The following is a 70,990-nucleotide window of genomic DNA, read 5'->3' on the forward strand; positions in this document are numbered from 1 at the left end:
GTCGGTACCTGAGAACTTTGCCCACTTTTGGACGGAGGCACCTGCCTGGGTACCTCCACGCCCCTTCGCTGATCATGTTTGGAAACAGTTCTGGGCCAGCTCCAAATTCAGGACTGCTTGTCAATACCAGCTGAAGAGCCGTCTGCATTAGGTCTCTCACAATATTGGCCCTGCTTTGGACGTAGCTGCATGCCTGCTAGCTACCTCCACGAAAGCTTCTAAGCATCCAGAAATTCTTGGGATTCCGCCTGAGAGACATTTAGCTGTGGGTACCAGCTGCAAAGCCCTTCAGGGTAGGGACAGCACAAGTGTGGCCAAGTTTCGAGGGAAGTGTATGCCTGGTAGCTACCCTTGCCTTCTCACCTCGGCATGCTTCTGCAAAACATTTGATTTCCTCCAAGAGAAAGTTTTGCTTTCTGCATCCTAAACTCAGATCCCTCACGGCTAGGGAACACAGAAGTTTGGCTACTTTGCAACTTGCTCCATCCGCGCTAGCTACCTTTGCCTCCACCACATTGTACTGGGGAAAGATTCTGGTAGCTGCATGAAAACTGGCAAAAGCAGCATAGCCGTACGGGGTGTCTAGCACAATTTTGGCCCAATTGGGAAGTACGTGCATGCCCAGTAGCTACCCGTTCCTCCTCCCAGGCATACTTGCTCCAGATTCTTGGCCTCTTCTAGGGACACAGTGACCTGTGCATTCCGTCCGCAGAGCCCTGCAGGCTAGCTAGGGACCCGAGATCTTTGGCCCATTTTGGAGGGAGGTGCATGCCAAGAGGCTTCTCTTGCCTCTGGCTCATCTGGTCTGCCAGACTTTGTGGCTTGCTCCAGATACACATTTCGTTTTGGATCCTGTCCTCAGATTGCTTCAGGGTCGGTACCTGAGAACTTTGCCCACTTTTGGACGGAGGCACCTGCCTGGGTACCTCCACGACCCTTCGCTGATCATGTTTGGAAACAGTTCTGGGCCAGCTCCAAATTCAGGACTGCTTGTCAATACCAGCTGAAGAGCCGTCTGCATTAGGTCTCTCACAATATTGGCCCTGCTTTCGACGTAGCTGCATGCCTGCTAGCTACCTCCAGGAAAGCTTCTAAGCATCCAGAAATTCTTGGGATTCCGCCTGAGAGACATTTAGCTGTGGGTACCAGCTGCAAAGCCCTTCAGGGTAGGGACAGCACAAGTGTGGCCAAGTTTCGAGGGAAGTGTATGCCTGGTAGCTACCCTTGCCTTCTCACCTCGGCATGCTTCTGCAAAACATTTGATTTCCTCCAAGAGAAAGTTTTGCTTTCTGCATCCTAAACTCAGATCCCTCACGGCTAGGGAACACAGAAGTTTGGCTACTTTGCAACTTGCTCCATCCGCGCTAGCTACCTTTGCCTCCACCACATTGTACTGGGGAAAGATTCTGGTAGCTGCATGAAAACTGGCAAAAGCAGCATAGCCGTACGGGGTGTCTAGCACAATTTTGGCCCAATTGGGAAGTACGTGCATGCCCAGTAGCTACCCGTTCCTCCTCCCAGGCATACTTGCTCCAGATTCTTGGCCTCTTCTAGGGACACAGTGACCTGTGCATTCCGTCCGCAGAGCCCTGCAGGCTAGCTAGGGACCCGAGATCTTTGGCCCATTTTGGAGGGAGGTGCATGCCAAGAGGCTTCTCTTGCCTCTGGCTCATCTGGTCTGCCAGACTTTGTGGCTTGCTCCAGATACACATTTCGTTTTGGATCCTGTCCTCAGATTGCTTCAGGGTCGGTACCTCAGAACTTTGCCCACTTTTGGACGGAGGCACCTGCCTGGGTACCTCCACGCCCCTTCGCTGATCATGTTTGGAAACAGTTCTGGGCCAGCTCCAAATTCAGGACTGCTTGTCAATACCAGCTGAAGAGCCGTCTGCATTAGGTCTCTCACAATATTGGCCCTGCTTTCGACGTAGCTGCATGCCTGCTAGCTACCTCCAGGAAAGATTCTAAGCATTCAGAAATTCTTGGGATTCCGCCTGAGAGACATTTAGCTGTGGGTACCAGCTGCAAAGCCCTTCAGGGTAGGGACAGCACAAGTGTGGCCAAGTTTCGAGGGAAGTGTATGCCTGGTAGCTACCCTTGCCTTCTCACCTCGGCATGCTTCTGCAAAACATTTGATTTCCTCCAAGAGAAAGTTTTCCTTTCTGCATCCTAAACTCAGATCCCTCACGGCTAGGGAACACAGAAGTTTGGCTACTTTGCAACTTGCTCCATCCGCGCTAGCTACCTTTGCCTCCACCACATTGTACTGGGGAAAGATTCTGGTAGCTGCATGAAAACTGGCAAAAGCAGCATAGCCGTACGGGGTGTCTAGCACAATTTTGGCCCAATTGGGAAGTACGTGCATGCCCAGTAGCTACCCGTTCCTCCTCCCAGGCATACTTGCTCCAGATTCTTGGCCTCTTCTAGGGACACAGTGACCTGTGCATTCCGTCCGCAGAGCCCTGCAGGCTAGCTAGGGACCCGAGATCTTTGGCCCATTTTGGAGGGAGGTGCATGCCAAGAGGCTTCTCTTGCCTCTGGCTCATCTGGTCTGCCAGACTTTGTGGCTTGCTCCAGATACACATTTTGTTTTGGATCCTGTCCTCAGATTGCTTCAGGGTCGGTACCTGAGAACTTTGCCCACTTTTGGACGGAGGCACCTGCCTGGGTACCTCCACGCCCCTTCGCTGATCATGTTTGGAAACAGTTCTGGGCCAGCTCCAAATTCAGGACTGCTTGTCAATACCAGCTGAAGAGCCGTCTGCATTAGGTCTCTCACAATATTGGCCCTGCTTTGGACGTAGCTGCATGCCTGCTAGCTACCTCCAGGAAAGCTTCTAAGCATCCAGAAATACTTGGGATTCCGCCTGAGAGACATTTAGCTGTGGGTACCAGCTGCAAAGCCCTTCAGGGTAGGGACAGCACAAGTGTGGCCAAGTTTCGAGGGAAGTGTATGCCTGGTAGCTACCCTTGCCTTCTCACCTCGGCATGCTTCTGCAAAACATTTGATTTCCTCCAAGAGAAAGTTTTGCTTTCTGCATCCTAAACTCAGATCCCTCACGGCTAGGGAACACAGAAGTTTGGCTACTTTGCAACTTGCTCCATCCGCGCTAGCTACCTTTGCCTCCACCACATTGTACTGGGGAAAGATTCTGGTAGCTGCATGAAAACTGGCAAAAGCAGCATAGCCGTACGGGGTGTCTAGCACAATTTTGGCCCAATTGGGAAGTACGTGCATGCCCAGTAGCTACCCGTTCCTCCTCCCAGGCATACTTGCTCCAGATTCTTGGCCTCTTCTAGGGACACAGTGACCTGTGCATTCCGTCCGCAGAGCCCTGCAGGCTAGCTAGGGACCCGAGATCTTTGGCCCATTTTGGAGGGAGGTGCATGCCAAGAGGCTTCTCTTGCCTCTGGCTCATCTGGTCTGCCAGACTTTGTGGCTTGCTCCAGATACACATTTCGTTTTGGATCCTGTCCTCAGATTGCTTGAGGGTCGGTACCTGAGAACTTTGCCCACTTTTGGAGGGAGGCACCTGCCTGGGTACCTCCACGCCCCTTCGCTGATCATGTTTGGAAACAGTTCTGGGCCAGCTCCAAAGTCAGGACTGCTTGTCAATACCAGCTGAAGAGCCGTCTGCATTAGGTCTCTCACAATATTGGCCCTGCTTTCGACGTAGCTGCATGCCTGCTAGCTACCTCCAGGAAAGCTTCTAAGCATCCAGAAATTCTTGGGATTCCGCCTGAGAGACATTTAGCTGTGGGTACCAGCTGCAAAGCCCTTCAGGGTAGGGACAGCACAAGTGTGGCCAAGTTTCCAGGGAAGTGTATGCCTGGTAGCTACCCTTGCCTTCTCACCTCGGCATGCTTCTGCAAAACATTTGATTTCCTCCAAGAGAAAGTTTTGCTTTCTGCATCCTAAACTCAGATCCCGCACGGCTAGGGAACACAGAAGTTTGGCTACTTTGCAACTTGCTCCATCCGCGCTAGCTACCTTTGCCTCCACCACATTGTACTGGGGAAAGATTCTGGTAGCTGCATGAAAACTGGCAAAAGCAGCATAGCCGTACGGGGTGTCTAGCACAATTTTGGCCCAATTGGGAAGTACGTGCATGCCCAGTAGCTACCCGTTCCTCCTCCCAGGCATACTTGCTCCAGATTCTTGGCCTCTTCTAGGGACACAGTGACCTGTGCATTCCGTCCGCAGAGCCCTGCAGGCTAGCTAGGGACCCGAGATCTTTGGCCCATTTTGGAGGGAGGTGCATGCCAAGAGGCTTCTCTTGCCTCTGGCTCATCTGGTCTGCCAGACTTTGTGGCTTGCTCCAGATACACATTTCGTTTTGGATCCTGTCCTCAGATTGCTTCAGGGTCGGTACCTGAGAACTTTGCCCACTTTTGCACGGAGGCACCTGCCTGGGTACCTCCACGCCCCTTCGCTGATCATGTTTGGAAACAGTTCTGGGCCAGCTCCAAATTCAGGACTGCTTGTCAATACCAGCTGAAGAGCCGTCTGCATTAGGTCTCTCACAATATTGGCCCTGCTTTGGACGTAGCTGCATGCCTGCTAGCTACCTCCAGGAAAGCTTCTAAGCATCCAGAAATTCTTGGGATTCCGCCTGAGAGACATTTAGCTGTGGGTACCAGCTGCAAAGCCCTTCAGGGTAGGGACAGCACAAGTGTGGCCAAGTTTCGAGGGAAGTGTATGCCTGGTAGCTACCCTTGCCTTCTCACCTCGGCATGCTTCTGCAAAACATTTGATTTCCTCCAAGAGAAAGTTTTGCTTTCTGCATCCTAAACTCAGATCCCGCACGGCTAGGGAACACAGAAGTTTGGCTACTTTGCAACTTGCTCCATCCGCGCTAGCTACCTTTGCCTTTAGCACATTGTACTGGGGAAAGATTCTGGTAGCTGCATGAAAACTGGCAAAAGCAGCATAGCCGTACGGGGTGTCTAGCACAATTTTGGCCCAATTGGGAAGTACGTGCATGCCCAGTAGCTACCCGTTCCTCCTCCCAGGCATACTTGCTCCAGATTCTTGGCCTCTTCTAGGGACACAGTGACCTGTGCATTCCGTCCGCAGAGCCCTGCAGGCTAGCTAGGGACCCGAGATCTTTGGCCCGTTTTGGAGGGAGGTGCATGCCAAGAGGCTTCTCTTGCCTCTGGCTCATCTGGTCTGCCAGACTTTGTGGCTTGCTCCAGATACACATTTTGTTTTGGATCCTGTCCTCAGATTGCTTCAGGGTCGGTACCTGAGAACTTTGCCCACTTTTGGACGGAGGCACCTGCCTGGGTACCTCCACGACCCTTCGCTGATCATGTTTGGAAACAGTTCTGGGCCAGCTCCAAATTCAGGACTGCTTGTCAATACCAGCTGAAGAGCCGTCTGCATTAGGTCTCTCACAATATTGGCCCTGCTTTCGACGTAGCTGCATGCCTGCTAGCTACCTCCAGGAAAGCTTCTAAGCATCCAGAAATTCTTGGGATTCCGCCTGAGAGACATTTAGCTGTGGGTACCAGCTGCAAAGCCCTTCAGGGTAGGGACAGCACAAGTGTGGCCAAGTTTCGAGGGAAGTGTATGCCTGGTAGCTACCCTTGCCTTCTCACCTCGGCATGCTTCTGCAAAACATTTGATTTCCTCCAAGAGAAAGTTTTGCTTTCTGCATCCTAAACTCAGATCCCTCACGGCTAGGGAACACAGAAGTTTGGCTACTTTGCAACTTGCTCCATCCGCGCTAGCTACCTTTGCCTCCACCACATTGTACTGGGGAAAGATTCTGGTAGCTGCATGAAAACTGGCAAAAGCAGCATAGCCGTACGGGGTGTCTAGCACAATTTTGGCCCAATTGGGAAGTACGTGCATGCCCAGTAGCTACCCGTTCCTCCTCCCAGGCATACTTGCTCCAGATTCTTGGCCTCTTCTAGGGACACAGTGACCTGTGCATTCCGTCCGCAGAGCCCTGCAGGCTAGCTAGGGACCCGAGATCTTTGGCCCATTTTGGAGGGAGGTGCATGCCAAGAGGCTTCTCTTGCCTCTGGCTCATCTGGTCTGCCAGACTTTGTGGCTTGCTCCAGATACACATTTCGTTTTGGATCCTGTCCTCAGATTGCTTCAGGGTCGGTACCTGAGAACTTTGCCCACTTTTGGACGGAGGCACCTGCCTGGGTACCTCCACGCCCCTTCGCTGATCATGTTTGGAAACAGTTCTGGGCCAGCTCCAAATTCAGGACTGCTTGTCAATACCAGCTGAAGAGCCGTCTGCATTAGGTCTCTCACAATATTGGCCCTGCTTTGGACGTAGCTGCATGCCTGCTAGCTACCTCCACGAAAGCTTCTAAGCATCCAGAAATTCTTGGGATTCCGCCTGAGAGACATTTAGCTGTGGGTACCAGCTGCAAAGCCCTTCAGGGTAGGGACAGCACAAGTGTGGCCAAGTTTCGAGGGAAGTGTATGCCTGGTAGCTACCCTTGCCTTCTCACCTCGGCATGCTTCTGCAAAACATTTGATTTCCTCCAAGAGAAAGTTTTGCTTTCTGCATCCTAAACTCAGATCCCTCACGGCTAGGGAACACAGAAGTTTGGCTACTTTGCAACTTGCTCCATCCGCGCTAGCTACCTTTGCCTCCACCACATTGTACTGGGGAAAGATTCTGGTAGCTGCATGAAAACTGGCAAAAGCAGCATAGCCGTACGGGGTGTCTAGCACAATTTTGGCCCAATTGGGAAGTACGTGCATGCCCAGTAGCTACCCGTTCCTCCTCCCAGGCATACTTGCTCCAGATTCTTGGCCTCTTCTAGGGACACAGTGACCTGTGCATTCCGTCCGCAGAGCCCTGCAGGCTAGCTAGGGACCCGAGATCTTTGGCCCATTTTGGAGGGAGGTGCATGCCAAGAGGCTTCTCTTGCCTCTGGCTCATCTGGTCTGCCAGACTTTGTGGCTTGCTCCAGATACACATTTCGTTTTGGATCCTGTCCTCAGATTGCTTCAGGGTCGGTACCTGAGAACTTTGCCCACTTTTGGACGGAGGCACCTGCCTGGGTACCTCCACGACCCTTCGCTGATCATGTTTGGAAACAGTTCTGGGCCAGCTCCAAATTCAGGACTGCTTGTCAATACCAGCTGAAGAGCCGTCTGCATTAGGTCTCTCACAATATTGGCCCTGCTTTGGACGTAGCTGCATGCCTGCTAGCTACCTCCAGGAAAGCTTCTAAGCATCCAGAAATTCTTGGGATTCGGCCTGAGAGACATTTAGCTGTGGGTACCAGCTGCAAAGCCCTTCAGGGTAGGGACAGCACAAGTGTGGCCAAGTTTCGAGGGAAGTGTATGCCTGGTAGCTACCCTTGCCTTCTCACCTCGGCATGCTTCTGCAAAACATTTGATTTCCTCCAAGAGAAAGTTTTGCTTTCTGCATCCTAAACTCAGATCCCTCACGGCTAGGGAACACAGAAGTTTGGCTACTTTGCAACTTGCTCCATCCGCGCTAGCTACCTTTGCCTCCACCACATTGTACTGGGGAAAGATTCTGGTAGCTGCATGAAAACTGGCAAAAGCAGCATAGCCGTACGGGGTGTCTAGCACAATTTTGGCCCAATTGGGAAGTACGTGCATGCCCAGTAGCTACCCGTTCCTCCTCCCAGGCATACTTGCTCCAGATTCTTGGCCTCTTCTAGGGACACAGTGACCTGTGCATTCCGTCCGCAGAGCCCTGCAGGCTAGCTAGGGACCCGAGATCTTTGGCCCATTTTGGAGGGAGGTGCATGCCAAGAGGCTTCTCTTGCCTCTGGCTCATCTGGTCTGCCAGACTTTGTGGCTTGCTCCAGATACACATTTCGTTTTGGATCCTGTCCTCAGATTGCTTCAGGGTCGGTACCTCAGAACTTTGCCCACTTTTGGACGGAGGCACCTGCCTGGGTACCTCCACGCCCCTTCGCTGATCATGTTTGGAAACAGTTCTGGGCCAGCTCCAAATTCAGGACTGCTTGTCAATACCAGCTGAAGAGCCGTCTGCATTAGGTCTCTCACAATATTGGCCCTGCTTTCGACGTAGCTGCATGCCTGCTAGCTACCTCCAGGAAAGATTCTAAGCATTCAGAAATTCTTGGGATTCCGCCTGAGAGACATTTAGCTGTGGGTACCAGCTGCAAAGCCCTTCAGGGTAGGGACAGCACAAGTGTGGCCAAGTTTCGAGGGAAGTGTATGCCTGGTAGCTACCCTTGCCTTCTCACCTCGGCATGCTTCTGCAAAACATTTGATTTCCTCCAAGAGAAAGTTTTCCTTTCTGCATCCTAAACTCAGATCCCTCACGGCTAGGGAACACAGAAGTTTGGCTACTTTGCAACTTGCTCCATCCGCGCTAGCTACCTTTGCCTCCACCACATTGTACTGGGGAAAGATTCTGGTAGCTGCATGAAAACTGGCAAAAGCAGCATAGCCGTACGGGGTGTCTAGCACAATTTTGGCCCAATTGGGAAGTACGTGCATGCCCAGTAGCTACCCGTTCCTCCTCCCAGGCATACTTGCTCCAGATTCTTGGCCTCTTCTAGGGACACAGTGACCTGTGCATTCCGTCCGCAGAGCCCTGCAGGCTAGCTAGGGACCCGAGATCTTTGGCCCATTTTGGAGGGAGGTGCATGCCAAGAGGCTTCTCTTGCCTCTGGCTCATCTGGTCTGCCAGACTTTGTGGCTTGCTCCAGATACACATTTCGTTTTGGATCCTGTCCTCAGATTGCTTCAGGGTCGGTACCTGAGAACTTTGCCCACTTTTGGACGGAGGCACCTGCCTGGGTACCTCCACGCCCCTTCGCTGATCATGTTTGGAAACAGTTCTGGGCCAGCTCCAAATTCAGGACTGCTTGTCAATACCAGCTGAAGAGCCGTCTGCATTAGGTCTCTCACAATATTGGCCCTGCTTTGGACGTAGCTGCATGCCTGCTAGCTACCTCCAGGAAAGCTTCTAAGCATCCAGAAATACTTGGGATTCGGCCTGAGAGACATTTAGCTGTGGGTACCAGCTGCAAAGCCCTTCAGGGTAGGGACAGCACAAGTGTGGCCAAGTTTCGAGGGAAGTGTATGCCTGGTAGCTACCCTTGCCTTCTCACCTCGGCATGCTTCTGCAAAACATTTGATTTCCTCCAAGAGAAAGTTTTGCTTTCTGCATCCTAAACTCAGATCCCTCACGGCTAGGGAACACAGAAGTTTGGCTACTTTGCAACTTGCTCCATCCGCGCTAGCTACCTTTGCCTCCACCACATTGTACTGGGGAAAGATTCTGGTAGCTGCATGAAAACTGGCAAAAGCAGCATAGGCGTACGGGGTGTCTAGCACAATTTTGGCCCAATTGGGAAGTACGTGCATGCCCAGTAGCTACCCGTTCCTCCTCCCAGGCATACTTGCTCCAGATTCTTGGCCTCTTCTAGGGACACAGTGACCTGTGCATTCTGTCCGCAGAGCCCTGCAGGCTAGCTAGGGACCCGAGATCTTTGGCCCATTTTGGAGGGAGGTGCATGCCAAGACGCTTCTCTTGCCTCTGGCTCATCTGGTCTGCCAGACTTTGTGGCTTGCTCCAGATACACATTTCGTTTTGGATCCTGTCCTCAGATTGCTTCAGGGTCGGTACCTGAGAACTTTGCCCACTTTTGGAGGGAGGCACCTGCCTGGGTACCTCCACGCCCCTTCGCTGATCATGTTTGGAAACAGTTCTGGGCCAGCTCCAAATTCAGGACTGCTTGTCAATACCAGCTGAAGAGCCGTCTGCATTAGGTCTCTCACAATATTGGCCCTGCTTTCGACGTAGCTGCATGCCTGCTAGCTACCTCCAGGAAAGCTTCTAAGCATCCAGAAATTCTTGGGATTCCGCCTGAGAGACATTTAGCTGTGGGTACCAGCTGCAAAGCCCTTCAGGGTAGGGACAGCACAAGTGTGGCCAAGTTTCGAGGGAAGTGTATGCCTGGTAGCTACCCTTGCCTTCTCACCTCGGCATGCTTCTGCAAAACATTTGATTTCCTCCAAGAGAAAGTTTTGCTTTCTGCATCCTAAACTCAGATCCCTCACGGCTAGGGAACACAGAAGTTTGGCTACTTTGCAACTTGCTCCATCCGCGCTAGCTACCTTTGCCTCCACCACATTGTACTGGGGAAAGATTCTGGTAGCTGCATGAAAACTGGCAAAAGCAGCATAGCCGTACGGGGTGTCTAGCACAATTTTGGCCCAATTGGGAAGTACGTGCATGCCCAGTAGCTACCCGTTCCTCCTCCCAGGCATACTTGCTCCAGATTCTTGGCCTCTTCTAGGGACACAGTGACCTGTGCATTCCGTCCGCAGAGCCCTGCAGGCTAGCTAGGGACCCGAGATCTTTGGCCCATTTTGGAGGGAGGTGCATGCCAAGAGGCTTCTCTTGCCTCTGGCTCATCTGGTCTGCCAGACTTTGTGGCTTGCTCCAGATACACATTTCGTTTTGGATCCTGTCCTCAGATTGCTTGAGGGTCGGTACCTGAGAACTTTGCCCACTTTTGGAGGGAGGCACCTGCCTGGGTACCTCCACGCCCCTTCGCTGATCATGTTTGGAAACAGTTCTGGGCCAGCTCCAAAGTCAGGACTGCTTGTCAATACCAGCTGAAGAGCCGTCTGCATTAGGTCTCTCACAATATTGGCCCTGCTTTCGACGTAGCTGCATGCCTGCTAGCTACCTCCAGGAAAGCTTCTAAGCATCCAGAAATTCTTGGGATTCCGCCTGAGAGACATTTAGCTGTGGGTACCAGCTGCAAAGCCCTTCAGGGTAGGGACAGCACAAGTGTGGCCAAGTTTCCAGGGAAGTGTATGCCTGGTAGCTACCCTTGCCTTCTCACCTCGGCATGCTTCTGCAAAACATTTGATTTCCTCCAAGAGAAAGTTTTGCTTTCTGCATCCTAAACTCATATCCCGCACGGCTAGGGAACACAGAAGTTTGGCTACTTTGCAACTTGCTCCATCCGCGCTAGCTACCTTTGCCTCCAGCACATTGTACTGGGGAAAGATTCTGGTAGCTGCATGAAAACTGGCAAAAGCAGCATAGCCGTACGGGGTGTCTAGCACAATTTTGGCCCAATTGGGAAGTACGTGCATGCCCAGTAGCTACCCGTTCCTCCTCCCAGGCATACTTGCTCCAGATTCTTGGCCTCTTCTAGGGACACAGTGACCTGTGCATTCCGTCCGCAGAGCCCTGCAGGCTAGCTAGGGACCCGAGATCTTTGGCCCATTTTGGAGGGAGGTGCATGCCAAGAGGCTTCTCTTGCCTCTGGCTCATCTGGTCTGCCAGACTTTGTGGCTTGCTCCAGATACACATTTCGTTTTGGATCCTGTCCTCAGATTGCTTCAGGGTCGGTACCTGAGAACTTTGCCCACTTTTGCACGGAGGCACCTGCCTGGGTACCTCCACGCCCCTTCGCTGATCATGTTTGGAAACAGTTCTGGGCCAGCTCCAAATTCAGGACTGCTTGTCAATACCAGCTGAAGAGCCGTCTGCATTAGGTCTCTCACAATATTGGCCCTGCTTTGGACGTAGCTGCATGCCTGCTAGCTACCTCCAGGAAAGCTTCTAAGCATCCAGAAATTCTTGGGATTCCGCCTGAGAGACATTTAGCTGTGGGTACCAGCTGCAAAGCCCTTCAGGGTAGGGACAGCACAAGTGTGGCCAAGTTTCGAGGGAAGTGTATGCCTGGTAGCTACCCTTGCCTTCTCACCTCGGCATGCTTCTGCAAAACATTTGATTTCCTCCAAGAGAAAGTTTTGCTTTCTGCATCCTAAACTCAGATCCCGCACGGCTAGGGAACACAGAAGTTTGGCTACTTTGCAACTTGCTCCATCCGCGCTAGCTACCTTTGCCTTTAGCACATTGTACTGGGGAAAGATTCTGGTAGCTGCATGAAAACTGGCAAAAGCAGCATAGCCGTACGGGGTGTCTAGCACAATTTTGGCCCAATTGGGAAGTACGTGCATGCCCAGTAGCTACCCGTTCCTCCTCCCAGGCATACTTGCTCCAGATTCTTGGCCTCTTCTAGGGACACAGTGACCTGTGCATTCCGTCCGCAGAGCCCTGCAGGCTAGCTAGGGACCCGAGATCTTTGGCCCGTTTTGGAGGGAGGTGCATGCCAAGAGGCTTCTCTTGCCTCTGGCTCATCTGGTCTGCCAGACTTTGTGGCTTGCTCCAGATACACATTTTGTTTTGGATCCTGTCCTCAGATTGCTTCAGGGTCGGTACCTGAGAACTTTGCCCACTTTTGGACGGAGGCACCTGCCTGGGTACCTCCACGACCCTTCGCTGATCATGTTTGGAAACAGTTCTGGGCCAGCTCCAAATTCAGGACTGCTTGTCAATACCAGCTGAAGAGCCGTCTGCATTAGGTCTCTCACAATATTGGCCCTGCTTTCGACGTAGCTGCATGCCTGCTAGCTACCTCCAGGAAAGCTTCTAAGCATCCAGAAATTCTTGGGATTCGGCCTGAGAGACATTTAGCTGTGGGTACCAGCTGCAAAGCCCTTCAGGGTAGGGACAGCACAAGTGTGGCCAAGTTTCGAGGGAAGTGTATGCCTGGTAGCTACCCTTGCCTTCTCACCTCGGCATGCTTCTGCAAAACATTTGATTTCCTCCAAGAGAAAGTTTTGCTTTCTGCATCCTAAACTCAGATCCCTCACGGCTAGGGAACACAGAAGTTTGGCTACTTTGCAACTTGCTCCATCCGCGCTAGCTACCTTTGCCTCCACCACATTGTACTGGGGAAAGATTCTGGTAGCTGCATGAAAACTGGCAAAAGCAACATAGCCGTATGGGGTGTCTAGCACAATTTTGGCCCAATTGGGAAGTACGTGCATGCCCAGTAGCTACCCGTTCCTCCTCCCAGGCATACTTGCTCCAGATTCTTGGCCTCTTCTAGGGACACAGTGACCTGTGCATTCCGTCCGCAGAGCCCTGCAGGCTAGCTAGGGACCCGAGATCTTTGGCCCATTTTGGAGGGAGGTGCATGCCAAGAGGCTTCTCTTGCCTCTGGCTCATCTGGTCTGCCAGACTTTGTGGCTTGCTCCAGATACACATTTCGTTTTGGATCCTGTCCTCAGATTGCTTCAGGGTCGGTACCTGAGAACTTTGCCCACTTTTGGAGGGAGGCACCTGCCTGGGTACCTCCACGACCCTTCGCTGATCATGTTTGGAAACAGTTCTGGGCCAGCTCCAAATTCAGGACTGCTTGTCAATACCAGCTGAAGAGCCGTCTGCATTAGGTCTCTCACAATATTGGCCCTGCTTTCGACGTAGCTGCATGCCTGCTAGCTACCTCCAGGAAAGCTTCTAAGCATCCAGAAATTCTTGGGATTCCGCCTGAGAGACATTTAGCTGTGGGTACCAGCTGCAAAGCCCTTCAGGGTAGGGACAGCACAAGTGTGGCCAAGTTTCGAGGGAAGTGTATGCCTGGTAGCTACCCTTGCCTTCTCACCTCGGCATGCTTCTGCAAAACATTTGATTTCCTCCAAGAGAAAGTTTTGCTTTCTGCATCCTAAACTCAGATCCCTCACGGCTAGGGAACACAGAAGTTTGGCTACTTTGCAACTTGCTCCATCCGCGCTAGCTACCTTTGCCTCCACCACATTGTACTGGGGAAAGATTCTGGTAGCTGCATGAAAACTGGCAAAAGCAGCATAGCCGTACGGGGTGTCTAGCACAATTTTGGCCCAATTGGGAAGTACGTGCATGCCCAGTAGCTACCCGTTCCTCCTCCCAGGCATACTTGCTCCAGATTCTTGGCCTCTTCTAGGGACACAGTGACCTGTGCATTCCGTCCGCAGAGCCCTGCAGGCTAGCTAGGGACCCGAGATCTTTGGCCCGTTTTGGAGGGAGGTGCATGCCAAGAGGCTTCTCTTGCCTCTGGCTCATCTGGTCTGCCAGACTTTGTGGCTTGCTCCAGATACACATTTCGTTTTGGATCCTGTCCTCAGATTGCTTCAGGGTCGGTACCTGAGAACTTTGCCCACTTTTGGACGGAGGCACCTGCCTGGGTACCTCCACGCCCCTTCGCTGATCATGTTTGGAAACAGTTCTGGGCCAGCTCCAAATTCAGGACTGCTTGTCAATACCAGCTGAAGAGCCGTCTGCATTAGGTCTCTCACAATATTGGCCCTGCTTTCGACGTAGCTGCATGCCTGCTAGCTACCTCCAGGGAAGCTTCTAAGCATCCAGAAATTCTTGGGATTCCGCCTGAGAGACATTTAGCTGTGGGTACCAGCTGCAAAGCCCTTCAGGGTAGGGACAGCACAAGTGTGGCCAAGTTTCCAGGGAAGTGTATGCCTGGTAGCTACCCTTGCCTTCTCACCTCGGCACGCTTCCGCAAAACATTTGATTTCCTCCAAGAGAAAGTTTTGCTTTCTGCATCCTAAACTCAGATCCCGCACGGCTAGGGAACACCGAAGTTTGGCTACTTTGCAACTTGCTCCATCCGCGCTAGCTACCTTTTCCTCCAGCACATTGTACTGGGGAAAGATTCTGGTAGCTGCATGAAAACTGGCAAAAGCAGCATAGCCGTACGGGGTGTCTAGCACAATTTTGGCCCAATTGGGAAGTACGTGCATGCCCAGTAGCTACCCGTTCCTCCTCCCAGGCATACTTGCTCCAGATTCTTGGCCTCTTCTAGGGACACAGTGACCTGTGCATTCCGTCCGCAGAGCCCTGCAGGCTAGCTAGGGACCCGAGATCTTTGGCCCATTTTGGAGGGAGGTGCATGCCAAGAGGCTTCTCTTGCCTCTGGCTCATCTGGTCTGCCAGACTTTGTGGCTTGCTCCAGATACACATTTCGTTTTGGATCCTGTCCTCAGATTGCTTCAGGGTCGGTACCTGAGAACTTTGCCCACTTTTGGACGGAGGCACCTGCCTGGGTACCTCCACGCCCCTTCGCTGATCATGTTTGGAAACAGTTCTGGGCCAGCTCCAAATTCAGGACTGCTTGTCAATACCAGCTGAAGAGCCGTCTGCATTAGGTCTCTCACAATATTGGCCCTGCTTTGGACGTAGCTGCATGCCTGCTAGCTACCTCCAGGAAAGCTTCTAAGCATCCAGAAATTCTTGGGATTCGGCCTGAGAGACATTTAGCTGTGGGTACCAGCTGCAAAGCCCTTCAGGGTAGGGACAGCACAAGTGTGGCCAAGTTTCCAGGGAAGTGTATGCCTGGTAGCTACCCTTGCCTTCTCACCTCGGCATGCTTCTGCAAAACATTTGATTTCCTCCAAGAGAAAGTTTTGCTTTCTGCATCCTAAACTCAGATCCCGCACGGCTAGGGAACACAGAAGTTTGGCTACTTTGCAACTTGCTCCATCCGCGCTAGCTACCTTTGCCTCCACCACATTGTACTGGGGAAAGATTCTGGTAGCTGCATGAAAACTGGCAAAAGCAGCATAGCCGTACGGGGTGTCTAGCAGAATTTTGGCCCAATTGGGAAGTACGTGCATGCCCAGTAGCTACCCGTTCCTCCTCCCAGGCATACTTGCTCCAGATTCTTGGCCTCTTCTAGGGACACAGTGACCTGTGCATTCCGTCCGCAGAGCCCTGCAGGCTAGCTAGGGACCCGAGATCTTTGGCCCGTTTTGGAGGGAGGTGCATGCCAAGAGGCTTCTCTTGCCTCTGGCTCATCTGGTCTGCCAGACTTTGTGGCTTGCTCCAGATACACATTTCGTTTTGGATCCTGTCCTCAGATTGCTTCAGGGTCGGTACCTGAGAACTTTGCCCACTTTTGGACGGAGGCACCTGCCTGGGTACCTCCACGACCCTTCGCTGATCATGTTTGGAAACAGTTCTGGGCCAGCTCCAAATTCAGGACTGCTTGTCAATACCAGCTGAAGAGCCGTCTGCATTAGGTCTCTCACAATATTGGCCCTGCTTTGGACGTAGCTGCATGCCTGCTAGCTACCTCCAGGAAAGCTTCTAAGCATCCAGAAATTCTTGGGATTCGGCCTGAGAGACATTTAGCTGTGGGTACCAGCTGCAAAGCCCTTCAGGGTAGGGACAGCACAAGTGTGGCCAAGTTTCCAGGGAAGTGTATGCCTGGTAGCTACCCTTGCCTTCTCACCTCGGCATGCTTCTGCAAAACATTTGATTTCCTCCAAGAGAAAGTTTTGCTTTCTGCATCCTAAACTCAGATCCCGCACGGCTAGGGAACACCGAAGTTTGGCTACTTTGCAACTTGCTCCATCCGCGCTAGCTACCTTTGCCTCCACCACATTGTACTGGGGAAAGATTCTGGTAGCTGCATGAAAACTGGCAAAAGCAGCATAGCCGTACGGGGTGTCTAGCACAATTTTGGCCCAATTGGGAAGTACGTGCATGCCCAGTAGCTACCCGTTCCTCCTCCCAGGCATACTTGCTCCAGATTCTTGGCCTCTTCTAGGGACACAGTGACCTGTGCATTCCGTCCGCAGAGCCCTGCAGGCTAGCTAGGGACCCGAGATCTTTGGCCCGTTTTGGAGGGAGGTGCATGCCAAGAGGCTTCTCTTGCCTCTGGCTCATCTGGTCTGCCAGACTTTGTGGCTTGCTCCAGATACACATTTCGTTTTGGATCCTGTCCTCAGATTGCTTCAGGGTCGGTACCTGAGAACTTTGCCCACTTTTGGACGGAGGCACCTGCCTGGGTACCTCCACGACCCTTCGCTGATCATGTTTGGAAACAGTTCTGGGCCAGCTCCAAATTCAGGACTGCTTGTCAATACCAGCTGAAGAGCCGTCTGCATTAGGTCTCTCACAATATTGGCCCTGCTTTCGACGTAGCTGCATGCCTGCTAGCTACCTCCAGGGAAGCTTCTAAGCATCCAGAAATTCTTGGGATTCGGCCTGAGAGACATTTAGCTGTGGGTACCAGCTGCAAAGCCCTTCAGGGTAGGGACAGCACAAGTGTGGCCAAGTTTCGAGGGAAGTGTATGCCTGGTAGCTACCCTTGCCTTCTCACCTCGGCATGCTTCTGCAAAACATTTGATTTCCTCCAAGAGAAAGTTTTGCTTTCTGCATCCTAAACTCAGATCCCTCACGGCTAGGGAACACAGAAGTTTGGCTACTTTGCAACTTGCTCCATCCGCGCTAGCTACCTTTGCCTCCACCACATTGTACTGGGGAAAGATTCTGGTAGCTGCATGAAAACTGGCAAAAGCAACATAGCCGTATGGGGTGTCTAGCACAATTTTGGCCCAATTGGGAAGTACGTGCATGCCCAGTAGCTACCCGTTCCTCCTCCCAGGCATACTTGCTCCAGATTCTTGGCCTCTTCTAGGGACACAGTGACCTGTGCATTCCGTCCGCAGAGCCCTGCAGGCTAGCTAGGGACCCGAGATCTTTGGCCCATTTTGGAGGGAGGTGCATGCCAAGAGGCTTCTCTTGCCTCTGGCTCATCTGGTCTGCCAGACTTTGTGGCTTGCTCCAGATACACATTTTGTTTTGGATCCTGTCCTCAGATTGCTTCAGGGTCGGTACCTCAGAACTTTGCCCACTTTTGGACGGAGGCACCTGCCTGGGTACCTCCACGACCCTTCGCTGATCATGTTTGGAAACAGTTCTGGGCCAGCTCCAAATTCAGGACTGCTTGTCAATACCAGCTGAAGAGCCGTCTGCATTAGGTCTCTCACAATATTGGCCCTGCTTTGGACGTAGCTGCATGCCTGCTAGCTACCTCCAGGAAAGCTTCTAAGCATCCAGAAATTCTTGGGATTCGGCCTGAGAGACATTTAGCTGTGGGTACCAGCTGCAAAGCCCTTCAGGGTAGGGACAGCACAAGTGTGGCCAAGTTTCCAGGGAAGTGTATGCCTGGTAGCTACCCTTGCCTTCTCACCTCGGCATGCTTCTGCAAAACATTTGATTTCCTCCAAGAGAAAGTTTTGCTTTCTGCATCCTAAACTCAGATCCCTCACGGCTAGGGAACACCGAAGTTTGGCTACTTTGCAACTTGCTCCATCCGCGCTAGCTACCTTTGCCTCCACCACATTGTACTGGGGAAAGATTCTGGTAGCTGCATGAAAACTGGCAAAAGCAGCATAGCCGTACGGGGTGTCTAGCACAATTTTGGCCCAATTGGGAAGTACGTGCATGCCCAGTAGCTACCCGTTCCTCCTCCCAGGCATACTTGCTCCAGATTCTTGGCCTCTTCTAGGGACACAGTGACCTGTGCATTCCGTCCGCAGAGCCCTGCAGGCTAGCTAGGGACCCGAGATCTTTGGCCCATTTTGGAGGGAGGTGCATGCCAAGAGGCTTCTCTTGCCTCTGGCTCATCTGGTCTGCCAGACTTTGTGGCTTGCTCCAGATACACATTTCGTTTTGGATCCTGTCCTCAGATTGCTTCAGGGTCGGTACCTGAGAACTTTGCCCACTTTTGGACGGAGGCACCTGCCTGGGTACCTCCACGCCCCTTCGCTGATCATGTTTGGAAACAGTTCTGGGCCAGCTCCAAATTCAGGACTGCTTGTCAATACCAGCTGAAGAGCCGTCTGCATTAGGTCTCTCACAATATTGGCCCTGCTTTGGACGTAGCTGCATGCCTGCTAGCTACCTCCAGGAAAGCTTCTAAGCATCCAGAAATTCTTGGGATTCGGCCTGAGAGACATTTAGCTGTGGGTACCAGCTGCAAAGCCCTTCAGGGTAGCGACAGCACAAGTGTGGCCAAGTTTCCAGGGAAGTGTATGCCTGGTAGCTACCCTTGCCTTCTCACCTCGGCATGCTTCTGCAAAACATTTGATTTCCTCCAAGAGAAAGTTTTGCTTTCTGCATCCTAAACTCAGATCCCGCACGGCTAGGGAACACAGAAGTGTGGCTACTTTGCAACTTGCTCCATCCGCGCTAGCTACCTTTGCCTCCACCACATTGTACTGGGGAAAGATTCTGGTAGCTGCATGAAAACTGGCAAAAGCAGCATAGCCGTACGGGGTGTCTAGCACAATTTTGGCCCAATTGGGAAGTACGTGCATGCCCAGTAGCTACCCGTTCCTCCTCCCAGGCATACTTGCTCCAGATTCTTGGCCTCTTCTAGGGACACAGTGACCTGTGCATTCCGTCCGCAGAGCCCTGCAGGCTAGCTAGGGACCCGAGATCTTTGGCCCATTTTGGAGGGAGGTGCATGCCAAGAGGCTTCTCTTGCCTCTGGCTCATCTGGTCTGCCAGACTTTGTGGCTTGCTCCAGATACACATTTCGTTTTGGATCCTGTCCTCAGATTGCTTCAGGGTCGGTACCTGAGAACTTTGCCCACTTTTGGACGGAGGCACCTGCCTGGGTACCTCCACGACCCTTCGCTGATCATGTTTGGAAACAGTTCTGGGCCAGCTCCAAATTCAGGACTGCTTGTCAATACCAGCTGAAGAGCCGTCTGCATTAGGTCTCTCACAATATTGGCCCTGCTTTGGACGTAGCTGCATGCCTGCTAGCTACCTCCAGGAAAGCTTCTAAGCATCCAGAAATTCTTGGGATTCGGCCTGAGAGACATTTAGCTGTGGGTACCAGCTGCAAAGCCCTTCAGGGTAGGGACAGCACAAGTGTGGCCAAGTTTCCAGGGAAGTGTATGCCTGGTAGCTACCCTTGCCTTCTCACCTCGGCATGCTTCTGCAAAACATTTGATTTCCTCCAAGAGAAAGTTTTGCTTTCTGCATCCTAAACTCAGATCCCGCACGGCTAGGGAACACCGAAGTTTGGCTACTTTGCAACTTGCTCCATCCGCGCTAGCTACCTTTGCCTCCACCACATTGTACTGGGGAAAGATTCTGGTAGCTGCATGAAAACTGGCAAAAGCAGCATAGCCGTACGGGGTGTCTAGCACAATTTTGGCCCAATTGGGAAGTACGTGCATGCCCAGTAGCTACCCGTTCCTCCTCCCAGGCATACTTGCTCCAGATTCTTGGCCTCTTCTAGGGACACAGTGACCTGTGCATTCCGTCCGCAGAGCCCTGCAGGCTAGCTAGGGACCCGAGATCTTTGGCCCGTTTTGGAGGGAGGTGCATGCCAAGAGGCTTCTCTTGCCTCTGGCTCATCTGGTCTGCCAGACTTTGTGGCTTGCTCCAGATACACATTTCGTTTTGGATCCTGTCCTCAGATTGCTTCAGGGTCGGTACCTGAGAACTTTGCCCACTTTTGGACGGAGGCACCTGCCTGGGTACCTCCACGACCCTTCGCTGATCATGTTTGGAAACAGTTCTGGGCCAGCTCCAAATTCAGGACTGCTTGTCAATACCAGCTGAAGAGCCGTCTGCATTAGGTCTCTCACAATATTGGCCCTGCTTTGGACGTAGCTGCATGCCTGCTAGCTACCTCCAGGGAAGCTTCTAAGCATCCAGAAATTCTTGGGATTCGGCCTGAGAGACATTTAGCTGTGGGTACCAGCTGCAAAGCCCTTCAGGGTAGGGACAGCACAAGTGTGGCCAAGTTTCGAGGGAAGTGTATGCCTGGTAGCTACCCTTGCCTTCTCACCTCGGCATGCTTCTGCAAAACATTTGATTTCCTCCAAGAGAAAGTTTTGCTTTCTGCATCCTAAACTCAGATCCCTCACGGCTAGGGAACACAGAAGTTTGGCTACTTTGCAACTTGCTCCATCCGCGCTAGCTACCTTTGCCTCCACCACATTGTACTGGGGAAAGATTCTGGTAGCTGCATGAAAACTGGCAAAAGCAACATAGCCGTATGGGGTGTCTAGCACAATTTTGGCCCAATTGGGAAGTACGTGCATGCCCAGTAGCTACCCGTTCCTCCTCCCAGGCATACTTGCTCCAGATTCTTGGCCTCTTCTAGGGACACAGTGACCTGTGCATTCCGTCCGCAGAGCCCTGCAGGCTAGCTAGGGACCCGAGATCTTTGGCCCATTTTGGAGGGAGGTGCATGCCAAGAGGCTTCTCTTGCCTCTGGCTCATCTGGTCTGCCAGACTTTGTGGCTTGCTCCAGATACACATTTCGTTTTGGATCCTGTCCTCAGATTGCTTCAGGGTCGGTACCTGAGAACTTTGCCCACTTTTGGACGGAGGCACCTGCCTGGGTACCTCCACGACCCTTCGCTGATCATGTTTGGAAACAGTTCTGGGCCAGCTCCAAATTCAGGACTGCTTGTCAATACCAGCTGAAGAGCCGTCTGCATTAGGTCTCTCACAATATTGGCCCTGCTTTGGACGTAGCTGCATGCCTGCTAGCTACCTCCAGGAAAGCTTCTAAGCATCCAGAAATTCTTGGGATTCGGCCTGAGAGACATTTAGCTGTGGGTACCAGCTGCAAAGCCCTTCAGGGTAGGGACAGCACAAGTGTGGCCAAGTTTCCAGGGAAGTGTATGCCTGGTAGCTACCCTTGCCTTCTCACCTCGGCATGCTTCTGCAAAACATTTGATTTCCTCCAAGAGAAAGTTTTGCTTTCTGCATCCTAAACTCAGATCCCGCACGGCTAGGGAACACCGAAGTTTGGCTACTTTGCAACTTGCTCCATCCGCGCTAGCTACCTTTGCCTCCACCACATTGTACTGGGGAAAGATTCTGGTAGCTGCATGAAAACTGGCAAAAGCAGCATAGCCGTACGGGGTGTCTAGCACAATTTTGGCCCAATTGGGAAGTACGTGCATGCCCAGTAGCTACCCGTTCCTCCTCCCAGGCATACTTGCTCCAGATTCTTGGCCTCTTCTAGGGACACAGTGACCTGTGCATTCCGTCCGCAGAGCCCTGCAGGCTAGCTAGGGACCCGAGATCTTTGGCCCATTTTGGAGGGAGGTGCATGCCAAGAGGCTTCTCTTGCCTCTGGCTCATCTGGTCTGCTAGACTTTGTGGCTTGCTCCAGATACACATTTCGTTTTGGATCCTGTCCTCAGATTGCTTCAGGGTCGGTACCTGAGAACTTTGCCCACTTTTGGACGGAGGCACCTGCCTGGGTACCTCCACGCCCCTTCGCTGATCATGTTTGGAAACAGTTCTGGGCCAGCTCCAAATTCAGGACTGCTTGTCAATACCAGCTGAAGAGCCGTCTGCATTAGGTCTCTCACAATATTGGCCCTGCTTTCGACGTAGCTGCATGCCTGCTAGCTACCTCCAGGAAAGCTTCTAAGCATCCAGAAATTCTTGGGATTCCGCCTGAGAGACATTTAGCTGTGGGTACCAGCTGCAAAGCCCTTCAGGGTAGGGACAGCACAAGTGTGGCCAAGTTTCCAGGGAAGTGTATGCCTGGTAGCTACCCTTGCCTTCTCACCTCGGCATGCTTCTGCAAAACATTTGATTTCCTCCAAGAGAAAGTTTTGCTTTCTGCATCCTAAACTCAGATCCCGCACGGCTAGGGAACACAGAAGTTTGGCTACTTTGCAACTTGCTCCATCCGCGCTAGCTACCTTTGCCTCCAGCACATTGTACTGGGGAAAGATTCTGGTAGCTGCATGAAAACTGGCAAAAGCAGCATAGCCGTACGGGGTGTCTAGCACAATTTTGGCCCAATTGGGAAGTACGTGCATGCCCAGTAGCTACCCGTTCCTCCTCCCAGGCATACTTGCTCCAGATTCTTGGCCTCTTCTAGGGACACAGTGACCTGTGCATTCCGTCCGCAGAGCCCTGCAGGCTAGCTAGGGACCCGAGATCTTTGGCCCGTTTTGGAGGGAGGTGCATGCCAAGAGGCTTCTCTTGCCTCTGGCTCATCTGGTCTGCCAGACTTTGTGGCTTGCTCCAGATACACATTTCGTTTTGGATCCTGTCCTCAGATTGCTTCAGGGTCGGTACCTGAGAACTTTGCCCACTTTTGGACGGAGGCACCTGCCTGGGTACCTCCACGACCCTTCGCTGATCATGTTTGGAAACAGTTCTGGGCCAGCTCCAAATTCAGGACTGCTTGTCAATACCAGCTGAAGAGCCGTCTGCATTAGGTCTCTCACAATATTGGCCCTGCTTTGGACGTAGCTGCATGCCTGCTAGCTACCTCCAGGAAAGCTTCTAAGCATCCAGAAATTCTTGGGATTCGGCCTGAGAGACATTTAGCTGTGGGTACCAGCTGCAAAGCCCTTCAGGGTAGGGACAGCACAAGTGTGGCCAAGTTTCGAGGGAAGTGTATGCCTGGTAGCTACCCTTGCCTTCTCACCTCGGCATGCTTCTGCAAAACATTTGATTTCCTCCAAGAGAAAGTTTTGCTTTCTGCATCCTAAACTCAGATCCCTCACGGCTAGGGAACACAGAAGTTTGTCTACTTTGCAACTTGCTCCATCCGCGCTAGCTACCTTTGCCTCCACCACATTGTACTGGGGAAAGATTCTGGTAGCTGCATGAAAACTGGCAAAAGCAACATAGCCGTACGGGGTGTCTAGCACAATTTTGGCCCAATTGGGAAGTACGTGCATGCCCAGTAGCTACCCGTTCCTCCTCCCAGGCATACTTGCTCCAGATTCTTGGCCTCTTCTAGGGACACAGTGACCTGTGCATTCCGTCCGCAGAGCCCTGCAGGCTAGCTAGGGACCCGAGATCTTTGGCCCATTTTGGAGGGAGGTGCATGCCAAGAGGCTTCTCTTGCCTCTGGCTCATCTGGTCTGCCAGACTTTGTGGCTTGCTCCAGATACACATTTCGTTTTGGATCCTGTCCTCAGATTGCTTCAGGGTCGGTACCTGAGAACTTTGCCCACTTTTGCACGGAGGCACCTGCCTGGGTACCTCCACGCCCCTTCGCTGATCATGTTTGGAAACAGTTCTGGGCCAGCTCCAAATTCAGGACTGCTTGTCAATACCAGCTGAAGAGCCGTCTGCATTAGGTCTCTCACAATATTGGCCCTGCTTTCGACGTAGCTGCATGCCTGCTAGCTACCTCCAGGAAAGCTTCTAAGCATCCAGAAATTCTTGGGATTCGGCCTGAGAGACATTTAGCTGTGGGTACCAGCTGCAAAGCCCTTCAGGGTAGGGACAGCACAAGTGTGGCCAAGTTTCGAGGGAAGTGTATGCCTGGTAGCTACCCTTGCCTTCTCACCTCGGCATGCTTCTGCAAAACATTTGATTTCCTCCAAGAGAAAGTTTTGCTTTCTGCATCCTAAACTCAGATCCCGCACGGCTAGGGAACACCGAAGTTTGGCTACTTTGCAACTTGCTCCATCCGCGCTAGCTACCTTTGCCTCCACCACATTGTACTGGGGAAAGATTCTGGTAGCTGCATGAAAACTGGCAAAAGCAGCATAGCCGTACGGGGTGTCTAGCACAATTTTGGCCCAATTGGGAAGTACGTGCATGCCCAGTAGCTACCCGTTCCTCCTCCCAGGCATACTTGCTCCAGATTCTTGGCCTCTTCTAGGGACACAGTGACCTGTGCATTCCGTCCGCAGAGCCCTGCAGGCTAGCTAGGGACCCGAGATCTTTGGCCCATTTTGGAGGGAGGTGCATGCCAAGAGGCTTCTCTTGCCTCTGGCTCATCTGGTCTGCTAGACTTTGTGGCTTGCTCCAGATACACATTTCGTTTTGGATCCTGTCCTCAGATTGCTTCAGGGTCGGTACCTGAGAACTTTGCCCACTTTTGGACGGAGGCACCTGCCTGGGTACCTCCACGCCCCTTCGCTGATCATGTTTGGAAACAGTTCTGGGCCAGCTCCAAATTCAGGACTGCTTGTCAATACCAGCTGAAGAGCCGTCTGCATTAGGTCTCTCACAATATTGGCCCTGCTTTCGACGTAGCTGCATGCCTGCTAGCTACCTCCAGGAAAGCTTCTAAGCATCCAGAAATTCTTGGGATTCGGCCTGAGAGACATTTAGCTGTGGGTACCAGCTGCAAAGCCCTTCAGGGTAGGGACAGCACAAGTGTGGCCAAGTTTCCAGGGAAGTGTATGCCTGGTAGCTACCCTTGCCTTCTCACCTCGGCATGCTTCTGCAAAACATTTGATTTCCTCCAAGAGAAAGTTTTGCTTTCTGCATCCTAAACTCAGATCCCGCACGGCTAGGGAACACAGAAGTTTGGCTACTTTGCAACTTGCTCCATCCGCGCTAGCTACCTTTGCCTCCACCACATTGTACTGGGGAAAGATTCTGGTAGCTGCATGAAAACTGGCAAAAGCAGCATAGCCGTACGGGGTGTCTAGCACAATTTTGGCCCAATTGGGAAGTACGTGCATGCCCAGTAGCTACCCGTTCCTCCTCCCAGGCATACTTGCTCCAGATTCTTGGCCTCTTCTAGGGACACAGTGACCTGTGCATTCCGTCCGCAGAGCCCTGCAGGCTAGCTAGGGACCCGAGATCTTTGGCCCGTTTTGGAGGGAGGTGCATGCCAAGAGGCTTCTCTTGCCTCTGGCTCATCTGGTCTGCCAGACTTTGTGGCTTGCTCCAGATACACATTTCGTTTTGGATCCTGTCCTCAGATTGCTTCAGGGTCGGTACCTGAGAACTTTGCCCACTTTTGGACGGAGGCACCTGCCTGGGTACCTCCACGACCCTTCGCTGATCATGTTTGGAAACAGTTCTGGGCCAGCTCCAAATTCAGGACTGCTTGTCAATACCAGCTGAAGAGCCGTCTGCATTAGGTCTCTCACAATATTGGCCCTGCTTTCGACGTAGCTGCATGCCTGCTAGCTACCTCCAGGAAAGCTTCTAAGCATCCAGAAATTCTTGGGATTCCGCCTGAGAGACATTTAGCTGTGGGTACCAGCTGCAAAGCCCTTCAGGGTAGGGACAGCACAAGTGTGGCCAAGTTTCGAGGGAAGTGTATGCCTGGTAGCTACCCTTGCCTTCTCACCTCGGCATGCTTCTGCAAAACATTTGATTTCCTCCAAGAGAAAGTTTTGCTTTCTGCATCCTAAACTCAGATCCCTCACGGCTAGGGAACACAGAAGTTTGTCTACTTTGCAACTTGCTCCATCCGCGCTAGCTACCTTTGCCTCCACCACATTGTACTGGGGAAAGATTCTGGTAGCTGCATGAAAACTGGCAAAAGCAACATAGCCGTACGGGGTGTCTAGCACAATTTTGGCCCAATTGGGAAGTACGTGCATGCCCAGTAGCTACCCGTTCCTCCTCCCAGGCATACTTGCTCCAGATTCTTGGCCTCTTCTAGGGACACAGTGACCTGTGCATTCCGTCCGCAGAGCCCTGCAGGCTAGCTAGGGACCCGAGATCTTTGGCCCATTTTGGAGGGAGGTGCATGCCAAGAGGCTTCTCTTGCCTCTGGCTCATCTGGTCTGCCAGACTTTGTGGCTTGCTCCAGATACACATTTCGTTTTGGATCCTGTCCTCAGATTGCTTCAGGGTCGGTACCTGAGAACTTTGCCCACTTTTGCACGGAGGCACCTGCCTGGGTACCTCCACGCCCCTTCGCTGATCATGTTTGGAAACAGTTCTGGGCCAGCTCCAAATTCAGGACTGCTTGTCAATACCAGCTGAAGAGCCGTCTGCATTAGGTCTCTCACAATATTGGCCCTGCTTTCGACGTAGCTGCATGCCTGCTAGCTACCTCCAGGAAAGCTTCTAAGCATCCAGAAATTCTTGGGATTCCGCCTGAGAGACATTTAGCTGTGGGTACCAGCTGCAAAGCCCTTCAGGGTAGGGACAGCACAAGTGTGGCCAAGTTTCCAGGGAAGTGTATGCCTGGTAGCTACCCTTGCCTTCTCACCTCGGCATGCTTCTGCAAAACATTTGATTTCCTCCAAGAGAAAGTTTTGCTTTCTGCATCCTAAACTCAGATCCCGCACGGCTAGGGAACACCGAAGTTTGGCTACTTTGCAACTTGCTCCATCCGCGCTAGCTACCTTTGCCTCCACCACATTGTACTGGGGAAAGATTCTGGTAGCTGCATGAAAACTGGCAAAAGCAGCATAGCCGTACGGGGTGTCTAGCACAATTTTGGCCCAATTGGGAAGTACGTGCATGCCCAGTAGCTACCCGTTCCTCCTCCCAGGCATACTTGCTCCAGATTCTTGGCCTCTTCTAGGGACACAGTGACCTGTGCATTCCGTCCGCAGAGCCCTGCAGGCTAGCTAGGGACCCGAGATCTTTGGCCCGTTTTGGAGGGAGGTGCATGCCAAGAGGCTTCTCTTGCCTCTGGCTCATCTGGTCTGCCAGACTTTGTGGCTTGCTCCAGATACACATTTCGTTTTGGATCCTGTCCTCAGATTGCTTCAGGGTCGGTACCTGAGAACTTTGCCCACTTTTGGACGGAGGCACCTGCCTGGGTACCTCCACGCCCCTTCGCTGATCATGTTTGGAAACAGTTCTGGGCCAGCTCCAAATTCAGGACTGCTTGTCAATACCAGCTGAAGAGCCGTCTGCATTAGGTCTCTCACAATATTGGCCCTGCTTTCGACGTAGCTGCATGCCTGCTAGCTACCTCCAGGAAAGCTTCTAAGCATCCAGAAATTCTTGGGATTCCGCCTGAGAGACATTTAGCTGTGGGTACCAGCTGCAAAGCCCTTCAGGGTAGGGACAGCACAAGTGTGGCCAAGTTTCCAGGGAAGTGTATGCCTGGTAGCTACCCTTGCCTTCTCACCTCGGCATGCTTCTGCAAAACATTTGATTTCCTCCAAGAGAAAGTTTTGCTTTCTGCATCCTAAACTCAGATCCCTCACGGCTAGGGAACACAGAAGTTTGGCTACTTTGCAACTTGCTCCATCCGCGCTAGCTACCTTTGCCTCCAGCACATTGTACTGGGGAAAGATTCTGGTAGCTGCATGAAAACTGGCAAAAGCAGCATAGCCGTACGGGGTGTCTAGCACAATTTTGGCCCAATTGGGAAGTACGTGCATGCCCAGTAGCTACCCGTTCCTCCTCCCAGGCATACTTGCTCCAGATTCTTGGCCTCTTCTAGGGACACAGTGACCTGTGCATTCCGTCCGCAGAGCCCTGCAGGCTAGCTAGGGACCCGAGATCTTTGGCCCATTTTGGAGGGAGGTGCATGCCAAGAGGCTTCTCTTGCCTCTGGCTCATCTGGTCTGCCAGACTTTGTGGCTTGCTCCAGATACACATTTCGTTTTGGATCCTGTCCTCAGATTGCTTCAGGGTCGGTACCTGAGAACTTTGCCCACTTTTGCACGGAGGCAGCTGCCTGGGTACCTCCACGCCCCTTCGCTGATCATGTTTGGAAACAGTTCTGGGCCAGCTCCAAATTCAGGACTGCTTGTCAATACCAGCTGAAGAGCCGTCTGCATTAGGTCTCTCACAATATTGGCCCTGCTTTCGACGTAGCTGCATGCCTGCTAGCTACCTCCAGGAAAGCTTCTAAGCATCCAGAAATTCTTGGGATTCCGCCTGAGAGACATTTAGCTGTGGGTACCAGCTGCAAAGCCCTTCAGGGTAGGGACAGCACAAGTGTGGCCAAGTTTCAAGGGAAGTGTATGCCTGGTAGCTACCCTTGCCTTCTCACCTCGGCATGCTTCTGCAAAACATTTGATTTCCTCCAAGAGAAAGTTTTGCTTTCTGCATCCTAAACTCAGATCCCTCACGGCTAGGGAACACAGAAGTTTGGCTACTTTGCAACTTGCTCCATCCGCGCTAGCTACCTTTGCCTCCACCACATTGTACTGGGGAAAGATTCTGGTAGCTGCATGAAAACTGGCAAAAGCAGCATAGCCGTACGGGGTGTCTAGCACAATTTTGGCCCAATTGGGAAGTACGTGCATGCCCAGTAGCTACCCGTTCCTCCTCCCAGGCATACTTGCTCCAGATTCTTGGCCTCTTCTAGGGACACAGTGACCTGTGCATTCCGTCCGCAGAGCCCTGCAGGCTAGCTAGGGACCCGAGATCTTTGGCCCATTTTGGAGGGAGGTGCATGCCAAGAGGCTTCTCTTGCCTCTGGCTCATCTGGTCTGCCAGACTTTGTGGCTTGCTCCAGATACACATTTCGTTTTGGATCCTGTCCTCAGATTGCTTCAGGGTCGGTACCTGAGAACTTTGCCCACTTTTGGACGGAGGCACCTGCCTGGGTACCTCCACGCCCCTTCGCTGATCATGTTTGGAAACAGTTCTGGGCCAGCTCCAAATTCAGGACTGCTTGTCAATACCAGCTGAAGAGCCGTCTGCATTAGGTCTCTCACAATATTGGCCCTGCTTTCGACGTAGCTGCATGCCTGCTAGCTACCTCCAGGAAAGCTTCTAAGCATCCAGAAATTCTTGGGATTCCGCCTGAGAGACATTTAGCTGTGGGTACCAGCTGCAAAGCCCTTCAGGGTAGGGACAGCACAAGTGTGGCCAAGTTTCAAGGGAAGTGTATGCCTGGTAGCTACCCTTGCCTTCTCACCTCGGCATGCTTCTGCAAAACATTTGATTTCCTCCAAGAGAAAGTTTTGCTTTCTGCATCCTAAACTCAGATCCCTCACGGCTAGGGAACACAGAAGTTTGGCTACTTTGCAACTTGCTCCATCCGCGCTAGCTACCTTTGCCTCCACCACATTGTACTGGGGAAAGATTCTGGTAGCTGCATGAAAACTGGCAAAAGCAGCATAGCCGTACGGGGTGTCTAGCACAATTTTGGCCCAATTGGGAAGTACGTGCATGCCCAGTAGCTACCCGTTCCTCCTCCCAGGCATACTTGCTCCAGATTCTTGGCCTCTTCTAGGGACACAGTGACCTGTGCATTCCGTCCGCAGAGCCCTGCAGGCTAGCTAGGGACCCGAGATCTTTGGCCCGTTTTGGAGGGAGGTGCATGCCAAGAGGCTTCTCTTGCCTCTGGCTCATCTGGTCTGCCAGACTTTGTGGCTTGCTCCAGATACACATTTCGTTTTGGATCCTGTCCTCAGATTGCTTCAGGGTCGGTACCTGAGAACTTTGCCCACTTTTGCACGGAGGCAGCTGCCTGGGTACCTCCACGCCCCTTCGCTGATCATGTTTGGAAACAGTTCTGGGCCAGCTCCAAATTCAGGACTGCTTGTCAATACCAGCTGAAGAGCCGTCTGCATTAGGTCTCTCACAATATTGGCCCTGCTTTCGACGTAGCTGCATGCCTGCTAGCTACCTCCAGGAAAGCTTCTAAGCATCCAGAAATTCTTGGGATTCCGCCTGAGAGACATTTAGCTGTGGGTACCAGCTGCAAAGCCCTTCAGGGTAGGGACAGCACAAGTGTGGCCAAGTTTCGAGGGAAGTGTATGCCTGGTAGCTACCCTTGCCTTCTCACCTCGGCATGCTTCTGCAAAACATTTGATTTCCTCCAAGAGAAAGTTTTGCTTTCTGCATCCTAAACTCAGATCCCGCACGGCTAGGGAACACAGAAGTTTGGCTACTTTGCAACTTGCTCCATCCGCGCTAGCTACCTTTGCCTCCACCACATTGTACTGGGGAAAGATTCTGGTAGCTGCATGAAAACTGGCAAAAGCAGCATAGCCGTACGGGGTGTCTAGCACAATTTTGGCCCAATTGGGAAGTACGTGCATGCCCAGTAGCTACCCGTTCCTCCTCCCAGGCATACTTGCTCCAGATTCTTGGCCTCTTCTAGGGACACAGTGACCTGTGCATTCCGTCCGCAGAGCCCTGCAGGCTAGCTAGGGACCCGAGATCTTTGGCCCATTTTGGAGGGAGGTGCATGCCAAGAGGCTTCTCTTGCCTCTGGCTCATCTGGTCTGCCAGACTTTGTGGCTTGCTCCAGATACACATTTCGTTTTGGATCCTGTCCTCAGATTGCTTCAGGGTCGGTACCTGAGAACTTTGCCCACTTTTGCACGGAGGCAGCTGCCTGGGTACCTCCACGCCCCTTCGCTGATCATGTTTGGAAACAGTTCTGGGCCAGCTCCAAATTCAGGACTGCTTGTCAATACCAGCTGAAGAGCCGTCTGCATTAGGTCTCTCACAATATTGGCCCTGCTTTCGACGTAGCTGCATGCCTGCTAGCTACCTCCAGGAAAGCTTCTAAGCATCCAGAAATTCTTGGGATTCGGCCTGAGAGACATTTAGCTGTGGGTACCAGCTGCAAAGCCCTTCAGGGTAGGGACAGCACAAGTGTGGCCAAGTTTCCAGGGAAGTGTATGCCTGGTAGCTACCCTTGCCTTCTCACCTCGGCATGCTTCTGCAAAACATTTGATTTCCTCCAAGAGAAAGTTTTGCTTTCTGCATCCTAAACTCAGATCCCGCACGGCTAGGGAACACCGAAGTTTGGCTACTTTGCAACTTGCTCCATCCGCGCTAGCTACCTTTGCCTCCAGCACATTGTACTGGGGAAAGATTCTGGTAGCTGCATGAAAACTGGCAAAAGCAGCATAGCCGTACGGGGTGTCTAGCACAATTTTGGCCCAATTGGGAAGTACGTGCATGCCCAGTAGCTACCCGTTCCTCCTCCCAGGCATACTTGCTCCAGATTCTTGGCCTCTTCTAGGGACACAGTGACCTGTGCATTCCGTCCGCAGAGCCCTGCAGGCTAGCTAGGGACCCGAGATCTTTGGCCCATTTTGGAGGGAGGTGCATGCCAAGAGGCTTCTCTTGCCTCTGGCTCATCTGGTCTGCCAGACTTTGTGGCTTGCTCCAGATACACATTTCGTTTTGGATCCTGTCCTCAGATTGCTTCAGGGTCGGTACCTGAGAACTTTGCCCACTTTTGGACGGAGGCACCTGCCTGGGTACCTCCACGCCCCTTCGCTGATCATGTTTGGAAACAGTTCTGGGCCAGCTCCAAATTCAGGACTGCTTGTCAATACCAGCTGAAGAGCCGTCTGCATTAGGTCTCTCACAATATTGGCCCTGCTTTCGACGTAGCTGCATGCCTGCTAGCTACCTCCAGGAAAGCTTCTAAGCATCCAGAAATTCTTGGGATTCCGCCTGAGAGACATTTAGCTGTGGGTACCAGCTGCAAAGCCCTTCAGGGTAGGGACAGCACAAGTGTGGCCAAGTTTCGAGGGAAGTGTATGCCTGGTAGCTACCCTTGCCTTCTCACCTCGGCATGCTTCTGCAAAACATTTGATTTCCTCCAAGAGAAAGTTTTGCTTTCTGCATCCTAAACTCAGATCCCTCACGGCTAGGGAACACAGAAGTTTGGCTACTTTGCAACTTGCTCCATCCGCGCTAGCTACCTTTGCCTCCACCACATTGTACTGGGGAAAGATTCTGGTAGCTGCATGAAAACTGGCAAAAGCAGCATAGCCGTACGGGGTGTCTAGCACAATTTTGGCCCAATTGGGAAGTACGTGCATGCCCAGTAGCTACCCGTTCCTCCTCCCAGGCATACTTGCTCCAGATTCTTGGCCTCTTCTAGGGACACAGTGACCTGTGCATTCCGTCCGCAGAGCCCTGCAGGCTAGCTAGGGACCCGAGATCTTTGGCCCATTTTGGAGGGAGGTGCATGCCAAGAGGCTTCTCTTGCCTCTGGCTCATCTGGTCTGCCAGACTTTGTGGCTTGCTCCAGATACACATTTCGTTTTGGATCCTGTCCTCAGATTGCTTCAGGGTCGGTACCTGAGAACTTTGCCCACTTTTGGACGGAGGCACCTGCCTGGGTACCTCCACGCCCCTTCGCTGATCATGTTTGGAAACAGTTCTGGGCCAGCTCCAAATTCAGGACTGCTTGTCAATACCAGCTGAAGAGCCGTCTGCATTAGGTCTCTCACAATATTGGCCCTGCTTTCGACGTAGCTGCATGCCTGCTAGCTACCTCCAGGGAAGCTTCTAAGCATCCAGAAATTCTTGGGATTCCGCCTGAGAGACATTTAGCTGTGGGTACCAGCTGCAAAGCCCTTCAGGGTAGGGACAGCACAAGTGTGGCCAAGTTTCCAGGGAAGTGTATGCCTGGTAGCTACCCTTGCCTTCTCACCTCGGCATGCTTCTGCAAAACATTTGATTTCCTCCAAGAGAAAGTTTTGCTTTCTGCATCCTAAACTCAGATCCCGCACGGCTAGGGAACACAGAAGTTTGGCTACTTTGCAACTTGCTCCATCCGCGCTAGCTACCTTTGCCTCCACCACATTGTACTGGGGAAAGATTCTGGTAGCTGCATGAAAACTGGCAAAAGCAGCATAGCCGTACGGGGTGTCTAGCACAATTTTGGCCCAATTGGGAAGTACGTGCATGCCCAGTAGCTACCCGTTCCTCCTCCCAGGCATACTTGCTCCAGATTCTTGGCCTCTTCTAGGGACACAGTGACCTGTGCATTCCGTCCGCAGAGCCCTGCAGGCTAGCTAGGGACCCGAGATCTTTGGCCCATTTTGGAGGGAGGTGCATGCCAAGAGGCTTCTCTTGCCTCTGGCTCATCTGGTCTGCCAGACTTTGTGGCTTGCTCCAGATACACATTTCGTTTTGGATCCTGTCCTCAGATTGCTTCAGGGTCAGTACCTGAGAACTTTGCCCACTTTTGCACGGAGGCACCTGCCTGGGTACCTCCACGCCCCTTCGCTGATCATGTTTGGAAACAGTTCTGGGCCAGCTCCAAATTCAGGACTGCTTGTCAATACCAGCTGAAGAGCCGTCTGCATTAGGTCTCTCACAATATTGGCCCTGCTTTCGACGTAGCTGCATGCCTGCTAGCTACCTCCAGGAAAGCTTCTAAGCATCCAGAAATTCTTGGGATTCGGCCTGAGAGACATTTAGCTGTGGGTACCAGCTGCAAAGCCCTTCAGGGTAGGGACAGCACAAGTGTGGCCAAGTTTCCAGGGAAGTGTATGCCTGGTAGCTACCCTTGCCTTCTCACCTCGGCATGCTTCTGCAAAACATTTGATTTCCTCCAAGAGAAAGTTTTGCTTTCTGCATCCTAAACTCAGATCCCGCACGGCTAGGGAACACAGAAGTTTGGCTACTTTGCAACTTGCTCCATCCGCGCTAGCTACCTTTGCCTCCACCACATTGTACTGGGGAAAGATTCTGGTAGCTGCATGAAAACTGGCAAAAGCAGCATAGCCGTACGGGGTGTCTAGCACAATTTTGGCCCAATTGGGAAGTACGTGCATGCCCAGTAGCTACCCGTTCCTCCTCCCAGGCATACTTGCTCCAGATTCTTGGCCTCTTCTAGGGACACAGTGACCTGTGCATTCCGTCCGCAGAGCCCTGCAGGCTAGCTAGGGACCCGAGATCTTTGGCCCATTTTGGAGGGAGGTGCATGCCAAGAGGCTTCTCTTGCCTCTGGCTCATCTGGTCTGCCAGACTTTGTGGCTTGCTCCAGATACACATTTTGTTTTGGATCCTGTCCTCAGATTGCTTCAGGGTCGGTACCTGAGAACTTTGCCCACTTTTGGACGGAGGCACCTGCCTGGGTACCTCCACGACCCTTCGCTGATCATGTTTGGAAACAGTTCTGGGCCAGCTCCAAATTCAGGACTGCTTGTCAATACCAGCTGAAGAGCCGTCTGCATTAGGTCTCTCACAATATTGGCCCTGCTTTCGACGTAGCTGCATGCCTGCTAGCTACCTCCAGGGAAGCTTCTAAGCATCCAGAAATTCTTGGGATTCGGCCTGAGAGACATTTAGCTGTGGGTACCAGCTGCAAAGCCCTTCAGGGTAGGGACAGCACAAGTGTGGCCAAGTTTCGAGGGAAGTGTATGCCTGGTAGCTACCCTTGCCTTCTCACCTCGGCATGCTTCTGCAAAACATTTGATTTCCTCCAAGAGAAAGTTTTGCTTTCTGCATCCTAAACTCAGATCCCTCACGGCTAGGGAACACAGAAGTTTGGCTACTTTGCAACTTGCTCCATCCGCGCTAGCTACCTTTGCCTCCACCACATTGTACTGGGGAAAGATTCTGGTAGCTGCATGAAAACTGGCAAAAGCAACATAGCCGTATGGGGTGTCTAGCACAATTTTGGCCCAATTGGGAAGTACGTGCATGCCCAGTAGCTACCCGTTCCTCCTCCCAGGCATACTTGCTCCAGATTCTTGGCCTCTTCTAGGGACACAGTGACCTGTGCATTCCGTCCGCAGAGCCCTGCAGGCTAGCTAGGGACCCGAGATCTTTGGCCCATTTTGGAGGGAGGTGCATGCCAAGAGGCTTCTCTTGCCTCTGGCTCATCTGGTCTGCCAGACTTTGTGGCTTGCTCCAGATACACATTTCGTTTTGGATCCTGTCCTCAGATTGCTTCAGGGTCGGTACCTCAGAACTTTGCCCACTTTTGGACGGAGGCACCTGCCTGGGTACCTCCACGCCCCTTCGCTGATCATGTTTGGAAACAGTTCTGGGCCAGCTCCAAATTCAGGACTGCTTGTCAATACCAGCTGAAGAGCCGTCTGCATTAGGTCTCTCACAATATTGGCCCTGCTTTGGACGTAGCTGCATGCCTGCTAGCTACCTCCAGGAAAGCTTCTAAGCATCCAGAAATTCTTGGGATTCGGCCTGAGAGACATTTAGCTGTGGGTACCAGCTGCAAAGCCCTTCAGGGTAGGGACAGCACAAGTGTGGCCAAGTTTCGGGGGAAGTGTATGCCTGGTAGCTACCCTTGCCTTCTCACCTCGGCATGCTTCTGCAAAACATTTGATTTCCTCCAAGAGAAAGTTTTGCTTTCTGCATCCTAAACTCAGATCCCGCACGGCTAGGGAACACAGAAGTTTGGCTACTTTGCAACTTGCTCCATCCGCGCTAGCTACCTTTGCCTCCAGCACATTGTACTGGGGAAAGATTCTGGTAGCTGCATGAAAACTGGCAAAAGCAGCATAGCCGTACGGGGTGTCTAGCACAATTTTGGCCCAATTGGGAAGTACGTGCATGCCCAGTAGCTACCCGTTCCTCCTCCCAGGCATACTTGCTCCAGATTCTTGGCCTCTTCTAGGGACACAGTGACCTGTGCATTCCGTCCGCAGAGCCCTGCAGGCTAGCTAGGGACCCGAGATCTTTGGCCCATTTTGGAGGGAGGTGCATGCCAAGAGGCTTCTCTTGCCTCTGGCTCATCTGGTCTGCCAGACTTTGTGGCTTGCTCCAGATACACATTTCGTTTTGGATCCTGTCCTCAGATTGCTTCAGGGTCGGTACCTGAGAACTTTGCCCACTTTTGGACTTAGGCAGCTGCCTGGGTACCTCCACGCCCCTTCGCTGATCATGTTTGGAAACAGTTCTGGGCCAGCTCCAAATTCAGGACTGCTTGTCAATACCAGCTGAAGAGCCGTCTGCATTAGGTCTCTCACAATATTGGCCCTGCTTTGGACGTAGCTGCATGCCTGCTAGCTACCTCCAGGAAAGCTTCTAAGCATCCAGAAATTCTTGGGATTCCGCCTGAGAGACATTTAGCTGTGGGTACCAGCTGCAAAGCCCTTCAGGGTAGGGACAGCACAAGTGTGGCCAAGTTTCGAGGGAAGTGTATGCCTGGTAGCTACCCTTGCCTTCTCACCTCGGCATGCTTCTGCAAAACATTTGATTTCCTCCAAGAGAAAGTTTTGCTTTCTGCATCCTAAACTCAGATCCCTCACGGCTAGGGAACACAGAAGTTTGGCTACTTTGCAACTTGCTCCATCCGCGCTAGCTACCTTTGCCTCCACCACATTGTACTGGGGAAAGATTCTGGTAGCTGCATGAAAACTGGCAAAAGCAGCATAGCCGTACGGGGTGTCTAGCACAATTTTGGCCCAATTGGGAAGTACGTGCATGCCCAGTAGCTACCCGTTCCTCCTCCCAGGCATACTTGCTCCAGATTCTTGGCCTCTTCTAGGGACACAGTGACCTGTGCATTCCGTCCGCAGAGCCCTGCAGGCTAGCTAGGGACCCGAGATCTTTGGCCCATTTTGGAGGGAGGTGCATGCCAAGAGGCTTCTCTTGCCTCTGGCTCATCTGGTCTGCCAGACTTTGTGGCTTGCTCCAGATACACATTTCGTTTTGGATCCTGTCCTCAGATTGCTTCAGGGTCGGTACCTGAGAACTTTGCCCACTTTTGCACGGAGGCAGCTGCCTGGGTACCTCCACGCCCCTTCGCTGATCATGTTTGGAAACAGTTCTGGGCCAGCTCCAAATTCAGGACTGCTTGTCAATACCAGCTGAAGAGCCGTCTGCATTAGGTCTCTCACAATATTGGCCCTGCTTTCGACGTAGCTGCATGCCTGCTAGCTACCTCCAGGAAAGATTCTAAGCATCCAGAAATTCTTGGGATTCCGCCTGAGAGACATTTAGCTGTGGGTACCAGCTGCAAAGCCCTTCAGGGTAGGGACAGCACAAGTGTGGCCAAGTTTCGAGGGAAGTGTATGCCTGGTAGCTACCCTTGCCTTCTCACCTCGGCATGCTTCTGCAAAACATTTGATTTCCTCCAAGAGAAAGTTTTGCTTTCTGCATCCTAAACTCAGATCCCTCACGGCTAGGGAACACAGAAGTTTGGCTACTTTGCAACTTGCTCCATCCGCGCTAGCTACCTTTGCCTCCAGCACATTGTACTGGGGAAAGATTCTGGTAGCTGCATGAAAACTGGCAAAAGCAACATAGCCGTATGGGGTGTCTAGCACAATTTTGGCCCAATTGGGAAGTACGTGCATGCCCAGTAGCTACCCGTTCCTCCTCCCAGGCATACTTGCTCCAGATTCTTGGCCTCTTCTAGGGACACAGTGACCTGTGCATTCCGTCCGCAGAGCCCTGCAGGCTAGCTAGGGACCCGAGATCTTTGGCCCATTTTGGAGGGAGGTGCATGCCAAGAGGCTTCTCTTGCCTCTGGCTCATCTGGTCTGCCAGACTTTGTGGCTTGCTGCAGATACACATTTCGTTTTGGATCCTGTCCTCAGATTGCTTCAGGGTCGGTACCTGAGAACTTTGCCCACTTTTGGACGGAGGCACCTGCCTGGGTACCTCCACGCCCCTTCGCTGATCATGTTTGGAAACAGTTCTGGGCCAGCTCCAAATTCAGGACTGCTTGTCAATACCAGCTGAAGAGCCGTCTGCATTAGGTCTCTCACAATATTGGCCCTGCTTTCGACGTAGCTGCATGCCTGCTAGCTACCTCCAGGAAAGCTTCTAAGCATCCAGAAATTCTTGGGATTCCGCCTGAGAGACATTTAGCTGTGGGTACCAGCTGCAAAGCCCTTCAGGGTAGGGACAGCACAAGTGTGGCCAAGTTTCGAGGGAAGTGTATGCCTGGTAGCTACCCTTGCCTTCTCACCTCGGCATGCTTCTGCAAAACATTTGATTTCCTCCAAGAGAAAGTTTTGCTTTCTGCATCCTAAACTCAGATCCCGCACGGCTAGGGAACACAGAAGTTTGGCTACTTTGCAACTTGCTCCATCCGCGCTAGCTACCTTTGCCTCCAGCACATTGTACTGGGGAAAGATTCTGGTAGCTGCATGAAAACTGGCAAAAGCAGCATAGCCGTACGGGGTGTCTAGCACAATTTTGGCCCAATTGGGAAGTACGTGCATGCCCAGTAGCTACCCGTTCCTCCTCCCAGGCATACTTGCTCCAGATTCTTGGCCTCTTCTAGGGACACAGTGACCTGTGCATTCCGTCCGCAGAGCCCTGCAGGCTAGCTAGGGACCCGAGATCTTTGGCCCATTTTGGAGGGAGGTGCATGCCAAGAGGCTTCTCTTGCCTCTGGCTCATCTGGTCTGCCAGACTTTGTGGCTTGCTCCAGATACACATTTCGTTTTGGATCCTGTCCTCAGATTGCTTCAGGGTCGGTACCTGAGAACTTTGCCCACTTTTGGAGGGAGGCACCTGCCTGGGTACCTCCACGCCCCTTCGCTGATCATGTTTGGAAACAGTTCTGGGCCAGCTCCAAATTCAGGACTGCTTGTCAATACCAGCTGAAGAGCCGTCTGCATTAGGTCTCTCACAATATCGGCCCTGCTTTCGACGTAGCTGCATGCCTGCTAGCTACCTCCAGGAAAGCTTCTAAGCATCCAGAAATTCTTGGGATTCGGCCTGAGAGACATTTAGCTGTGGGTACCAGCTGCAAAGCCCTTCAGGGTAGGGACAGCACAAGTGTGGCCAAGTTTCGAGGGAAGTGTATGCCTGGTAGCTACCCTTGCCTTCTCACCTCGGCATGCTTCTGCAAAACATTTGATTTCCTCCAAGAGAAAGTTTTGCTTTCTGCATCCTAAACTCAGATCCCTCACGGCTAGGGAACACAGAAGTTTGGCTACTTTGCAACTTGCTCCATCCGCGCTAGCTACCTTTGCCTCCAGCACATTGTACTGGGGAAAGATTCTGGTAGCTGCATGAAAACTGGCAAAAGCAGCATAGCCGTACGGGGTGTCTAGCACAATTTTGGCCCAATTGGGAAGTACGTGCATGCCCAGTAGCTACCCGTTCCTCCTCCCAGGCATACTTGCTCCAGATTCTTGGCCTCTTCTAGGGACACAGTGACCTGTGCATTCCGTCCGCAGAGCCCTGCAGGCTAGCTAGGGACCCGAGATCTTTGGCCCATTTTGGAGGGAGGTGCATGCCAAGAGGCTTCTCTTGCCTCTGGCTCATCTGGTCTGCCAGACTTTGTGGCTTGCTCCAGATACACATTTCGTTTTGGATCCTGTCCTCAGATTGCTTCAGGGTCGGTACCTGAGAACTTTGCCCACTTTTGCACGGAGGCAGCTGCCTGGGTACCTCCACGCCCCTTCGCTGATCATGTTTGGAAACAGTTCTGGGCCAGCTCCAAATTCAGGACTGCTTGTCAATACCAGCTGAAGAGCCGTCTGCATTAGGTCTCTCACAATATTGGCCCTGCTTTCGACGTAGCTGCATGCCTGCTAGCTACCTCCAGGAAAGATTCTAAGCATCCAGAAATTCTTGGGATTCCGCCTGAGAGACATTTAGCTGTGGGTACCAGCTGCAAAGCCCTTCAGGGTAGGGACAGCACAAGTGTGGCCAAGTTTCAAGGGAAGTGTATGCCTGGTAGCTACCCTTGCCTTCTCACCTCGGCATGCTTCTGCAAAACATTTGATTTCCTCCAAGAGAAAGTTTTGCTTTCTGCATCCTAAACTCAGATCCCTCACGGCTAGGGAACACAGAAGTTTGGCTACTTTGCAACTTGCTCCATCCGCGCTAGCTACCTTTGCCTCCACCACATTGTACTGGGGAAAGATTCTGGTAGCTGCATGAAAACTGGCAAAAGCAGCATAGCCGTACGGGGTGTCTAGCACAATTTTGGCCCAATTGGGAAGTACGTGCATGCCCAGTAGCTACCCGTTCCTCCTCCCAGGCATACTTGCTCCAGATTCTTGGCCTCTTCTAGGGACACAGTGACCTGTGCATTCCGTCCGCAGAGCCCTGCAGGCTAGCTAGGGACCCGAGATCTTTGGCCCATTTTGGAGGGAGGTGCATGCCAAGAGGCTTCTCTTGCCTCTGGCTCATCTGGTCTGCCAGACTTTGTGGCTTGCTCCAGATACACATTTCGTTTTGGATCCTGTCCTCAGATTGCTTCAGGGTCGGTACCTGAGAACTTTGCCCACTTTTGGACGGAGGCACCTGCCTGGGTACCTCCACGCCCCTTCGCTGATCATGTTTGGAAACAGTTCTGGGCCAGCTCCAAATTCAGGACTGCTTGTCAATACCAGCTGAAGAGCCGTCTGCATTAGGTCTCTCACAATATTGGCCCTGCTTTCGACGTAGCTGCATGCCTGCTAGCTACCTCCAGGAAAGCTTCTAAGCATCCAGAAATTCTTGGGATTCGGCCTGAGAGACATTTAGCTGTGGGTACCAGCTGCAAAGCCCTTCAGGGTAGGGACAGCACAAGTGTGGCCAAGTTTCCAGGGAAGTGTATGCCTGGTAGCTACCCTTGCCTTCTCACCTCGGCATGCTTCTGCAAAACATTTGATTTCCTCCAAGAGAAAGTTTTGCTTTCTGCATCCTAAACTCAGATCCCTCACGGCTAGGGAACACAGAAGTTTGGCTACTTTGCAACTTGCTCCATCCGCGCTAGCTACCTTTGCCTCCAGCACATTGTACTGGGGAAAGATTCTGGTAGCTGCATGAAAACTGGCAAAAGCAGCATAGCCGTACGGGGTGTCTAGCACAATTTTGGCCCAATTGGGAAGTACGTGCATGCCCAGTAGCTACCCGTTCCTCCTCCCAGGCATACTTGCTCCAGATTCTTGGCCTCTTCTAGGGACACAGTGACCTGTGCATTCCGTCCGCAGAGCCCTGCAGGCTAGCTAGGGACCCGAGATCTTTGGCCCATTTTGGAGGGAGGTGCATGCCAAGAGGCTTCTCTTGCCTCTGGCTCATCTGGTCTGCCAGACTTTGTGGCTTGCTCCAGATACACATTTCGTTTTGGATCCTGTCCTCAGATTGCTTCAGGGTCGGTACCTGAGAACTTTGCCCACTTTTGCACGGAGGCAGCTGCCTGGGTACCTCCACGCCCCTTCGCTGATCATGTTTGGAAACAGTTCTGGGCCAGCTCCAAATTCAGGACTGCTTGTCAATACCAGCTGAAGAGCCGTCTGCATTAGGTCTCTCACAATATTGGCCCTGCTTTCGACGTAGCTGCATGCCTGCTAGCTACCTCCAGGAAAGCTTCTAAGCATCCAGAAATTCTTGGGATTCGGCCTGAGAGACATTTAGCTGTGGGTACCAGCTGCAAAGCCCTTCAGGGTAGGGACAGCAGAAGTGTGGCCAAGTTTCAAGGGAAGTGTATGCCTGGTAGCTACCCTTGCCTTCTCACCTCGGCATGCTTCTGCAAAACATTTGATTTCCTCCAAGAGAAAGTTTTGCTTTCTGCATCCTAAACTCAGATCCCTCACGGCTAGGGAACACAGAAGTTTGGCTACTTTGCAACTTGCTCCATCCGCGCTAGCTACCTTTGCCTCCACCACATTGTACTGGGGAAAGATTCTGGTAGCTGCATGAAAACTGGCAAAAGCAGCATAGCCGTACGGGGTGTCTAGCACAATTTTGGCCCAATTGGGAAGTACGTGCATGCCCAGTAGCTACCCGTTCCTCCTCCCAGGCATACTTGCTCCAGATTCTTGGCCTCTTCTAGGGACACAGTGACCTGTGCATTCCGTCCGCAGAGCCCTGCAGGCTAGCTAGGGACCCGAGATCTTTGGCCCATTTTGGAGGGAGGTGCATGCCAAGAGGCTTCTCTTGCCTCTGGCTCATCTGGTCTGCCAGACTTTGTGGCTTGCTCCAGATACACATTTCGTTTTGGATCCTGTCCTCAGATTGCTTCAGGGTCGGTACCTGAGAACTTTGCCCACTTTTGCACGGAGGCAGCTGCCTGGGTACCTCCACGCCCCTTCGCTGATCATGTTTGGAAACAGTTCTGGGCCAGCTCCAAATTCAGGACTGCTTGTCAATACCAGCTGAAGAGCCGTCTGCATTAGGTCTCTCACAATATCGGCCCTGCTTTCGACGTAGCTGCATGCCTGCTAGCTACCTCCAGGAAAGCTTCTAAGCATCCAGAAATTCTTGGGATTCGGCCTGAGAGACATTTAGCTGTGGGTACCAGCTGCAAAGCCCTTCAGGGTAGGGACAGCACAAGTGTGGCCAAGTTTCCAGGGAAGTGTATGCCTGGTAGCTACCCTTGCCTTCTCACCTCGGCATGCTTCTGCAAAACATTTGATTTCCTCCAAGAGAAAGTTTTGCTTTCTGCATCCTAAACTCAGATCCCTCACGGCTAGGGAACACAGAAGTTTGGCTACTTTGCAACTTGCTCCATCCGCGCTAGCTACCTTTGCCTCCACCACATTGTACTGGGGAAAGATTCTGGTAGCTGCATGAAAACTGGCAAAAGCAGCATAGCCGTACGGGGTGTCTAGCACAATTTTGGCCCAATTGGGAAGTACGTGCATGCCCAGTAGCTACCCGTTCCTCCTCCCAGGCATACTTGCTCCAGATTCTTGGCCTCTTCTAGGGACACAGTGACCTGTGCATTCCGTCCGCAGAGCCCTGCAGGCTAGCTAGGGACCCGAGATCTTTGGCCCATTTTGGAGGGAGGTGCATGCCAAGAGGCTTCTCTTGCCTCTGGCTCATCTGGTCTGCCAGACTTTGTGGCTTGCTCCAGATACACATTTCGTTTTGGATCCTGTCCTCAGATTGCTTCAGGGTCGGTACCTGAGAACTTTGCCCACTTTTGCACGGAGGCACCTGCCTGGGTACCTCCACGCCCCTTCGCTGATCATGTTTGGAAACAGTTCTGGGCCAGCTCCAAATTCAGGACTGCTTGTCAATACCAGCTGAAGAGCCGTCTGCATTAGGTCTCTCACAATATTGGCCCTGCTTTGGACGTAGCTGCACGCCTGCTAGCTACCTCCAGGAAAGCTTCTAAGCATCCAGAAATTCTTGGGATTCTGCCTGAGAGACATTTAGCTGTGGGTACCAGCTGCAAAGCCCTTCAGGGTAGGGACAGCACAAGTGTGGCCAAGTTTCCAGGGAAGTGTATGCCTGGTAGCTACCCTTGCCTTCTCACCTCGGCATGCTTCTGCAAAACATTTGATTTCCTCCAAGAGAAAGTTTTGCTTTCTGCATCCTAAACTCAGATCCCTCACGGCTAGGGAACACCGAAGTTTGGCTACTTTGCAACTTGCTCCATCCGCGCTAGCTACCTTTGCCTCCAGCACATTGTACTGGGGAAAGATTCTGGTAGCTGCATGAAAACTGGCAAAAGCAGCATAGCCGTACGGGGTGTCTAGCACAATTTTGGCCCAATTGGGAAGTACGTGCATGTCCAGTAGCTACCCGTTCCTCCTCCCAGGCATACTTGCTCCAGATTCTTGGCCTCTTCTAGGGACACAGTGACCTGTGCATTCCGTCCGCAGAGCCCTGCAGGCTAGCTAGGGACCCGAGATCTTTGGCCCATTTTGGAGGGAGGTGCATGCCAAGAGGCTTCTCTTGCCTCTGGCTCATCTGGTCTGCCAGACTTTGTGGCTTGCTCCAGATACACATTTCGTTTTGGATCCTGTCCTCAGATTGCTTCAGGGTCGGTACCTCAGAACTTTGCCCACTTTTGGACGGAGGCACCTGCCTGGGTACCTCCACGCCCCTTCGCTGATCATGTTTGGAAACAGTTCTGGGCCAGCTCCAAATTCAGGACTGCTTGTCAATACCAGCTGAAGAGCCGTCTGCATTAGGTCTCTCACAATATTGGCCCTGCTTTGGACGTAGCTGCACGCCTGCTAGCTACCTCCAGGAAAGCTTCTAAGCATCCAGAAATTCTTGGGATTCCGCCTGAGAGACATTTAGCTGTGGGTACCAGCTGCAAAGCCCTTCAGGGTAGGGACAGCACAAGTGTGGCCAAGTTTCGAGGGAAGTGTATGCCTGGTAGCTACCCTTGCCTTCTCACCTCGGCATGCTTCTGCAAAACATTTGATTTCCTCCAAGAGAAAGTTTTGCTTTCTGCATCCTAAACTCAGATCCCGCACGGCTAGGGAACACAGAAGTTTGGCTACTTTGCAACTTGCTCCATCCGCGCTAGCTACCTTTGCCTCCAGCACATTGTACTGGGGAAAGATTCTGGTAGCTGCATGAAAACTGGCAAAAGCAGCATAGCCGTACGGGGTGTCTAGCACAATTTTGGCCCAATTGGGAAGTACGTGCATGCCCAGTAGCTACCCGTTCCTCCTCCCAGGCATACTTGCTCCAGATTCTTGGCCTCTTCTAGGGACACAGTGACCTGTGCATTCCGTCCGCAGAGCCCTGCAGGCTAGCTAGGGACCCGAGATCTTTGGCCCATTTTGGAGGGAGGTGCATGCCAAGAGGCTTCTCTTGCCTCTGGCTCATCTGGTCTGCCAGACTTTGTGGCTTGCTCCAGATACACATTTCGTTTTGGATCCTGTCCTCAGATTGCTTCAGGGTCGGTACCTGAGAACTTTGCCCACTTTTGGACGGAGGCAGCTGCCTGGGTACCTCCACGCCCCTTCGCTGATCATGTTTGGAAACAGTTCTGGGCCAGCTCCAAATTCAGGACTGCTTGTCAATACCAGCTGAAGAGCCGTCTGCATTAGGTCTCTCACAATATTGGCCCTGCTTTCGACGTAGCTGCATGCCTGCTAGCTACCTCCAGGAAAGCTTCTAAGCATCCAGAAATTCTTGGGATTCCGCCTGAGAGACATTTAGCTGTGGGTACCAGCTGCAAAGCCCTTCAGGGTAGGGACAGCACAAGTGTGGCCAAGTTTCCAGGGAAGTGTATGCCTGGTAGCTACCCTTGCCTTCTCACCTCGGCATGCTTCTGCAAAACATTTGATTTCCTCCAAGAGAAAGTTTTGCTTTCTGCATCCTAAACTCAGATCCCTCACGGCTAGGGAACACAGAAGTTTGGCTACTTTGCAACTTGCTCCATCCGCGCTAGCTACCTTTGCCTCCAGCACATTGTACTGGGGAAAGATTCTGGTAGCTGCATGAAAACTGGCAAAAGCAGCATAGCCGTACGGGGTGTCTAGCACAATTTTGGCCCAATTGGGAAGTACGTGCATGCCCAGTAGCTACCCGTTCCTCCTCCCAGGCATACTTGCTCCAGATTCTTGGCCTCTTCTAGGGACACAGTGACCTGTGCATTCCGTCCGCAGAGCCCTGCAGGCTAGCTAGGGACCCGAGATCTTTGGCCCATTTTGGAGGGAGGTGCATGCCAAGAGGCTTCTCTTGCCTCTGGCTCATCTGGTCTGCCAGACTTTGTGGCTTGCTCCAGATACACATTTCGTTTTGGATCCTGTCCTCAGATTGCTTCAGGGTCGGTACCTGAGAACTTTGCCCACTTTTGGACGGAGGCACCTGCCTGGGTACCTCCACGCCCCTTCGCTGATCATGTTTGGAAACAGTTCTGGGCCAGCTCCAAATTCAGGACTGCTTGTCAATACCAGCTGAAGAGCCGTCTGCATTAGGTCTCTCACAATATTGGCCCTGCTTTGGACGTAGCTGCATGCCTGCTAGCTACCTCCAGGAAAGCTTCTAAGCATCCAGAAATTCTTGGGATTCGGCCTGAGAGACATTTAGCTGTGGGTACCAGCTGCAAAGCCCTTCAGGGTAGGGACAGCACAAGTGTGGCCAAGTTTCGAGGGAAGTGTATGCCTGGTAGCTACCCTTGCCTTCTCACCTCGGCATGCTTCTGCAAAACATTTGATTTCCTCCAAGAGAAAGTTTTGCTTTCTGCATCCTAAACTCAGATCCCGCACGGCTAGGGAACACAGAAGTTTGGCTACTTTGCAACTTGCTCCATCCGCGCTAGCTACCTTTGCCTCCACCACATTGTACTGGGGAAAGATTCTGGTAGCTGCATGAAAACTGGCAAAAGCAGCATAGCCGTACGGGGTGTCTAGCACAATTTTGGCCCAATTGGGAAGTACGTGCATGCCCAGTAGCTACCCGTTCCTCCTCCCAGGCATACTTGCTCCAGATTCTTGGCCTCTTCTAGGGACACAGTGACCTGTGCATTCCGTCCGCAGAGCCCTGCAGGCTAGCTAGGGACCCGAGATCTTTGGCCCGTTTTGGAGGGAGGTGCATGCCAAGAGGCTTCTCTTGCCTCTGGCTCATCTGGTCTGCCAGACATTGTGGCTTGCTCCAGATACACATTTCGTTTTGGATCCTGTCCTCAGATTGCTTCAGGGTCGGTACCTGAGAACTTTGCCCACTTTTGGACGGAGGCACCTGCCTGGGTACCTCCATGACCCTTCGCTGATCATGTTTGGAAACAGTTCTGGGCCAGCTCCAAATTCAGGACTGCTTGTCAATACCAGCTGAAGAGCCGTCTGCATTAGGTCTCTCACAATATTGGCCCTGCTTTCGACGTAGCTGCATGCCTGCTAGCTACCTCCAGGGAAGCTTCTAAGCATCCAGAAATTCTTGGGATTCGGCCTGAGAGACATTTAGCTGTGGGTACCAGCTGCAAAGCCCTTCAGGATAGGGACAGCACAAGTGTGGCCAAGTTTCGAGGGAAGTGTATGCCTGGTAGCTACCCTTGCCTTCTCACCTCGGCATGCTTCTGCAAAACATTTGATTTCCTCCAAGAGAAAGTTTTGCTTTCTGCATCCTAAACTCAGATCCCTCACGGCTAGGGAACACAGAAGTTTGGCTACTTTGCAACTTGCTCCATCCGCGCTAGCTACCTTTGCCTCCACCACATTGTACTGGGGAAAGATTCTGGTAGCTGCATGAAAACTGGCAAAAGCAGCATAGCCGTATGGGGTGTCTAGCACAATTTTGGCCCAATTGGGAAGTACGTGCATGCCCAGTAGCTACCCGTTCCTCCTCCCAGGCATACTTGCTCCAGATTCTTGGCCTCTTCTAGGGACACAGTGACCTGTGCATTCCGTCCGCAGAGCCCTGCAGGCTAGCTAGGGACCCGAGATCTTTGGCCCATTTTGGAGGGAGGTGCATGCCAAGAGGCTTCTCTTGCCTCTGGCTCATCTGGTCTGCCAGACTTTGTGGCTTGCTCCAGATACACATTTCGTTTTGGATCCTGTCCTCAGATTGCTTCAGGGTCGGTACCTGAGAACTTTGCCCACTTTTGGACGGAGGCACCTGCCTGGGTACCTCCACGCCCCTTCGCTGATCATGTTTGGAAACAGTTCTGGGCCAGCTCCAAATTCAGGACTGCTTGTCAATACCAGCTGAAGAGCCGTCTGCATTAGGTCTCTCACAATATTGGCCCTGCTTTCGACGTAGCTGCATGCCTGCTAGCTACCTCCAGGAAAGCTTCTAAGCATCCAGAAATTCTTGGGATTCCGCCTGAGAGACATTTAGCTGTGGGTACCAGCTGCAAAGCCCTTCAGGGTAGGGACAGCACAAGTGTGGCCAAGTTTCAAGGGAAGTGTATGCCTGGTAGCTACCCTTGCCTTCTCACCTCGGCATGCTTCTGCAAAACATTTGATTTCCTCCAAGAGAAAGTTTTGCTTTCTGCATCCTAAACTCAGATCCCTCACGGCTAGGGAACACAGAAGTTTGGCTACTTTGCAACTTGCTCCATCCGCGCTAGCTACCTTTGCCTCCAGCACATTGTACTGGGGAAAGATTCTGGTAGCTGCATGAAAACTGGCAAAAGCAGCATAGCCGTACGGGGTGTCTAGCACAATTTTGGCCCAATTGGGAAGTACGTGCATGCCCAGTAGCTACCCGTTCCTCCTCCCAGGCATACTTGCTCCAGATTCTTGGCCTCTTCTAGGGACACAGTGACCTGTGCATTCCGTCCGCAGAGCCCTGCAGGCTAGCTAGGGACCCGAGATCTTTGGCCCGTTTTGGAGGGAGGTGCATGCCAAGAGGCTTCTCTTGCCTCTGGCTCATCTGGTCTGCCAGACTTTGTGGCTTGCTCCAGATACACATTTCGTTTTGGATCCTGTCCTCAGATTGCTTCAGGGTCGGTACCTGAGAACTTTGCCCACTTTTGCACGGAGGCACCTGCCTGGGTACCTCCACGCCCCTTCGCTGATCATGTTTGGAAACAGTTCTGGGCCAGCTCCAAATTCAGGACTGCTTGTCAATACCAGCTGAAGAGCCGTCTGCATTAGGTCTCTCACAATATTGGCCCTGCTTTGGACGTAGCTGCATGCCTGCTAGCTACCTCCAGGGAAGCTTCTAAGCATCCAGAAATTCTTGGGATTCCGCCTGAGAGACATTTAGCTGTGGGTACCAGCTGCAAAGCCCTTCAGGGTAGGGACAGCACAAGTGTGGCCAAGTTTCGAGGGAAGTGTATGCCTGGTAGCTACCCTTGCCTTCTCACCTCGGCATGCTTCTGCAAAACATTTGATTTCCTCCAAGAGAAAGTTTTGCTTTCTGCATCCTAAACTCAGATCCCTCACGGCTAGGGAACACAGAAGTTTGGCTACTTTGCAACTTGCTCCATCCGCGCTAGCTACCTTTGCCTCCATCACATTGTACTGGGGAAAGATTCTGGTAGCTGCATGAAAACTGGCAAAAGCAGCATAGCCGTACGGGGTGTCTAGCACAATTTTGGCCCAATTGGGAAGTACGTGCATGCCCAGTAGCTACCCGTTCCTCCTCCCAGGCATACTTGCTCCAGATTCTTGGCCTCTTCTAGGGACACAGTGACCTGTGCATTCCGTCCGCAGAGCCCTGCAGGCTAGCTAGGGACCCGAGATCTTTGGCCCGTTTTGGAGGGAGGTGCATGCCAAGAGGCTTCTCTTGCCTCTGGCTCATCTGGTCTGCCAGACTTTGTGGCTTGCTCCAGATACACATTTCGTTTTGGATCCTGTCCTCAGATTGCTTCAGGGTCGGTACCTGAGAACTTTGCCCACTTTTGCACGGAGGCAGCTGCCTGGGTACCTCCACGCCCCTTCGCTGATCATGTTTGGAAACAGTTCTGGGCCAGCTCCAAATTCAGGACTGCTTGTCAATACCAGCTGAAGAGCCGTCTGCATTAGGTCTCTCACAATATTGGCCCTGCTTTCGACGTAGCTGCATGCCTGCTAGCTACCTCCAGGAAAGCTTCTAAGCATCCAGAAATTCTTGGGATTCCGCCTGAGAGACATTTAGCTGTGGGTACCAGCTGCAAAGCCCTTCAGGGTAGGGACAGCACAAGTGTGGCCAAGTTTCGAGGGAAGTGTATGCCTGGTAGCTACCCTTGCCTTCTCACCTCGGCATGCTTCTGCAAAACATTTGATTTCCTCCAAGAGAAAGTTTTGCTTTCTGCATCCTAAACTCAGATCCCGCACGGCTAGGGAACACCGAAGTTTGGCTACTTTGCAACTTGCTCCATCCGCGCTAGCTACCTTTGCCTCCACCACATTGTACTGGGGAAAGATTCTGGTAGCTGCATGAAAACTGGCAAAAGCAGCATAGGCGTACGGGGTGTCTAGCACAATTTTGGCCCAATTGGGAAGTACGTGCATGCCCAGTAGCTACCCGTTCCTCCTCCCAGCCATACTTGCTCCAGATTCTTGGCCTCTTCTAGGGACACAGTGACCTGTGCATTCCGTCCGCAGAGCCCTGCAGGCTAGCTAGGGACCCGAGATCTTTGGCCCGTTTTGGAGGGAGGTGCATGCCAAGAGGCTTCTCTTGCCTCTGGCTCATCTGGTCTGCCAGACTTTGTGGCTTGCTCCAGATACACATTTCGTTTTGGATCCTGTCCTCAGATTGCTTCAGGGTCGGTACCTGAGAACTTTGCCCACTTTTGGACGGAGGCACCTGCCTGGGTACCTCCACGCCCCTTCGCTGATCATGTTTGGAAACAGTTCTGGGCCAGCTCCAAATTCAGGACTGCTTGTCAATACCAGCTGAAGAGCCGTCTGCATTAGGTCTCTCACAATATTGGCCCTGCTTTCGACGTAGCTGCATGCCTGCTAGCTACCTCCAGGAAAGCTTCTAAGCATCCAGAAATTCTTGGGATTCGGCCTGAGAGACATTTAGCTGTGGGTACCAGCTGCAAAGCCCTTCAGGGTAGGGACAGCACAAGTGTGGCCAAGTTTCCAGGGAAGTGTATGCCTGGTAGCTACCCTTGCCTTCTCACCTCGGCATGCTTCTGCAAAACATTTGATTTCCTCCAAGAGAAAGTTTTGCTTTCTGCATCCTAAACTCAGATCCCGCACGGCTAGGGAACACAGAAGTTTGGCTACTTTGCAACTTGCTCCATCCGCGCTAGCTACCTTTGCCTCCACCACATTGTACTGGGGAAAGATTCTGGTAGCTGCATGAAAACTGGCAAAAGCAGCATAGCCGTACGGGGTGTCTAGCACAATTTTGGCCCAATTGGGAAGTACGTGCATGCCCAGTAGCTACCCGTTCCTCCTCCCAGGCATACTTGCTCCAGATTCTTGGCCTCTTCTAGGGACACAGTGACCTGTGCATTCCGTCCGCAGAGCCCTGCAGGCTAGCTAGGGACCCGAGATCTTTGGCCCGTTTTGGAGGGAGGTGCATGCCAAGAGGCTTCTCTTGCCTCTGGCTCATCTGGTCTGCCAGACTTTGTGGCTTGCTCCAGATACACATTTCGTTTTGGATCCTGTCCTCAGATTGCTTCAGGGTCGGTACCTGAGAACTTTGCCCACTTTTGGACGGAGGCACCTGCCTGGGTACCTCCACGCCCCTTCGCTGATCATGTTTGGAAACAGTTCTGGGCCAGCTCCAAATTCAGGACTGCTTGTCAATACCAGCTGAAGAGCCGTCTGCATTAGGTCTCTCACAATATTGGCCCTGCTTTCGACGTAGCTGCATGCCTGCTAGCTACCTCCAGGAAAGCTTCTAAGCATCCAGAAATTCTTGGGATTCCGCCTGAGAGACATTTAGCTGTGGGTACCAGCTGCAAAGCCCTTCAGGGTAGGGACAGCACAAGTGTGGCCAAGTTTCGAGGGAAGTGTATGCCTGGTAGCTACCCTTGCCTTCTCACCTCGGCATGCTTCTGCAAAACATTTGATTTCCTCCAAGAGAAAGTTTTGCTTTCTGCATCCTAAACTCAGATCCCGCACGGCTAGGGAACACAGAAGTTTGGCTACTTTGCAACTTGCTCCATCCGCGCTAGCTACCTTTGCCTCCACCACATTGTACTGGGGAAAGATTCTGGTAGCTGCATGAAAACTGGCAAAAGCAGCATAGCCGTATGGGGTGTCTAGCACAATTTTGGCCCAATTGGGAAGTACGTGCATGCCCAGTAGCTACCCGTTCCTCCTCCCAGGCATACTTGCTCCAGATTCTTGGCCTCTTCTAGGGACACAGTGACCTGTGCATTCCGTCCGCAGAGCCCTGCAGGCTAGCTAGGGACCCGAGATCTTTGGCCCATTTTGGAGGGAGGTGCATGCCAAGAGGCTTCTCTTGCCTCTGGCTCATCTGGTCTGCCAGACTTTGTGGCTTGCTCCAGATACACATTTCGTTTTGGATCCTGTCCTCAGATTGCTTCAGGGTCGGTACCTGAGAACTTTGCCCACTTTTGGACGGAGGCACCTGCCTGGGTACCTCCACGCCCCTTCGCTGATCATGTTTGGAAACAGTTCTGGGCCAGCTCCAAATTCAGGACTGCTTGTCAATACCAGCTGAAGAGCCGTCTGCATTAGGTCTCTCACAATATTGGCCCTGCTTTCGACGTAGCTGCATGCCTGCTAGCTACCTCCAGGAAAGCTTCTAAGCATCCAGAAATTCTTGGGATTCCGCCTGAGAGACATTTAGCTGTGGGTACCAGCTGCAAAGCCCTTCAGGGTAGGGACAGCACAAGTGTGGCCAAGTTTCCAGGGAAGTGTATGCCTGGTAGCTACCCTTGCCTTCTCACCTCGGCATGCTTCTGCAAAACATTTGATTTCCTCCAAGAGAAAGTTTTGCTTTCTGCATCCTAAACTCAGATCCCGCACGGCTAGGGAACACAGAAGTTTGGCTACTTTGCAACTTGCTCCATCCGCGCTAGCTACCTTTGCCTCCAGCACATTGTACTGGGGAAAGATTCTGGTAGCTGCATGAAAACTGGCAAAAGCAGCATAGCCGTACGGGGTGTCTAGCACAATTTTGGCCCAATTGGGAAGTACGTGCATGCCCAGTAGCTACCCGTTCCTCCTCCCAGGCATACTTGCTCCAGATTCTTGGCCTCTTCTAGGGACACAGTGACCTGTGCATTCCGTCCGCAGAGCCCTGCAGGCTAGCTAGGGACCCGAGATCTTTGGCCCGTTTTGGAGGGAGGTGCATGCCAAGAGGCTTCTCTTGCCTCTGGCTCATCTGGTCTGCCAGACTTTGTGGCTTGCTCCAGATACACATTTCGTTTTGGATCCTGTCCTCAGATTGCTTCAGGGTCGGTACCTGAGAACTTTGCCCACTTTTGGACGGAGGCACCTGCCTGGGTACCTCCACGCCCCTTCGCTGATCATGTTTGGAAACAGTTCTGGGCCAGCTCCAAATTCAGGACTGCTTGTCAATACCAGCTGAAGAGCCGTCTGCATTAGGTCTCTCACAATATTGGCCCTGCTTTGGACGTAGCTGCATGCCTGCTAGCTACCTCCAGGGAAGCTTCTAAGCATCCAGAAATTCTTGGGATTCCGCCTGAGAGACATTTAGCTGTGGGTACCAGCTGCAAAGCCCTTAAGGGTAGGGACAGCACAAGTGTGGCCAAGTTTCGAGGGAAGTGTATGCCTGGTAGCTACCCTTGCCTTCTCACCTCGGCATGCTTCTGCAAAACATTTGATTTCCTCCAAGAGAAAGTTTTGCTTTCTGCATCCTAAACTCAGATCCCTCACGGCTAGGGAACACAGAAGTTTGGCTACTTTGCAACTTGCTCCATCCGCGCTAGCTACCTTTGCCTCCATCACATTGTACTGGGGAAAGATTCTGGTAGCTGCATGAAAACTGGCAAAAGCAGCATAGCCGTACGGGGTGTCTAGCACAATTTTGGCCCAATTGGGAAGTACGTGCATGCCCAGTAGCTACCCGTTCCTCCTCCCAGGCATACTTGCTCCAGATTCTTGGCCTCTTCTAGGGACACAGTGACCTGTGCATTCCGTCCGCAGAGCCCTGCAGGCTAGCTAGGGACCCGAGATCTTTGGCCCATTTTGGAGGGAGGTGCATGCCAAGAGGCTTCTCTTGCCTCTGGCTCATCTGGTCTGCCAGACTTTGTGGCTTGCTCCAGATACACATTTCGTTTTGGATCCTGTCCTCAGATTGCTTCAGGGTCGGTACCTGAGAACTTTGCCCACTTTTGCATGGAGGCAGCTGCCTGGGTACCTCCACGCCCCTTCGCTGATCATGTTTGGAAACAGTTCTGGGCCAGCTCCAAATTCAGGACTGCTTGTCAATACCAGCTGAAGAGCCGTCTGCATTAGGTCTCTCACAATATTGGCCCTGCTTTGGACGTAGCTGCATGCCTGCTAGCTACCTCCAGGAAAGCTTCTAAGCATCCAGAAATTCTTGGGATTCCGCCTGAGAGACATTTAGCTGTGGGTACCAGCTGCAAAGCCCTTCAGGGTAGGGACAGCACAAGTGTGGCCAAGTTTCGAGGGAAGTGTATGCCTGGTAGCTACCCTTGCCTTCTCACCTCGGCATGCTTCTGCAAAACATTTGATTTCCTCCAAGAGAAAGTTTTGCTTTCTGCATCCTAAACTCAGATCCCGCACGGCTAGGGAACACCGAAGTTTGGCTACTTTGCAACTTGCTCCATCCGCGCTAGCTACCTTTGCCTCCACCACATTGTACTGGGGAAAGATTCTGGTAGCTGCATGAAAACTGGCAAAAGCAGCATAGGCGTACGGGGTGTCTAGCACAATTTTGGCCCAATTGGGAAGTACGTGCATGCCCAGTAGCTACCCGTTCCTCCTCCCAGCCATACTTGCTCCAGATTCTTGGCCTCTTCTAGGGACACAGTGACCTGTGCATTCCGTCCGCAGAGCCCTGCAGGCTAGCTAGGGACCCGAGATCTTTGGCCCGTTTTGGAGGGAGGTGCATGCCAAGAGGCTTCTCTTGCCTCTGGCTCATCTGGTCTGCCAGACTTTGTGGCTTGCTCCAGATACACATCTGGTATTGGATCCTGTCCTCAGATTGCTTCAGGGTCGGTACCTGAGAACTTTGCCCACTTTTGGAGGGAGGCAGCTGCCTGGGTACCTCCACGCCCCTTCGCTGATCATGTTTGGAAACAGTTCTGGGCCAGCTCCAAATTCAGGACTGCTTGTCAATACCAGCTGAAGAGCTGTCTGCATTAGGTCTCTCACAATATTGGCCCTGCTTTCGACGTAGCTGCATGCCTGCTAGCTACCTCCAGGAAAGCTTCTAAGCATCCAGAAATTCTTGGGATTCCGCCTGAGAGACATTTAGCTGTGGGTACCAGCTGCAAAGCCCTTCAGGGTAGCGACAGCACAAGTGTGGCCAAGTTTCCAGGGAAGTGTATGCCTGGTAGCTACCCTTGCCTTCTCACCTCGGCATGCTTCTGCAAAACATTTGATTTCCTCCAAGAGAAAGTTTTGCTTTCTGCATCCTAAACTCAGATCCCTCACGGCTAGGGAACACAGAAGTTTGGCTACTTTGCAACTTGCTCCATCCGCGCTAGCTACCTTTGCCTCCACCACATTGTACTGGGGAAAGATTCTGGTAGCTGCATGAAAACTGGCAAAAGCAGCATAGCCGTACGGGGTGTCTAGCACAATTTTGGCCCAATTGGGAAGTACGTGCATGCCCAGTAGCTACCCGTTCCTCCTCCCAGGCATACTTGCTCCAGATTCTTGGCCTCTTCTAGGGACACAGTGACCTGTGCATTCCGTCCGCAGAGCCCTGCAGGCTAGCTAGGGACCCGAGATCTTTGGCCCGTTTTGGAGGGAGGTGCATGCCAAGAGGCTTCTCTTGCCTCTGGCTCATCTGGTCTGCCAGACTTTGTGGCTTGCTCCAGATACACATTTCGTTTTGGATCCTGTCCTCAGATTGCTTCAGGGTCGGTACCTGAGAACTTTGCCCACTTTTGGACGGAGGCACCTGCCTGGGTACCTCCACGCCCCTTCGCTGATCATGTTTGGAAACAGTTCTGGGCCAGCTCCAAATTCAGGACTGCTTGTCAATACCAGCTGAAGAGCCGTCTGCATTAGGTCTCTCACAATATTGGCCCTGCTTTCGACGTAGCTGCATGCCTGCTAGCTACCTCCAGGAAAGCTTCTAAGCATCCAGAAATTCTTGGGATTCGGCCTGAGAGACATTTAGCTGTGGGTACCAGCTGCAAAGCCCTTCAGGGTAGGGACAGCACAAGTGTGGCCAAGTTTCGAGGGAAGTGTATGCCTGGTAGCTACCCTTGCCTTCTCACCTCGGCATGCTTCTGCAAAACATTTGATTTCCTCCAAGAGAAAGTTTTGCTTTCTGCATCCTAAACTCAGATCCCGCACGGCTAGGGAACACCGAAGTTTGGCTACTTTGCAACTTGCTCCATCCGCGCTAGCTACCTTTGCCTCCACCACATTGTACTGGGGAAAGATTCTGGTAGCTGCATGAAAACTGGCAAAAGCAGCATAGCCGTACGGGGTGTCTAGCACAATTTTGGCCCAATTGGGAAGTACGTGCATGCCCAGTAGCTACCCGTTCCTCCTCCCAGGCATACTTGCTCCAGATTCTTGGCCTCTTCTAGGGACACAGTGACCTGTGCATTCCGTCCGCAGAGCCCTGCAGGCTAGCTAGGGACCCGAGATCTTTGGCCCGTTTTGGAGGGAGGTGCATGCCAAGAGGCTTCTCTTGCCTCTGGCTCATCTGGTCTGCCAGACTTTGTGGCTTGCTCCAGATACACATCTGGTATTGGATCCTGTCCTCAGATTGCTTCAGGGTCGGTACCTGAGAACTTTGCCCACTTTTGGACGGAGGCAGCTGCCTGGGTACCTCCACGCCCCTTCGCTGATCATGTTTGGAAACAGTTCTGGGCCAGCTCCAAATTCAGGACTGCTTGTCAATACCAGCTGAAGAGCCGTCTGCATTAGGTCTCTCACAATATTGGCCCTGCTTTCGACGTAGCTGCATGCCTGCTAGCTACCTCCAGGAAAGCTTCTAAGCATCCAGAAATTCTTGGGATTCCGCCTGAGAGACATTTAGCTGTGGGTACCAGCTGCAAAGCCCTTCAGGGTAGGGACAGCACAAGTGTGGCCAAGTTTCCAGGGAAGTGTATGCCTGGTAGCTACCCTTGCCTTCTCACCTCGGCATGCTTCTGCAAAACATTTGATTTCCTCCAAGAGAAAGTTTTGCTTTCTGCATCCGAAACTCAGATCCCGCACGGCTAGGGAACACAGAAGTTTGGCTACTTTGCAACTTGCTCCATCCGCGCTAGCTACCTTTGCCTCCAGCACATTGTACTGGGGAAAGATTCTGGTAGCTGCATGAAAACTGGCAAAAGCAGCATAGCCGTACGGGGTGTCTAGCACAATTTTGGCCCAATTGGGAAGTACGTGCATGCCCAGTAGCTACCCGTTCCTCCTCCCAGGCATACTTGCTCCAGATTCTTGGCCTCTTCTAGGGACACAGTGACCTGTGCATTCCGTCCGCAGAGCCCTGCAGGCTAGCTAGGGACCCGAGATCTTTGGCCCGTTTTGGAGGGAGGTGCATGCCAAGAGGCTTCTCTTGCCTCTGGCTCATCTGGTCTGCCAGACTTTGTGGCTTGCTCCAGATACACATTTCGTTTTGGATCCTGTCCTCAGATTGCTTCAGGGTCGGTACCTGAGAACTTTGCCCACTTTTGGACGGAGGCACCTGCCTGGGTACCTCCACGCCCCTTCGCTGATCATGTTTGGAAACAGTTCTGGGCCAGCTCCAAATTCAGGACTGCTTGTCAATACCAGCTGAAGAGCCGTCTGCATTAGGTCTCTCACAATATTGGCCCTGCTTTCGACGTAGCTGCATGCCTGCTAGCTACCTCCAGGGAAGCTTCTAAGCATCCAGAAATTCTTGGGATTCCGCCTGAGAGACATTTAGCTGTGGGTACCAGCTGCAAAGCCCTTCAGGGTAGGGACAGCACAAGTGTGGCCAAGTTTCGAGGGAAGTGTATGCCTGGTAGCTACCCTTGCCTTCTCACCTCGGCATGCTTCTGCAAAACATTTGATTTCCTCCAAGAGAAAGTTTTGCTTTCTGCATCCTAAACTCAGATCCCGCACGGCTAGGGAACACAGAAGTTTGGCTACTTTGCAACTTGCTCCATCCGCGCTAGCTACCTTTGCCTCCACCACATTGTACTGGGGAAAGATTCTGGTAGCTGCATGAAAACTGGCAAAAGCAGCATAGCCGTACGGGGTGTCTAGCACAATTTTGGCCCAATTGGGAAGTACGTGCATGCCCAGTAGCTACCCGTTCCTCCTCCCAGGCATACTTGCTCCAGATTCTTGGCCTCTTCTAGGGACACAGTGACCTGTGCATTCCGTCCGCAGAGCCCTGCAGGCTAGCTAGGGACCCGAGATCTTTGGCCCGTTTTGGAGGGAGGTGCATGCCAAGAGGCTTCTCTTGCCTCTGGCTCATCTGGTCTGCCAGACTTTGTGGCTTGCTCCAGATACACATCTGGTATTGGATCCTGTCCTCAGATTGCTTCAGGGTCGGTACCTGAGAACTTTGCCCACTTTTGGACGGAGGCAGCTGCCTGGGTACCTCCACGCCCCTTCGCTGATCATGTTTGGAAACAGTTCTGGGCCAGCTCCAAATTCAGGACTGCTTGTCAATACCAGCTGAAGAGCCGTCTGCATTAGGTCTCTCACAATATTGGCCCTGCTTTCGACGTAGCTGCATGCCTGCTAGCTACCTCCAGGAAAGCTTCTAAGCATCCAGAAATTCTTGGGATTCCGCCTGAGAGACATTTAGCTGTGGGTACCAGCTGCAAAGCCCTTCAGGGTAGGGACAGCACAAGTGTGGCCAAGTTTCCAGGGAAGTGTATGCCTGGTAGCTACCCTTGCCTTCTCACCTCGGCATGCTTCTGCAAAACATTTGATTTCCTCCAAGAGAAAGTTTTGCTTTCTGCATCCGAAACTCAGATCCCGCACGGCTAGGGAACACCGAAGTTTGGCTACTTTGCAACTTGCTCCATCCGCGCTAGCTACCTTTGCCTCCACCACATTGTACTGGGGAAAGATTCTGGTAGCTGCATGAAAACTGGCAAAAGCAGCATAGCCGTACGGGGTGTCTAGCACAATTTTGGCCCAATTGGGAAGTACGTGCATGCCCAGTAGCTACCCGTTCCTCCTCCCAGGCATACTTGCTCCAGATTCTTGGCCTCTTCTAGGGACACAGTGACCTGTGCATTCCGTCCGCAGAGCCCTGCAGGCTAGCTAGGGACCCGAGATCTTTGGCCCGTTTTGGAGGGAGGTGCATGCCAAGAGGCTTCTCTTGCCTCTGGCTCATCTGGTCTGCCAGACTTTGTGGCTTGCTCCAGATACACATTTCGTTTTGGATCCTGTCCTCAGATTGCTTCAGGGTCGGTACCTGAGAACTTTGCCCACTTTTGGACGGAGGCACCTGCCTGGGTACCTCCACGCCCCTTCGCTGATCATGTTTGGAAACAGTTCTGGGCCAGCTCCAAATTCAGGACTGCTTGTCAATACCAGCTGAAGAGCCGTCTGCATTAGGTCTCTCACAATATTGGCCCTGCTTTCGACGTAGCTGCATGCCTGCTAGCTACCTCCAGGGAAGCTTCTAAGCATCCAGAAATTCTTGGGATTCCGCCTGAGAGACATTTAGCTGTGGGTACCAGCTGCAAAGCCCTTCAGGGTAGGGACAGCACAAGTGTGGCCAAGTTTCGAGGGAAGTGTATGCCTGGTAGCTACCCTTGCCTTCTCACCTCGGCATGCTTCTGCAAAACATTTGATTTCCTCCAAGAGAAAGTTTTGCTTTCTGCATCCTAAACTCAGATCCCGCACGGCTAGGGAACACAGAAGTTTGGCTACTTTGCAACTTGCTCCATCCGCGCTAGCTACCTTTGCCTCCAGCACATTGTACTGGGGAAAGATTCTGGTAGCTGCATGAAAACTGGCAAAAGCAGCATAGCCGTACGGGGTGTCTAGCACAATTTTGGCCCAATTGGGAAGTACGTGCATGCCCAGTAGCTACCCGTTCCTCCTCCCAGGCATACTTGCTCCAGATTCTTGGCCTCTTCTAGGGACACAGTGACCTGTGCATTCCGTCCGCAGAGCCCTGCAGGCTAGCTAGGGACCCGAGATCTTTGGCCCGTTTTGGAGGGAGGTGCATGCCAAGAGGCTTCTCTTGCCTCTGGCTCATCTGGTCTGCCAGACTTTGTGGCTTGCTCCAGATACACATTTCGTTTTGGATCCTGTCCTCAGATTGCTTCAGGGTCGGTACCTGAGAACTTTGCCCACTTTTGCACGGAGGCACCTGCCTGGGTACCTCCACGCCCCTTCGCTGATCATGTTTGGAAACAGTTCTGGGCCAGCTCCAAATTCAGGACTGCTTGTCAATACCAGCTGAAGAGCCGTCTGCATTAGGTCTCTCACAATATTGGCCCTGCTTTCGACGTAGCTGCATGCCTGCTAGCTACCTCCAGGGAAGCTTCTAAGCATCCAGAAATTCTTGGGATTCGGCCTGAGAGACATTTAGCTGTGGGTACCAGCTGCAAAGCCCTTCAGGGTAGGGACAGCACAAGTGTGGCCAAGTTTCCAGGGAAGTGTATGCCTGGTAGCTACCCTTGCCTTCTCACCTCGGCATGCTTCTGCAAAACATTTGATTTCCTCCAAGAGAAAGTTTTGCTTTCTGCATCCTAAACTCAGATCCCTCACGGCTAGGGAACACAGAAGTTTGGCTACTTTGCAACTTGCTCCATCCGCGCTAGCTACCTTTGCCTCCAGCACATTGTACTGGGGAAAGATTCTGGTAGCTGCATGAAAACTGGCAAAAGCAACATAGCCGTATGGGGTGTCTAGCACAATTTTGGCCCAATTGGGAAGTACGTGCATGCCCAGTAGCTACCCGTTCCTCCTCCCAGGCATACTTGCTCCAGATTCTTGGCCTCTTCTAGGGACACAGTGACCTGTGCATTCCGTCCGCAGAGCCCTGCAGGCTAGCTAGGGACCCGAGATCTTTGGCCCGTTTTGGAGGGAGGTGCATGCCAAGAGGCTTCTCTTGCCTCTGGCTCATCTGGTCTGCCAGACTTTGTGGCTTGCTCCAGATACACATTTCGTTTTGGATCCTGTCCTCAGATTGCTTCAGGGTCGGTACCTGAGAACTTTGCCCACTTTTGGACGGAGGCACCTGCCTGGGTACCTCCACGCCCCTTCGCTGATCATGTTTGGAAACAGTTCTGGGCCAGCTCCAAATTCAGGACTGCTTGTCAATACCAGCTGAAGAGCCGTCTGCATTAGGTCTCTCACAATATTGGCCCTGCTTTCGACGTAGCTGCATGCCTGCTAGCTACCTCCAGGAAAGCTTCTAAGCATCCAGAAATTCTTGGGATTCGGCCTGAGAGACATTTAGCTGTGGGTACCAGCTGCAAAGCCCTTCAGGGTAGGGACAGCACAAGTGTGGCCAAGTTTCGAGGGAAGTGTATGCCTGGTAGCTACCCTTGCCTTCTCACCTCGGCATGCTTCTGCAAAACATTTGATTTCCTCCAAGAGAAAGTTTTGCTTTCTGCATCCTAAACTCAGATCCCGCACGGCTAGGGAACACAGAAGTTTGGCTACTTTGCAACTTGCTCCATCCGCGCTAGCTACCTTTGCCTCCACCACATTGTACTGGGGAAAGATTCTGGTAGCTGCATGAAAACTGGCAAAAGCAGCATAGCCGTACGGGGTGTCTAGCACAATTTTGGCCCAATTGGGAAGTACGTGCATGCCCAGTAGCTACCCGTTCCTCCTCCCAGGCATACTTGCTCCAGATTCTTGGCCTCTTCTAGGGACACAGTGACCTGTGCATTCCGTCCGCAGAGCCCTGCAGGCTAGCTAGGGACCCGAGATCTTTGGCCCATTTTGGAGGGAGGTGCATGCCAAGAGGCTTCTCTTGCCTCTGGCTCATCTGGTCTGCCAGACTTTGTGGCTTGCTCCAGATACACATTTCGTTTTGGATCCTGTCCTCAGATTGCTTCAGGGTCGGTACCTGAGAACTTTGCCCACTTTTGGACGGAGGCACCTGCCTGGGTACCTCCACGCCCCTTCGCTGATCATGTTTGGAAACAGTTCTGGGCCAGCTCCAAATTCAGGACTGCTTGTCAATACCAGCTGAAGAGCTGTCTGCATTAGGTCTCTCACAATATTGGCCCTGCTTTGGACGTAGCTGCATGCCTGCTAGCTACCTCCAGGAAAGCTTCTAAGCATCCAGAAATTCTTGGGATTCCGCCTGAGAGACATTTAGCTGTGGGTACCAGCTGCAAAGCCCTTCAGGGTAGCGACAGCACAAGTGTGACCAAGTTTCGAGGGAAGTGTATGCCTGGTAGCTACCCTTGCCTTCTCACCTCGGCATGCTTCTGCAAAACATTTGATTTCCTCCAAGAGAAAGTTTTGCTTTCTGCATCCTAAACTCAGATCCCGCACGGCTAGGGAACACAGAAGTTTGGCTACTTTGCAAATTGCTCCATCCGCGCTAGCTACCTTTGCCTCCAGCACATTGTACTGGGGAAAGATTCTGGTAGCTGCATGAAAACTGGCAAAAGCAGCATAGCCGTACGGGGTGTCTAGCACAATTTTGGCCCAATTGGGAAGTACGTGCATGCCCAGTAGCTACCCGTTCCTCCTCCCAGGCATACTTGCTCCAGATTCTTGGCCTCTTCTAGGGACACAGTGACCTGTGCATTCCGTCCGCAGAGCCCTGCAGGCTAGCTACGGACCCGAGATCTTTGGCCCATTTTGGAGGGAGGTGCATGCCAAGAGGCTTCTCTTGCCTCTGGCTCATCTGGTCTGCCAGACTTTGTGGCTTGCTCCAGATACACATCTGGTATTGGATCCTGTCCTCAGATTGCTTCAGGGTCGGTACCTGAGAACTTTGCCCACTTTTGGACGGAGGCACCTGCCTGGGTACCTCCACGCCCCTTCGCTGATCATGTTTGGAAACAGTTCTGGGCCAGCTCCAAATTCAGGACTGCTTGTCAATACCAGCTGAAGAGCTGTCTGCATTAGGTCTCTCACAATATTGGCCCTGCTTTCGACGTAGCTGCATGCCTGCTAGCTACCTCCAGGAAAGCTTCTAAGCATCCAGAAATTCTTGGGATTCCGCCTGAGAGACATTTAGCTGTGGGTACCAGCTGCAAAGCCCTTCAGGGTAGGGACAGCACAAGTGTGGCCAAGTTTCGAGGGAAGTGTATGCCTGGTAGCTACCCTTGCCTTCTCACCTCGGCATGCTTCTGCAAAACATTTGATTTCCTCCAAGAGAAAGTTTTGCTTTCTGCATCCTAAACTCAGATCCCTCACGGCTAGGGAACACAGAAGTTTGGCTACTTTGCAACTTGCTCCATCCGCGCTAGCTACCTTTGCCTCCAGCACATTGTACTGGGGAAAGATTCTGGTAGCTGCATGAAAACTGGCAAAAGCAGCATAGCCGTACGGGGTGTCTAGCACAATTTTGGCCCAATTGGGAAGTACGTGCATGCCCAGTAGCTACCCGTTCCTCCTCCCAGGCATACTTGCTCCAGATTCTTGGCCTCTTCTAGGGACACAGTGACCTGTGCATTCCGTCCGCAGAGCCCTGCAGGCTAGCTAGGGACCCGAGATCTTTGGCCCATTTTGGAGGGAGGTGCATGCCAAGAGGCTTCTCTTGCCTCTGGCTCATCTGGTCTGCCAGACTTTGTGGCTTGCTCCAGATACACATTTCGTTTTGGATCCTGTCCTCAGATTGCTTCAGGGTCGGTACCTGAGAACTTTGCCCACTTTTGCACGGAGGCACCTGCCTGGGTACCTCCACGCCCCTTCGCTGATCATGTTTGGAAACAGTTCTGGGCCAGCTCCAAATTCAGGACTGCTTGTCAATACCAGCTGAAGAGCCGTCTGCATTAGGTCTCTCACAATATTGGCCCTGCTTTCGACGTAGCTGCATGCCTGCTAGCTACCTCCAGGAAAGCTTCTAAGCATCCAGAAATTCTTGGGATTCGGCCTGAGAGACATTTAGCTGTGGGTACCAGCTGCAAAGCCCTTCAGGGTAGGGACAGCACAAGTGTGGCCAAGTTTCGAGGGAAGTGTATGCCTGGTAGCTACCCTTGCCTTCTCACCTCGGCATGCTTCTGCAAAACATTTGATTTCCTCCAAGAGAAAGTTTTGCTTTCTGCATCCTAAACTCAGATCCCTCACGGCTAGGGAACACCGAAGTTTGGCTACTTTGCAACTTGCTCCATCCGCGCTAGCTACCTTTGCCTCCACCACATTGTACTGGGGAAAGATTCTGGTAGCTGCATGAAAACTGGCAAAAGCAGCATAGGCGTACGGGGTGTCTAGCACAATTTTGGCCCAATTGGGAAGTACGTGCATGCCCAGTAGCTACCCGTTCCTCCTCCCAGGCATACTTGCTCCAGATTCTTGGCCTCTTCTAGGGACACAGTGACCTGTGCATTCCGTCCGCAGAGCCCTGCAGGCTAGCTAGGGACCCGAGATCTTTGGCCCGTTTTGGAGGGAGGTGCATGCCAAGAGGCTTCTCTTGCCTCTGGCTCATCTGGTCTGCCAGACTTTGTGGCTTGCTCCAGATACACATCTGGTATTGGATCCTGTCCTCAGATTGCTTCAGGGTCGGTACCTGAGAACTTTGCCCACTTTTGGACGGAGGCACCTGCCTGGGTACCTCCACGCCCCTTCGCTGATCATGTTTGGAAACAGTTCTGGGCCAGCTCCAAATTCAGGACTGCTTGTCAATACCAGCTGAAGAGCTGTCTGCATTAGGTCTCTCACAATATTGGCCCTGCTTTCGACGTAGCTGCATGCCTGCTAGCTACCTCCAGGAAAGCTTCTAAGCATCCAGAAATTCTTGGGATTCGGCCTGAGAGACATTTAGCTGTGGGTACCAGCTGCAAAGCCCTTCAGGGTAGGGACAGCACAAGTGTGGCCAAGTTTCCAGGGAAGTGTATGCCTGGTAGCTACCCTTGCCTTCTCACCTCGGCATGCTTCTGCAAAACATTTGATTTCCTCCAAGAGAAAGTTTTGCTTTCTGCATCCTAAACTCAGATCCCTCACGGCTAGGGAACACCGAAGTTTGGCTACTTTGCAACTTGCTCCATCCGCGCTAGCTACCTTTGCCTCCAGCACATTGTACTGGGGAAAGATTCTGGTAGCTGCATGAAAACTGGCAAAAGCAGCATAGGCGTACGGGGTGTCTAGCACAATTTTGGCCCAATTGGGAAGTACGTGCATGCCCAGTAGCTACCCGTTCCTCCTCCCAGGCATACTTGCTCCAGATTCTTGGCCTCTTCTAGGGACACAGTGACCTGTGCATTCCGTCCGCAGAGCCCTGCAGGCTAGCTAGGGACCCGAGATCTTTGGCCCATTTTGGAGGGAGGTGCATGCCAAGAGGCTTCTCTTGCCTCTGGCTCATCTGGTCTGCCAGACTTTGTGGCTTGCTCCAGATACACATTTCGTTTTGGATCCTGTCCTCAGATTGCTTCAGGGTCGGTACCTGAGAACTTTGCCCACTTTTGGACGGAGGCACCTGCCTGGGTACCTCCACGCCCCTTCGCTGATCATGTTTGGAAACAGTTCTGGGCCAGCTCCAAATTCAGGACTGCTTGTCAATACCAGCTGAAGAGCCGTCTGCATTAGGTCTCTCACAATATTGGCCCTGCTTTCGACGTAGCTGCATGCCTGCTAGCTACCTCCAGGAAAGCTTCTAAGCATCCAGAAATTCTTGGGATTCGGCCTGAGAGACATTTAGCTGTGGGTACCAGCTGCAAAGCCCTTCAGGGTAGGGACAGCACAAGTGTGGCCAAGTTTCCAGGGAAGTGTATGCCTGGTAGCTACCCTTGCCTTCTCACCTCGGCATGCTTCTGCAAAACATTTGATTTCCTCCAAGAGAAAGTTTTGCTTTCTGCATCCGAAACTCAGATCCCGCACGGCTAGGGAACACAGAAGTTTGGCTACTTTGCAACTTGCTCCATCCGCGCTAGCTACCTTTGCCTCCAGCACATTGTACTGGGGAAAGATTCTGGTAGCTGCATGAAAACTGGCAAAAGCAGCATAGCCGTACGGGGTGTCTAGCACAATTTTGGCCCAATTGGGAAGTACGTGCATGCCCAGTAGCTACCCGTTCCTCCTCCCAGGCATACTTGCTCCAGATTCTTGGCCTCTTCTAGGGACACAGTGACCTGTGCATTCCGTCCGCAGAGCCCTGCAGGCTAGCTAGGGACCCGAGATCTTTGGCCCGTTTTGGAGGGAGGTGCATGCCAAGAGGCTTCTCTTGCCTCTGGCTCATCTGGTCTGCCAGACTTTGTGGCTTGCTCCAGATACACATCTGGTATTGGATCCTGTCCTCAGATTGCTTCAGGGTCGGTACCTGAGAACTTTGCCCACTTTTGGACGGAGGCACCTGCCTGGGTACCTCCACGCCCCTTCGCTGATCATGTTTGGAAACAGTTCTGGGCCAGCTCCAAATTCAGGACTGCTTGTCAATACCAGCTGAAGAGCTGTCTGCATTAGGTCTCTCACAATATTGGCCCTGCTTTCGACGTAGCTGCATGCCTGCTAGCTACCTCCAGGAAAGCTTCTAAGCATCCAGAAATTCTTGGGATTCGGCCTGAGAGACATTTAGCTGTGGGTACCAGCTGCAAAGCCCTTCAGGGTAGGGACAGCACAAGTGTGGCCAAGTTTCCAGGGAAGTGTATGCCTGGTAGCTACCCTTGCCTTCTCACCTCGGCATGCTTCTGCAAAACATTTGATTTCCTCCAAGAGAAAGTTTTGCTTTCTGCATCCTAAACTCAGATCCCTCACGGCTAGGGAACACAGAAGTTTGGCTACTTTGCAACTTGCTCCATCCGCGCTAGCTACCTTTGCCTCCAGCACATTGTACTGGGGAAAGATTCTGGTAGCTGCATGAAAACTGGCAAAAGCAGCATAGGCGTACGGGGTGTCTAGCACAATTTTGGCCCAATTGGGAAGTACGTGCATGCCCAGTAGCTACCCGTTCCTCCTCCCAGGCATACTTGCTCCAGATTCTTGGCCTCTTCTAGGGACACAGTGACCTGTGCATTCCGTCCGCAGAGCCCTGCAGGCTAGCTAGGGACCCGAGATCTTTGGCCCATTTTGGAGGGAGGTGCATGCCAAGAGGCTTCTCTTGCCTCTGGCTCATCTGGTCTGCCAGACTTTGTGGCTTGCTCCAGATACACATTTCGTTTTGGATCCTGTCCTCAGATTGCTTCAGGGTCGGTACCTGAGAACTTTGCCCACTTTTGGACGGAGGCACCTGCCTGGGTACCTCCACGCCCCTTCGCTGATCATGTTTGGAAACAGTTCTGGGCCAGCTCCAAATTCAGGACTGCTTGTCAATACCAGCTGAAGAGCCGTCTGCATTAGGTCTCTCACAATCTTGGCCCTGCTTTCGACGTAGCTGCATGCCTGCTAGCTACCTCCAGGAAAGCTTCTAAGCATCCAGAAATTCTTGGGATTCGGCCTGAGAGACATTTAGCTGTGGGTACCAGCTGCAAAGCCCTTCAGGGTAGGGACAGCACAAGTGTGGCCAAGTTTCCAGGGAAGTGTATGCCTGGTAGCTACCCTTGCCTTCTCACCTCGGCATGCTTCTGCAAAACATTTGATTTCCTCCAAGAGAAAGTTTTGCTTTCTGCATCCGAAACTCAGATCCCGCACGGCTAGGGAACACAGAAGTTTGGCTACTTTGCAACTTGCTCCATCCGCGCTAGCTACCTTTGCCTCCAGCACATTGTACTGGGGAAAGATTCTGGTAGCTGCATGAAAACTGGCAAAAGCAGCATAGCCGTACGGGGTGTCTAGCACAATTTTGGCCCAATTGGGAAGTACGTGCATGCCCAGTAGCTACCCGTTCCTCCTCCCAGGCATACTTGCTCCAGATTCTTGGCCTCTTCTAGGGACACAGTGACCTGTGCATTCCGTCCGCAGAGCCCTGCAGGCTAGCTAGGGACCCGAGATCTTTGGCCCGTTTTGGAGGGAGGTGCATGCCAAGAGGCTTCTCTTGCCTCTGGCTCATCTGGTCTGCCAGACTTTGTGGCTTGCTCCAGATACACATTTCGTTTTGGATCCTGTCCTCAGATTGCTTCAGGGTCGGTACCTGAGAACTTTGCCCACTTTTGCACGGAGGCACCTGCCTGGGTACCTCCACGCCCCTTCGCTGATCATGTTTGGAAACAGTTCTGGGCCAGCTCCAAATTCAGGACTGCTTGTCAATACCAGCTGAAGAGCCGTCTGCATTAGGTCTCTCACAATATTGGCCCTGCTTTCGACGTAGCTGCATGCCTGCTAGCTACCTCCAGGGAAGCTTCTAAGCATCCAGAAATTCTTGGGATTCCGCCTGAGAGACATTTAGCTGTGGGTACCAGCTGCAAAGCCCTTCAGGGTAGGGACAGCACAAGTGTGGCCAAGTTTCGAGGGAAGTGTATGCCTGGTAGCTACCCTTGCCTTCTCACCTCGGCATGCTTCTGCAAAACATTTGATTTCCTCCAAGAGAAAGTTTTGCTTTCTGCATCCTAAACTCAGATCCCGCACGGCTAGGGAACACAGAAGTTTGGCTACTTTGCAACTTGCTCCATCCGCGCTAGCTACCTTTGCCTCCACCACATTGTACTGGGGAAAGATTCTGGTAGCTGCATGAAAACTGGCAAAAGCAGCATAGGCGTACGGGGTGTCTAGCACAATTTTGGCCCAATTGGGAAGTACGTGCATGCCCAGTAGCTACCCGTTCCTCCTCCCAGGCATACTTGCTCCAGATTCTTGGCCTCTTCTAGGGACACAGTGACCTGTGCATTCCGTCCGCAGAGCCCTGCAGGCTAGCTAGGGACCCGAGATCTTTGGCCCGTTTTGGAGGGAGGTGCATGCCAAGAGGCTTCTCTTGCCTCTGGCTCATCTGGTCTGCCAGACTTTGTGGCTTGCTCCAGATACACATTTCGTTTTGGATCCTGTCCTCAGATTGCTTCAGGGTCGGTACCTGAGAACTTTGCCCACTTTTGCACGGAGGCACCTGCCTGGGTACCTCCACGCCCCTTCGCTGATCATGTTTGGAAACAGTTCTGGGCCAGCTCCAAATTCAGGACTGCTTGTCAATACCAGCTGAAGAGCCGTCTGCATTAGGTCTCTCACAATATTGGCCCTGCTTTCGACGTAGCTGCATGCCTGCTAGCTACCTCCAGGGAAGCTTCTAAGCATCCAGAAATTCTTGGGATTCGGCCTGAGAGACATTTAGCTGTGGGTACCAGCTGCAAAGCCCTTCAGGGTAGGGACAGCACAAGTGTGGCCAAGTTTCGAGGGAAGTGTATGCCTGGTAGCTACCCTTGCCTTCTCACCTCGGCATGCTTCTGCAAAACATTTGATTTCCTCCAAGAGAAAGTTTTGCTTTCTGCATCCTAAACTCAGATCCCTCACGGCTAGGGAACACAGAAGTTTGGCTACTTTGCAACTTGCTCCATCCGCGCTAGCTACCTTTGCCTCCACCACATTGTACTGGGGAAAGATTCTGGTAGCTGCATGAAAACTGGCAAAAGCAACATAGCCGTATGGGGTGTCTAGCACAATTTTGGCCCAATTGGGAAGTACGTGCATGCCCAGTAGCTACCCGTTCCTCCTCCCAGGCATACTTGCTCCAGATTCTTGGCCTCTTCTAGGGACACAGTGACCTGTGCATTCCGTCCGCAGAGCCCTGCAGGCTAGCTAGGGACCCGAGATCTTTGGCCCGTTTTGGAGGGAGGTGCATGCCAAGAGGCTTCTCTTGCCTCTGGCTCATCTGGTCTGCCAGACTTTGTGGCTTGCTCCAGATACACATCTGGTATTGGATCCTGTCCTCAGATTGCTTCAGGGTCGGTACCTGAGAACTTTGCCCACTTTTGGACGGAGGCACCTGCCTGGGTACCTCCACGACCCTTCGCTGATCATGTTTGGAAACAGTTCTGGGCCAGCTCCAAATTCAGGACTGCTTGTCAATACCAGCTGAAGAGCCGTCTGCATTAGGTCTCTCACAATATTGGCCCTGCTTTCGACGTAGCTGCATGCCTGCTAGCTACCTCCAGGAAAGCTTCTAAGCATTCAGAAATTCTTGGGATTCGGCCTGAGAGACATTTAGCTGTGGGTACCAGCTGCAAAGCCCTTCAGGGTAGCGACAGCACAAGTGTGGCCAAGTTTCGAGGGAAGTGTATGCCTGGTAGCTACCCTTGCCTTCTCACCTCGGCATGCTTCTGCAAAACATTTGATTTCCTCCAAGAGAAAGTTTTGCTTTCTGCATCCTAAACTCAGATCCCGCACGGCTAGGGAACACAGAAGTTTGGCTACTTTGCAACTTGCTCCATCCGCGCTAGCTACCTTTGCCTCCAGCACATTGTACTGGGGAAAGATTCTGGTAGCTGCATGAAAACTGGCAAAAGCAGCATAGCCGTACGGGGTGTCTAGCACAATTTTGGCCCAATTGGGAAGTACGTGCATGCCCAGTAGCTACCCGTTCCTCCTCCCAGGCATACTTGCTCCAGATTCTTGGCCTCTTCTAGGGACACAGTGACCTGTGCATTCCGTCCGCAGAGCCCTGCAGGCTAGCTAGGGACCCGAGATCTTTGGCCCATTTTGGAGGGAGGTGCATGCCAAGAGGCTTCTCTTGCCTCTGGCTCATCTGGTCTGCCAGACTTTGTGGCTTGCTCCAGATACACATTTCGTTTTGGATCCTGTCCTCAGATTGCTTCAGGGTCGGTACCTGAGAACTTTGCCCACTTTTGGACGGAGGCACCTGCCTGGGTACCTCCACGCCCCTTCGCTGATCATGTTTGGAAACAGTTCTGGGCCAGCTCCAAATTCAGGACTGCTTGTCAATACCAGCTGAAGAGCCGTCTGCATTAGGTCTCTCACAATATTGGCCCTGCTTTCGACGTAGCTGCATGCCTGCTAGCTACCTCCAGGAAAGCTTCTAAGCATCCAGAAATTCTTGGGATTCCGCCTGAAAGACATTTAGCTGTGGGTACCAGCTGCAAAGCCCTTCAGGGTAGCGACAGCACAAGTGTGGCCAAGTTTCGAGGGAAGTGTATGCCTGGTAGCTACCCTTGCCTTCTCACCTCGGCATGCTTCTGCAAAACATTTGATTTCCTCCAAGAGAAAGTTTTGCTTTCTGCATCCTAAACTCAGATCCCTCACGGCTAGGGAACACAGAAGTTTGGCTACTTTGCAACTTGCTCCATCCGCGCTAGCTACCTTTGCCTCCAGCACATTGTACTGGGGAAAGATTCTGGTAGCTGCATGAAAACTGGCAAAAGCAGCATAGGCGTACGGGGTGTCTAGCACAATTTTGGCCCAATTGGGAAGTACGTGCATGCCCAGTAGCTACCCGTTCCTCCTCCCAGGCATACTTGCTCCAGATTCTTGGCCTCTTCTAGGGACACAGTGACCTGTGCATTCCGTCCGCAGAGCCCTGCAGGCTAGCTAGGGACCCGAGATCTTTGGCCCGTTTTGGAGGGAGGTGCATGCCAAGAGGCTTCTCTTGCCTCTGGCTCATCTGGTCTGCCAGACTTTGTGGCTTGCTCCAGATACACATTTCGTTTTGGATCCTGTCCTCAGATTGCTTCAGGGTCGGTACCTGAGAACTTTGCCCACTTTTGCACGGAGGCACCTGCCTGGGTACCTCCACGCCCCTTCGCTGATCATGTTTGGAAACAGTTCTGGGCCAGCTCCAAATTCAGGACTGCTTGTCAATACCAGCTGAAGAGCCGTCTGCATTAGGTCTCTCACAATATTGGCCCTGCTTTCGACGTAGCTGCATGCCTGCTAGCTACCTCCAGGGAAGCTTCAAAGCATCCAGAAATTCTTGGGATTCCGCCTGAGAGACATTTAGCTGTGGGTACCAGC

Source organism: Aythya marila (assembly GCF_965140915.1).
Source record: "Aythya marila genome assembly, chromosome: Z".
NCBI lineage: Eukaryota > Metazoa > Chordata > Aves > Anseriformes > Anatidae > Aythya > Aythya marila.